The following is a 72,089-nucleotide window of genomic DNA, read 5'->3' as shown; positions in this document are numbered from 1 at the left end:
ATGATAATCCTCCTCCTCCAGGGATGCGAAAGGTCTATGATAATCGCGGGAATCTCCGTTTTGAACGAATAGAGAAGACGGTTAGAACTGGAGAATCTGACAAAGATGAGGATTATATCCCTGCTGCTCCGGGTTTTATTAGAAAGAGGAAAGCAAAAAGACAGGGTACTAGTGCGTCAAAGAAAACGGCTGGTGATTCCTCTATTCCTGTTTCTATTCAGCTTTCAACTGCTCCAGAGCAACAGCTGCCTTCTGTTAGTGATCAACTGACTGCATCAGAGACGCTGGACCTGATGTCTTATCCTCAGAGGTCTTCTGGGACGCGCACGGTGTCTGTTGATCAACAACCGCCTGCAACTCCCGCCTCAGGTACACATGTCCGACCTCCTCTTGTTATTACTGGTCCCACAGGTGCTTCTGGTCAGGCTGGTCAGTCTGGCTCCTCAGGACCTGAGCCTTCGCGACCGACTCTGGTAGAGACTTTGTCTGTTTTATCTGAAGCTGAAAAGATTCAGTTCCTGATTGAACAAGTCAGTGAATTGGGTTCTATAGTCGGTCGGCATACAAGAACGATTGAAGAGTATCGTGTGCAACGAACACGGGATGTGGAGGCACACAACAAGTTAGTCTCAATTGTTGATGCCCAGAATCTTAAGATAAATGCACAGGCTATAGAGATCGAAAGGTTAAAAGAAGCCAACAGGGCTCGTGATAGGGAGGTCGAGATAATGAAAAGGCATAGTACTGTGTTGGAGAATGAGGCAAAAGCACTAAGGCAGAAGCATGAAGAGCTGTCAGAGCGCTATAAAAATCGCGATGATCGATTAATAGAAGGCTTCAAGCCTGTGTACGCAAACTTCAAGAAGATTAATCAGAAAGTGGGTACGCTGTGGAACGAAAGATGCAATGCATTAGGCATTGTACCCTCAAGGCGTGAGGATGACAAGGATGATGATGCTGCAAATCCGGATCAACCAGCTGCCTCAGGTTCCGGTGCAACTGCATCCGGGGCTGCAGGTGGGTCTGGTACATCTCAAGATGCTCCTACTGCTCCTTCCACAGCTACTACTGGCCCATCTGAGCAGACAGAAACACTAGAAACTTCTACAGGGCATGAGCATGTTAGTCTGGAACCAGAAACGTTTGCAGATCTCCCTGAATCCTCAGGTGTTCTTCAGTATCATCCAGTCACGGGTGAACTGTTAGAAGAGGGAGAACATGTTACCGAAATGTCTGATGAACAGGTACTGGCTCTGACAGAATTGGATGAAGTTGATGTGAGCATGATTGATGCTACTCCGTTGGTTCAGGACCAAACCGATTTCTCTACAATTGATGAAATCTTCATCGGTTCGGATCCTGAACGTCCTGTCTATGTTGGGCAAGATAATGCGAAGGTTAATGCTCTTGATGATGAGTATGTGGCAGAAAAGACAGCAGAATTTGCCAATCTTTCTTCAGATTCTCCGATAGCTCAAGAAAACCGTGAGAAGACTGTGAATGAATGGCGAGCGGATTTCCTAGCTAGGAATCCTCCTCCGCTCGCTCCGTTGGATCAGGTTAATTACATGAGTCTGGAAAAGAATCAGGCTCGGGGTCGTATCATTAGTTGGATGTTCGTTAAGGAACTTCACTGCATGGTCGTGAAACGAGAAAGTGGTCTTCAGTATTTTAGGACTCTTCTAAGCATTCTGTCACTTCCGTACTATGATGTTGCAGTTTTAGCTCAACTAGATGTTATCAATCGAGTCGAAGACAAGATGGTGGATCTGTTTGCAAAGAAGATCAGGTTGGAAAGAAGAAGGGGTTGGAAGGATCCGTTATACAAGCCTCAATTTCCTCGATACGAGCAGATCAGATTTACACTTGATCCAGAAACAAACACTGCTCGCTATCGTTTGGTTTATGATCCTCCAAAAGTGATGAAGAAGATACCTTTGCTGAAAATGAAGACTGACTTTCTGGGAAACTTTCGTTGCTGGGTCTATGATGCGGATACTGGAGAAGCCGTGATCTTATTCCGAGATAGTCAAGAGAACTTTCGAATAATAGATCCGATGTGGATTACTAACATGTCCAGGTCGGATATTATTGTTCTTAAGGATCACGAGATCAACTACTTGGTTCGGGATCGGGAACAAGTAATGAAGTTTCAGAAGATGGCCTTGTACTGCTTCAATCTACTGGTTAATGCGGGAAGTGCATGGTCATCGCATCATTTGACAGTTGAAAGGACGTCCGAGACTTAAAGACACGAAGATCGAGACAAAGCTACAGCCAAGGGGGAGTTTGTTGGTGCACTTGTGTCTGTACTTTGTCTGTATTTTGTAATGTTATAAGACGATGTCTTTTGTTAATCGTGTTTACGTCTTGTGTTGGTTTGTTTATGTGTTTGATTGTAAGTTTGACCAAGTCAACCATCCTCCTGGTTTGACTTGGCCAAACAGTCAACACTTAGTGTGTAAGTTTGTTTGTGTTCGAAGGATGTCATCGAAGGATATTTATATCCTTCGATGACCTCGAAAGACAACCTTCGATGGATACAGATGGACCTCGAAGGATATATCATCCTTCGAGGTATGTATGGATCCTTCGGTATGATTCTGGTCGATAGATGATCTTTCGACCAGACTATCTTATCCTTCGAGCATGCAATCTGTTATGGGTATATATATACCATGTATGGTTTCACTTCACAGTTAGACATCTAGACATCAGAGAGTCCTTTGATAGTGTATGTGAGTGAACCAAGTCTTGTAGAGAGCATTTTCAGTTTGGTCAAGGGCTGTAACCGTGTCCACTGAAATACAAGAGAAAACTTTGATATCTTGCGTGTCTACTCTTTCTCTTTGTTGCTTGTGCTTTCATATAAACTATCGGTTTGCATTCTAGCTTGGATTCCGCACTTGCTAGAGTGTTAAACATAACAAGGATAAGGTTTAACCTCAACCTTCGAGGGACCTACACGGGTCAAAAATACTACTGTTTTTTGGATGGGTATTCGGGTTACAACCAAATCGCCATACACCCGGATGACCAACACAAGACCACCTTCACTTGTCCATATGGCACCTTTGCTTTTAGGCGAATGCCATTTGGCTTGTGCAATGCTCCGGCAACCTTCCAACGATGTATGATGAGTATTTTCTCGGACATGGTTGGAGAGTCGCTTGAAGTATTTATGGATGATTTCTCCATTTTTGGCACTACTTTTGATGCTTGCCTCAACGAATTACAAAAGGTTTTAAAAAGGTGCGTTGAGAAAAATCTAGTGCTAAGTTGGGAGAAAAGTCATTTCATGGTGCAAGAGGGCATTGTGTTGGGTCATGTGATTTCTGAAAGAGGGATGGAGGTGGATAAGGCAAAAATACGGGTAATATCATCTTTGCCACCTCCGAAAAATGTTAAGGGTGTAAGGTCATTCTTGGGACACGCGGGTTTTTATAGACGTTTCATTAAGGGTTTAGTGTTATCACCAAACCCTTATGCAACTTGTTATTGAAAGATGTCCCATTTGATTTTACTAACGAGTGTATGCAAGCTTTCACTGTTTTGAAGGAACATTTGGTCAAAGCTCCTATTTTGCAACCACCGGATTGGTTAAAGCCGTTCGAGATAATGTGTGATGCAAGCGACACCACTATTGGTGCAGTTTTGGGTCAACGGGTTGATAGAAAGCCGGTGGTTATTTACTATGCAAGCAAAACTTTATCCGAAGCGCAACTTAACTACACCACAACCGAGAAGGAATTACTAGCGGTGGTGTATGCTTTGGATAAGTTTCGCTCGTATATTTGGGGAAGCTAAGTGGTGGTTTATTCGGATCATAGTGCGGTCCGGTACTTGATGGAGAAAAAGGACGCGAAGCCTCGATTAATTCGGTGGGTATTATTGTTACAAGAATTCGATCTAGAAATCCGAGACAAAAAGGGAAGTGAGAATGTAGTGGCGGATCATTTGTCTCGGATTCCGGTGGAAGGGACCGATGATGTGAGTGAAATTAATGAAAGTTTTCCCGACGAGCAACTTTTAGCCGTTTCCACTTTCGTTGCACCGTGGTATGCTCATTATGTCAATTACTTAGCCACGGGTGCCATCCCAAGTCATTGGACCAAAAAGCGTCGACAACAATTCATGGTTCAAGTGAAGCAATACATTTGGGATGAACCGGATCTCTTCAAGATTGGACCGGATCAAGTTATACGAAGGTGTGTGCCCGAAACGGAAGTGTTGGAAATCTTGACTCATGCACATTCGTCCGCTTGTGGGGGTCATTTTAGTGGGCACAAAACAGGCTATCGGGTTCTTTCATGTGGGTTTTATTGGCCCACTATTTTCAAGGATGCAATTGAATTCGCCAGAAATTGTATAAATTGCCAAAAAATGGGTAGTATATCGAAGAGGGATGAGATGCCGTTACAACCGATCTTGGTTGTTGAGATATTTGATGTATGGGGGATAGATTTTATGGGTCCCTTCCCGAATTCGAATGGCTTCTTATACATTTTGGTAGCGGTGGATTATGTCTCGAAGTGGATTGAGGCTATTGCAACACGAACGAACGACCATTCGGTTGTTTGTAAATTTGTTCAATCCAACATCTTTTCTCGCTTTGGAATCCCGCGGGTTATTATAAGTGATGGTGGTTCGCATTTCAAGAACTTCAATTTCGGGAAATTATTGAAAAGGTATAGCGTGAATCACCGAGTTGCCACACCTTACCATCCGCAAACAAGTGGACAAGTCGAAGTGTCCAACCGTCAAATCAAAGAGATTCTCATGAAGACGGTAAGAACGGATAGAAAGGATTGGTCGAGCAAGTTAGACGATGCATTGTGGGCATACCGAACGGCCTACAAGACTCCTATTGGCACAACACCTTACCGGATGGTGTATGGTAAGGGTTGTCACTTGCCAATGGAGTTGGCGCATCGAGCACATTGGGCGATTAAGACGGTTAACGCGGATTATGATGAGGCGGGTAAGTTGAGGAAGTTGCAATTGAGCGAGATAGAAGAGATTCAGGATGAGGCGTATGAATGTGCATCGGCATATAAAGATAAACTCAAGAAAGTGCATGATGCGAAATTGAGAAAGAAAACATTCGAAGTGGGGCAAAAAGTTTGGTTGTATAACTCAAGATTGAAGATGTTTGCGGGCAAGCTCAAAAGCAAATGGATGGGTCCGTATGTCATTCGGAGAGTTGGGAGATTTGGTGATGTAGACATCCAAGACGAGCAAACATTGAAACAACAAACGGTGAACGGTCACCGATTGAAGCCGTACTTGGAGGGGAACGACATCAACAACTTGGAGCTTGACAAAGCGGGCTACATCTTGCGCCCGGTCGATGAGGAAAAACAATGAGAGGCCCAGGTTTGGTAGTGTACATAGTAGTGTTTTGTTTTGTTTGTTTTGTTTTGTTTGTTTTGTATAATTTGCACAATTGCCATAGTTCCTAAAAATCCGTGTTTGAAACAAGTGTGGGGATGTTCGGGTCTCGAATTACTCTAACATTGTGTTGAGGACAACACGGGATTTTTGAGGGGGTAGGGTAATTTTTACAAGTTTTTGAAAAAAAATAAAAAACATAAAAAAATCGAAAAAGTTGAAAATCATAAAAAATGATACTTTAAAACAGCATTTTGCATGAATCAGGATCGCCCAGTATCCACCGTAATTTACGGTTTTACCGTAATTTACGGTGGAAAGGAAATATTGTTGGCCTTTACGGTAAAACTCTACTGATTTACGGTAAAATTTCATGTTCAGTTTTCACCGTAAATTACGGTCATACCGTAATTTACGGTGAGTTATGAAAATTGTTGAGTTTTACGGTATAGATCTACTGATTTACGGCGGAGAATTGAAGTCCAGGTCTCACCGTAAATTACGGTGAGACCGTAATTTACGGTACGGTGAAATTTTGTTTCCGTCGTTTGGGGTTCCGTATGTAAATGAAAAAAAAACATAATAACAGCAGCTTACGAGAGTTAACCCTAGCCACACATACCCTTTGCACTCTACATTCTATCTATCAACATCATCTCTCTCAAACAAAACCCACAAACCTCCATAGCTCTTCTACCTTCAATCATTCATAGCTCCTTCAATTCTTGTCCAAACTAAGTGAAATCGGAGTCTATCTTGACTAATTTTTCACGTAGTCTCTGATTTTGACAAGAGATTTAGGAGAAAACACTGTTTTTGGGTCCGAATCCCAAACCCTAGTTCGAGATTTTTTGGGGGTTTTTGGAGTTTTTGTTTCACAAGCACTTGTGCATCTTCAAACAAAGGTATGAAAGCTTATTTGATGTATTTTGATGCTACATTGTGAAAAGTAAGGTGATTTAGGTTACTTGCTCTTACCCACTTGCTTGTTTGTAGATATGATTATGAAATTGGTTATTTGAACATGGTTATGGTTGTAGATGTAGAATTTGTGGTTAAAGTAGTGAACTTTTGGGTGTCTCTACATTGTAGAGACACCATGCCCGATTTTTGAAAAAAATTTGAGATACTTTTGGTTCACTAACATCTACAACCATGATAACAAGCAAGTGTGGGGATGTTTAGGAGGAGGGAGCCTAATTTTGTGTTTGCTTTTGTTGATTGTCTAATGTGTGTAGGAAATGGCTAAGACAAAAGAACAAGCGGGATCGAGTTCATCATCATCAAAAGGGAAAGGCAAACAAAAGGAACAACAACCACGAAAAAGGCAATATATGGGTCGGATAAGTGAAAGCGAGAGTGGGAGTGAAGAAGAAATGGAGTTGGATCCGAGTGAAAAGCCGGTGTGGAATTCGGGTCCATTAGATGATCAAGCAGAGGAGTGGCAACCGACACTCTACCATGATTGCATGAATAAGTTGAAGAATAAGGCGGCGGCCTTCATTTGTGAACGAGAGGTTCGGGAAGTGGAGTTTCAACAATTTGGGGTGTTTGATAAGTTTCGGGCGCTAGGATGGGAATCGGCGCTCAAATGTTTTGATAAAGACAAAAGCAACTTGTTTATGACCGAGATACAAGAATGGATGGCGACCTTGAAATGTCATAATTTTAACAAGCCGTCACAGATGAAGTTGATTGGTGAGGTGCACGGGGTACCGGTGGAGATGTCATTTGACACTTTGAAGAAGCTCGGGAAGTATGATAGTCTCCCGGCTCGTGAGTACATGGTTCCCACTCTCGATGACCTCTTGCTTAAACCGGAGAAACATGTTAGATGGAATGATATGTTGGCAGCAATATTTTTACCCGGTAAATACAGTGGTATTCTATACCGGAAGAATTTGAAGATAGAAACTAAATTGTTGCATACAATATGTCTTCTCAATGTCCTTCCAAGAAGGGGAGACAAAGAACAGGTGGGGTTTCCGGAGGTACCCGTTCTTTATTCGTTGATGCATGGGGCTCCACGTTTTCCGATACGTTATCTTATCATGAACCACTTATGGATCTGCCGGAATAAGTATGGAAGAGACATCGTCCCGTATTGTCGAATAATTACGGGATTGATGAAACAACAGAAAGCGATAACATCTGAAGATCGGGGAGTAACAAAAAGGCACCAGCCTTTTACGTTGGATAAGTTGGGGAGTGTTTGGACGTATACTCAGACGGAGCGTTATCACAAGTTAAAGTCGGAAGGCTAAAGGTGGAGAGCTCTTAAGGCGAATGCGAGAGATTTGTTACCGGGTGAAGAGGATGAACCCGAGAGTGAAGCAGAGATCCCAAGCGGGGATGAAGATTATGAGGAGCAACCGCAAGGTGGGGTGAACTTGAATGTGGGTCATGGTGGAGGTCATGGTGGTATGTTTTACGACTATGCGTAACAATCTTATGAGCCGGGTTGGGCTTATAACGGTACGATGCAAGAAGTGATTGAAAGTCAACGTCCTCCGGCATCTATTTTTGATACATGGTCGGGGTCGGAGAGGACGTTGTATGATCAAAACACGAGGAATAGTGCAAGTATAGAGCGGTCGTTAAAACATAGCTTTGATCGCCAAGAGTCGTGGAACTGCACATTGGTGTATTCCCGAGAGGTGGAAATGAATAATAGATATCATGACGATCAAGCGAGGAGGATGCATGCAGATTGGCATGCCGGAAGGCCGGTTGTTGAGGATCCACAACATGTGGATTATGCCTCGTTACCGCCTTATGACGGTAGTGTCTCATATCCGACTCCACCACTTCACCATTCTCAATGGCTTGACCCGAGGCAGCAAGAGGGAGCCCAACAACAAGGAGGGAGTAGCAGCGGCGTGTTTGGATTCGGAGAATGGAATGACATGATGTCATCCATTTTTGGACCTCCAGGACCGCGCTACTATTAGTCAGGTGGTGCTCTCTCTTTTGTATAATTTGTGCATAGTTTTAGTTTTATTTTGTTTATGGTTGGGCGGTTGGGTGGTGTATGATTGTGTCGTTTGTTGGGTTGGTGCTTGTTGGTGGTGTTGTGTGTTAAAAAGAAGAAAAGCAAAAAAAAATATAAAATGAAAAATACAAAAAGAAATTTGGGGTTTGAGTGTTTGAGCTAATATTGATGTTGAATGAGTTTAGTGGTCAAAGCCTCCCAAAGCCATACATTGGGGTCAATGTATCCCAAGTGTGGGGATGGGGGGAATTTTTGAAGTTTTTGAAAAATTTTGAGCCAAGTGAAACGATGTGAGAATTTGAACGCCCTAATTTAACCCCAAATAATGCACTGGCAACCCTTAATACCTTTTTCACTCTTGGTGAGAATTGTAGCCACACTTGTATATAAATAATGCTTATCTTTGATGAGAGTGGCTACGGGTGGGGGTGCATTAGAACTTGTGCTTGAATGCGATTTGAATCTTTAGTTAGACATGAATGTAGAAAGGATAAGGGCATTTAGGTAGCCTCGTCGTTGGTGTGAGCGAGTGTGGGATTTGGGGGGTTGGACCTCATAAGTATATATATGAGCATGGTAGTGAGAGGGGCGGGGGTTTAGACATTTAGTTGCCCATTTTGTGCCTTAAAAGCCTATCATTTGTTACCCCTAGCTACTTACCTAAAAATTTGCCCAATTTGACCCGGTCTTTTAGTATTAGTAGTAGTTGTAGTAATGTAATATAGATATGTGATGCTTTCTTGCATGGTGCTTGTTAAAAAAAAAACAAAAAAAAACAAAAAAAAAACAGAAAAAAAAATATATGAAAAATGAAAAGAAAGGATGTTTGTTGCCTTGTACTTAGTAGTTAGTTCGGTAGTTGTGATTTTGTTTATTTGTGTAATAAAAAGACCGGGCCAAAATTTTCGCTACTTCATATATATCCCATTTCCTACCTATACACCTAGCCACGTTACAACCTTGAAGTCCCTTTGATTTGCATTCATGTTTGGCACTTATAGGAGAAGGATCGATTTAGGTACAAGCCTATGATTGTGCAACCACCCGTTTGCCTATTGTGTGTCTAGCTTATCGTTGCTAGTATTCAATTGTAGCCGAGAGGAGAGATTTAGAGAGGGGTGCATTGGTTGGGTGTTGAAAAGGGGTTAGTAAAAGGATTGCTTGTTTTGCTTGGTTTAATTTGATCACTTGTTTTGAAATTGATTTGATGAGTTGCTTTGGACAAGCAACGGTTAAGTGTGGGGATGTGACGGGTGGTCCGTTGGACAACCCTTAATCATGTTAAAAGACGAAATAATCCTTCACTTAATCGTGTAATTATCTTGAATTAGATAACTACTGTTGCTTATGTTTCAGGTGCGGTTCGGAAGTTAAAAGATGGATTAAATGCAGCTTTGGAGGGTTTGGAGATGAACGGGTCAAGCGTGGAACAAGAGATGAAACAAAGAAGAACATTCAGGTCACTACCGTAAATTACGGTCTCACCGTAATTTACGGTGGACCTGAGAATCAATTGGTGGCCACCGTAAATCAGTCTCTTGCCACCATAAACAAATCAAGTCCACCGTAAATTACGGTGGAGCCGTAATTTACGGTGGCGGCTGCGATCCAAAGTGTAACTGCCTCATTTAAGCAGTTTTATGATGTCTTTTCAAGTGTTCTCATGATTGGACGGTTTTGGGACTCACTAGGGGCGAATTTTGGCTGTCTTGCTTGGTTTTGAACAATTGCTATCATTCGGTTTGTAATTTCGATTCGCATGAACATTGGATTTGCTACTATGATGATTCACCAAGCCATGTCCGGCTAAACTCTTCGGTGATCATCTTAGGTGAATGTTTCTATTAAACTTTTGTGTGTTTATTTCTGAATTTCTAGAATGATAACTTGCATTGCTTGAATATCATGGTGTATGTTTAATTGCTTGTAATTTGTTAATCGATATTGCAATTTCTAGTCTCAATCGTACGTTCTTGGTGCCGTTGGCAATCGAGATATCACGGGAAGGGTTAGGGTTGGTTATTGATTAATTGGTCATCGGGAAACAACCTCGCGTTATCTAATCCGAGTACTTTGTTCCCTTTTATCACAACAATTATCTATACACGAGTTATGTCGATGTAACTCTTTCTAGTTGGAATTACACACAATTGTTTAAAGAAACTGAAGCCTAAGATGGTCATTGTTTTCCTAATCTGTTAAACAACCAATTTCAATTTTCTCTTAGTTATTAATTTAGTTTTCCAAAACAACAATCTAAATCACTGAGTTTTAATTTCTGCATTTTAGTCTAATTTTAGTTCAAGTGCAAAGCTATACAATCGACATACTTTCCACATACTCCCTGAGTTCGATACCCTCTTACCACTATCTATAGTTGTTTTGGGGATTAAATTTGCGTGTACCACGACAAGCACGTCCAACTGCAAAATCGCTTGCATTGCACATGATTTCAAATGGTAGCATCCAGTCTTGTGCGATCATGACTGGTGCTTTGTCAAGCATATCTTTAAGGGTAAGAAATGTTGCCGTGCAACCTCGTCAAAGATGAATGGGGCATCTTTTTCAAGTAGCTTAGTTAGAGGTCGAGAGATTTTAGAAAAGTTTATTGATAAATCGCCTATAGAATCCGGCATGTCCTAGGAAATGGCTCGAACGGATAATGGAGGAGGTAGTCGGGAAATAGTATCGATTATTGTGCGGTCGACTTCCATTCCTACGTTTGAGATTTTATGACTGAGTACTATTCCTTCTGTGACCATGAAATGATATTTTTCCCAATTAAGGGCGAGGTTAGTCTCTTCACATATATATAGCATTCGCTCAAGGTTATCGAGGCATCGGTCAAATGAATCCCCAAAGATAGAGAAATCATCCATGAAAACTTCCATGGTTTTTTCTATCATGTCGTGAAAAATGGCTACCATGCATTGTTGAAACGTTGTTGGTGCATTGCATAGACCAAATGGCATGTGTCGATATGCAAAGGTTCTATAGGGACAAGTGAAAGTATTTTTCTCTTGGTCCTTTGGGGCAATAGGAATTTAGAAGTACCCCAAGAATCCATCGAGAAAGCAATAAAATTTATGATCGGATAATCGCCCTAGCATTTGATCAATGAAGGGTAAAGGAAAGTGATCTTTTCTTGTGGCTTCATTAAGTTTCCTATAATCGACACAAACTCTCTATCCGGTGACAGTTCTTGTTGGTATGAGCTCGTTTTTTCGTTGGTTACGATCGTCATTCCACCTTTTTTTGGTACGACTTGGACGAGACTTAACCATCGACTATCGGAGATAGGGTAGATGAGTCCGACGTCTAAGAGCTTTATGACTTCTTTTTTTACTACTTCTTAGACGTTGGGATTAACGTGTCTTTGTGGTTGGATTACTGCTTTGTAGTCATCTTCCATTAAGATTTTGTGTGCACATGGAAGGACTTATTCCTTTAATGTTCATTAATTTCCACGCAATCGTTGTTTTATGTCTTTTAAGTAGATTTAATAATTTGTCTTTTTCATGAGAAATGAGATACAAAGAAATGATGACGGGAAGTTGACCTTCATTATCTAAGAATGTGTATTCTAAGCCTTTTGTAAGTTCTTTGAGTTCTAAAAAAGGTGGATCTTCAATAGATGGTTTAGTCTTTGGTTCGTCATCATGGTCGATGTACGAAATGCTTTGGTTGGTGGGACTTCCTCTTCAACGAATTGGTCATTTAGTTCCTCCGTATCGGGTGGTTCAACTTCATCTTCCAACAAGGGGTCGTCATTATCAATTGGATACTTCATTGATTTATTTAAATTGAAAGTTCTTTTGTCGGCCCAAAGTTTTGTGAGAAGATCTTGATGTTTTTGTTTGAGCAAAGCTTGATGGGTTTTAAGAAAAGGTTGTCCCAACACAAGAGGAGCATCATCTAAGATGACGAAGTCGGTTGGTACAATCGTTTGGTTGGTTTGAATAAGAACGTCCTCAACCACTCCCGTAGCATTTTTATCTTTTTGATTTGCCAAAAAGATCGGAATTTTAATTGGAAGAAAATCACCAATACCTAATCTTTCAAAAACGTAGCTTGGCATTATGTTAACATAAAGATCTTTATCTATTGAGATGTTACTAATATAGATGAAGAAACACGAAACTAATTTTAGGGTTAATTAGCTTGGTTTATGTTTCAATCATGAGGGTTAATCTTCTTAAACTTTCCTGAGCTCCGATTTGATCCGTTCTTCCTGCAAAACAGTAACACCGTTAGCTTGTTAAGAGGGGAGAATGGGGGTTTCCCTCTTAACCAGACTCCGGCGTGAGAATAAGTAACTGCTTTTAGGAAATAAGTGTGTGTTAAGAGTGAGAGTAGAGAGAATGGAATGTTTAACCTGTGCATGGAGGTCTCTATTTATAGCCGGAGAGGTGTAAGAGGAGATGGGCTGATGGGCCTTGGGCCGGAAGGCGACAACAAGGAATATCCTCCTTGTCTCACTGTTGTCGACCGGTAATGGTTTCTAGAAGCTCTCCGGTGCTGGTGCACCTTGATTTGAGCCACATGTCACAGTTGTCGGCCTTGTTATCCCTCTGTCATCAGCAGGTAAGTGGAGATCATGGGGCAGTTGTCGCCGCCCCCTGATTGGTGCCACGTAAGCGTCCTTGTGTACTCTCTGTCTCCTGCACGTCAGTCGATCGTGGAGCACGATAGAGCACAGCCTGGTGGACGCTGATTGGCTCATTCTTCTGCCACTTGTACCTTGTGTGCTTTCTGAAGTGGCCTTGCACCGTAACTCCAGCGCGCGACCTAAATGGTCTGCGCTACTTTTTGGGACCATACCCCTTCAATAGATGTTTTGAATAAAACATGTTACCGGTTTTTTGTTTGATTCAGTTTGTTCATCTTGTATTAGCGAAGTTTGATCTTTAGTTAATTTAACACTTGTTATTTCTTTAATGTTAGGACTAGTGGTTAACTCTTTTAAAAACTTAGCATGAGATAAAACCAAACTATGATTTTCAAAAGAAGGTGGTAAGATGTGTACTTCTTGGATGTCTTTTTGATCCTCTTCAAAATTTACCTTTGAGAACTTACCTTCCGAATGACTTGTTCATCTTCCAACAATGCATGTTGGCCCACATAAAGTACATTATAAAATGATATTATGTGATCATCAAATTATTATTTGTTATGAATATTTATATCGCATTTACTATGGAAATCAAGATTTACCTCTAGATCTATCAAGAAAGTGAATGAACTCTTTGTCAAACTTATAGATAATGTATCATACTACTTGTCCATCAAATAGTTACATTTTTCTACAAAATACTTAGTCCTTTATAGTATAAATACCAGCTCAATGTAGAAGATAAAATGCACCTCATGTATACACTTTCATAAGTTATACATTCCTCTACTTCTTACTCTTACGATCTTTAAAGTTCTTAAGTTTTAGCACCAAACTTGTGTTAATTCTTGTTAAATTATAATACGTTATCCACACGAGTCGCTTATATCCTAGTCAAGAAAGGCTTTAAGCACAAATATATCCATCAATGTAAGCGCTTCATTAACTTTATAATATACTTTGAAAAAAATTAAGTAGAAAGAACATTTTATTATACATATTTCATACCTACGAGACTACTAACAATCTAACTTTTATTTACGCGTTTAACCTTTAATTATGCATCTTACTTTTACTTTTATCGCAACTAACATTTATTTATAAATGCGCACTAAAATTTTATTTATACTTTACGCTTATTTAAGTAAAGTAACATCTTTTATTCTTATTATCATGGATCATAATTTTATATCTTATAAATAACCTTTCTTTAATACCTCGTGTATTATCTTATTTACAAATACACACATATATTAGGTTAAGCACAAGTGTGAAACACGGGGTTAAAGATGAAACTTACTCTTAATGGTAAGTTAAAAGAAGGTAAAATTAATAGAGTAATGTAATAAACGTTACAACTTTAAAAAAAAAATAATAATAGATTTTAATAATCCCAACTATTAGTCGTTGGCCGGCAACGGTCTCAACTTTAAAAATAATCAATGGTGATCTCACCTTTTCACATATTGTAAACCAATGGACCTTTACTCAAACGAAAAGAAAAAGGGGACAAAAAGAAATAATGGCTCTGTCTGTAAAAGTCCATTGGTTTACAATATGTGAAAAGGTTGGACCACCACTGGTTATTTTTAAAGTTGGAACCATTGCCGGCAAACGACTAATAGTTAGGATTATTAAAATCCATTATTCCTTTAAAAAATACTGACCATATAATCCAAGTACAATAATAATTATTAAGCAACATAAAACAAAGTAAATCCTTAAACAAAATCCATAAAAGATTCCAACAATCGTATTCAACCTCTAATAACAATCCAAGTGAGTTCTAATAAACCTTTAGATTCGAAAAACATAAACTCCAATTCATCAACAGATACCATATGCAAATGTGCTACAACTTTCTTCAAACCTTGAAGATTGTATCTTGGATTACCCTTTATGATATCCATTCCAACATAAACATGCCATTGGTGACCATCAATTTCCTTAACTATTAATTTATTAATTGAAGCATTTTATTCAAACCATTTTCCATTGCACACTTGTTTGGTATAATCTATGTTAAAAGAAAATAAGAATTAAAATTAGAAAGAGTAAATTAAGATTTTGACCCCGGTGGTTATATCACTTTTACACTTTTAACCTAAAAAGAATTTTTTAACATCTGAGCTCCCAACGTCTTTTTTTCTAACCTTTTTGGCCCTTAACGCCATTTTTTCTAACCCTTTTGGCCCCTAACATTTAATGGATGAGATTAGTGTTATGGGGCCGAAAGAGTTTGAAAAAAAAACGTTGGGGGCTCAGATGTTAAAAAATTCTTTTTTGGCCTAAAATGGTAAAGGTGATATAACCATAGGGACCAAAATCGTAATTTACTCAATTAGAAATAAAGAAATAAAAGTAAATGAATATAAAATTTAAGAAATTCGAGGAGAAAGAAAGTTACAATGACACGCTAAGTAAAACACCCGCATTTCTTGGTTGATATTATTATGGACAACATCAATAGTCATAATATCACCAGAAGGATCATCGTCATCAGAAACTTGGATGATGTCAAAGGTAACTTGTTGCATAACCTGACCAACTAAAGCTTGTGGAGGACGAACCAAGACCTCACAAGTATTAATAATTGTCATCTCAAATTTTAAAACAGAAAGCATATAAAATACAATAAAATGCTCACTAGTTATATTGACATATGGTGTTTGATACGACGCAAACCATTAGTGATGTAATCTTCTTCACCATTTTTTTTCAAACCGAAATGTTCTTCATTTTGTATCATGAACAAAAGACCTATTAATATGCTACAACTACAAAAGTTAAAAAGAATGTGTTAAATATAATTTATTAAAAATGGTATAGAATATCATAGTAAAGATTAAAATTAAAAAGTAAGAGTAAGTAAGTTATATATGTACCAAAAATTGCTTTTATCAGATATTTATTTCATTTTGCAATAAACGAAATCACGCCGAGCAATAACTGAATTTTGATAAAAATAAATGATGATAAAAGTTGAGTTCCCTTGATACTCAGACAAAACCAAAGACTGAGTATATAGTTAAACTAGTTAATACCTCGTCCGCGTTGCGGGGCGATTACCGAATAATGAGCGAGTGTTAGCCAGCTCATTTACACGAAAAACAATTAAATCGAGTCAACCAATTAAAACAAAACACTTTTATAGTTTTAATAAAAAAAACTAAAACAATGGCAATATTATAACTTTTAACTGAAGGAAAGTTGTATTTTTTTTATTGGGGTAAAATCGTAATTTGCCAAAAGCTAAAGTGATGGTAGTACAGTAAATTTGAACCAGGGGCAAAATTGTAAATTTTCACAGGGGTAATTTCGTAATTTTGAACCTGGGGGTAACAGCGTAATATAAATTTGAACTGAGGGCACAATCGTAATTTTAAGCTGGAGGAAAAATCACAATTTTATTTTGAACCGAGGACAAAATTGTAATTTTGAGTTGGGGGCAAAAGCATAATTTTATTTTGAACTGAGGAAAAAACGTAATTTTAAACTGAGGGAGAAATCATAATTTTTTAAACGGGGAAAAATCACATTTTTTAACAGAGGGCAAAATCGTAATTTTTTGCTGGGGGCAAAAACAAAATTTTATTTTGAACTGAGGGCGAAAAGGTAATTCTGAGCTGAGGGCAAAACCACATTTTTATTTTGAATCGAGGGAAAAATCGTAATTTTGAGCTGGGGACAAAAACGTAATTTTATTTTCACCTAGGGGCATAACCGCAATTTAAAGAGGGGCAAAAACGTAATTTAAAAATGGATATAAAATAATAAACTGGTTGGTCCAATAGGGGAGTGCCAGGCAAAATCGTAATTTTGAACTAAGGGCAAAATCGTAATTTTGAGATGTGGACGAAAGCGTAATTTTATTTTGAGCTGGGGGCAAAATAGAAATTTTAAGCAGGGGCGAAAACGTAATTTAAAATGGATATAATATAATAAACTGGTTGGTACAATGGGTGAGTGTCAGACAGTTGTTTGGTACTATTCCCCAACTTGGTAAATGTATATGTAGGAAATATTTTAACTAGTTATTATATATATTATTTTACAACAACGTAATAGTGACTATTTCGTCTTCTAGTCTATTTTGTTTTTAGTAGTTTGTTAGTATTTTTGGTATTTTTTTACGTATCACGTGTGTAGCGTGATTTTTTTGAACTTTAATAAGTATTGTACATGTTATGAAACGGTACCGCAATCGCAAAAGGCAGGTGTAACGTGTTTTTTAAGTTTCAAATGGTATTGTACATGTAAAGAAACGAACCAGGCCAATACGTACCGAACGTCGGTACAGACGGCTGTAAATTTTGTTTTTTGTGGTATGTTTTTCATAGTAAACTTTAGTGTTTTTCCTATTTGTACATCTAACTTAGTGATAGTGATTATTTCGTTCTGAAGTCTATTTTGTTTTTTAACAGTTTGTTACTTTTTTTTTTATCTTTTTGGTTTTTTTACATAGTGCGTGTGTAGTTTGATTTTTTAAACAATGTTCAAATTGCAAAAGTAACGAAATGCTACCGTAGTCGCATAATACGGGTGTAACATTTTTCTTTAAGTTTCAACTGGTATTGTACATGTAACAAAACGAAGTGGATCGATACCTACCGAACGTCGATACCACCGCCTGTGGTTTTGTCATTTGTGGTATTTTTTTCCATAGTAAACATTAGGGTTTTTCATATTTGTAATAAAACAAGGTTTTTTTTATAATTTTGTCACAAAAGTTAATTGAGTTTCGTTTTTTTATTAGTTTTCGTTTTACGTTTTCCCTGATTTGATCGTCATGCAATCGCTACTTAGCACGGTGTTTGGTGGTCACATTTGGTCCCTCATATTTTTTACCCTCTTGAATTGCTAATACATGTCAATATAAATTTGACTTCGTTTACGTATTAGAATTTACTGTTGGAGAGATGGTGGTTACAGTGCCTATAGATATTGATTTGGAGAGGAATGAAGAGGTTTGGAGTGAAGGTAATAGAACTGGATGGTTTGTTTTGGTAGAGTAGTACGATATTATGAATTATGAATAGTATTTGTTGTTTGTTAAATCTAATTGAATGTTGTTGAAGTATAACAATTAACGGCTTCGATGAGTATGTTTTACAATTTTTTGATTTTGATGATTTTTATGCAGTTTTGGGCTTTGATTGGTTAATTTTCTTGATGTTATAGGTTGAATGTATGGGAAATTGATAATAACGTTCATCTCGTTGTGTGAATTAAGTCACCATGATATCATTATGATAGTTCATTGTTACAGAACTTCTATTTCAGTCTGCTGGTGGTGGCCCACTTAGACACTAAGGAGACATAGAAGACGAGAGGAATGACAAAATGTATTTAAGTAGTTGTTTTTTTTAAATGGTTGAGTATTTTGTTATTTACACGATTAGTCTCTGTGAAGTGAAATGACAAAAATACCCTCATGTGCAAGGCACATGACCAGATTTAACAAAAAAAAAATTAACTGGGTTAGGGTTAAAGGACATAACGTGTAGCATACGGAAACATCAAGTACAAAATTCATCAATTTTAAAGGTAAAGAACATCGCTTAAAATTTGGTGAAAAGCTAAAGGACAAAACTTGTAATTCACTCTATTTTTATTGTATAAAACACACCCCGCCTCCACCCCATGTCCCCATCCTTATCCTCTCTACCTCAAGTAGCACATCAATATATCAACCTCTCCATCTTCTTCCACCTTCCAAGGCTACCAGTAAAGAACTACTCAACTCCATGATTGCTTTATGTAAGCCTTTCTAGATTTATTCCTCTAAATGCTTTTTTTAACAACCAATGTTATTTCATTACACCAATAATCCTTAATTATTCCTCATTCCTCAGTTTTGAACCGGAGACAACCCATTTAAGAGAGGCATGTGCCTAGGTTTGAACATTAAGACCTGCCCTTCCTCCAAATACTCAACTTTTATCAATTTCTATCATTTGATCTTAAAAATTCCCCAATATCTTCCAAATAGGAAGAATGTTAAACCTTTTATTTTTGCATTTTCATATTCAATTTGATCTTATCTTTTGCTCAAGACTACAATTCATATTCCTTCCTAGATAATGCAATCAATGCCACATGTGTAAGTTTATGGCTAAAAAACTCCCACCAACATTCCTAAAATGGATTAGTCGATCTCACTTATTGGCACACCGGAGTTTCCTAAAGTTGATGGGAGGGGATGATTGGGGCTCAAGCTCTTGTTGCTTTTCCCATTTCAAATGCGTTAATTCAAGCTTACACTTCAACGGTTACCGAGTACGGTTCGATGCTTCAATGAAGTCCGTTGAGCTACAATGTGTCAACGATAGCGATTTGGGTGGAGAAAATTAACGGTAATGTGGTAATTTATGCCACCTTGGTTTTGCCTAGTGGGAGGACCAATTTTAATTAGGTTTGGTAGATGGGTTTTGTTTTAAATGGAATTATGAATGCTAATTTTAAGAAAAGAAATTTTAATGGTGGATTTTGTTAACAATACCACTAATGTGGTTGTGTTGGTGGTTCATTTTGATGTGATGAGCAGTGGTGATGGTGGTGGTCATCTGAGATGGTGGTGGTGGGGGGTCATCCGAACGAAAGAAAGTAAGGGGGAGATGAAGTGATTGGGGATACAAGTGGGCCCCACCTTAATCTATACACTCAATAAATAGAGTGGAAAATGAAAAAAAAAAACTCAAAAGAAGGGCCCTTGATTTAACAAAAAAAAATAGATGTAGTTAAGTGATTTGATTAAAATGGCGAGATTTGGGAAACCTGTAGAGTCCCAAATAATATTTTTTCTCTTAAAAGACAACAAGAAAAAACACTCACCACCAAGGGTGCCCATAATGCTGAGACATCCAAAGTTACAGTGTTAGGAGCTGAAGAAGAGAACAATTAGAATGATTTATTACGCCATTATATATCTGGAACTAATTTAGGATGTTGACGCCTTTGTTTCAACCGAAACTCCAAAAACGCATGGCCCGTCGAAGCAAACTACGTGGAACTAGAAGGCGGCTCATCTGACGTACCAGACTATCTAGATCTGAGATTAACCGGCAGAATTGGCCCGTCGAAGTATTAGGGTCCAGCTGGTAAGATTTTAATCCATGTTTAACAGTTGTTTATTTGCCCTAATTGAATAAATACCAAGGAAAATTTTATTTTTCATTCAAGTTTCAGTGTTAGGAGTGTTAGGAGCTGAAGAAGAGAACATTCTAATTGTTTAGAGTGAAGAAATAAAACCGTATCGGAGTTGGGTGGTGGGCGTGGTAAAAAGACTATTTTTGTGAGGAAATGCGGAAATGAAAGCGTTTCCACCATGGTAAACCTTTTTTATGATCCTATAATGAACGATTTTCTAAAAAACTTTGTTGCCGTTGTTGATGCAAAAAGAGAGCTCCATCAATGTTTTGTAAAGAGAGAGAGAGAGAGAGAGGCAGGGGTAGAGACAACTGATAAGAATGTGTACATTGATGGTTATTTATAAGTTTGGTCCCTCTATAATACACAATTTACAATGCTTTTTATGTTTCTAGAATATTCCTTATTAAAATCACATGTGACTACGATAAATATATAGTGAATTAAGTATTACACGATGAAAATACACTGAATTAATTATTACAGTGTAAAATATAAAAATATGTATATGTATATAATTAGACATGTAAAAATACATCAACTTGAACTTGAAACTGGATCACTAAACTTGACCTTTTAATATGTGTATGCTTGCTTTGAGAAAATTAGTCATGGAGAATTCAAGAAACGTTGTATAGAGAGGGAGAGAAAAACATGTGACTTTTTTTCATTGTAAAAATATTGGATGGAACTTATTTATACACGAACTAAAAAAGCATGGTTTTGGAATAAATTAATTCACTTTAGGTGTTTAAGTGAGATAACATGTACTTTGGATGGAGCATGGTCTTAGGCCGATTTTTTTTATGATCAGATTGTCAAATTGTAAATCAAGCTCTCACAACACATATGAATCTCGATTAAAAAAAAATTCTAAATAGTTAGATGTAGCAAAAAGACAGGGTTGGTGTTAGATAAATCATTATTTAGGAGCTATATCGTTTAGTTTTATATTTCTCAAGGTAGCTTAGTGTAAATTTCTTATCTATATAATGTCTGATGTATCCTTCATTTGTCAATCAAGAAGAAAAGTCATTATCATTTCATTCATGGTATCAGAGCCAGACGTTTCAAAGCCAGACTTGTTGCTCAGGGGTTTACTCAGGTGCCTGGTCTTGACTATTCTCATACTTTCAGCATGGTGGTTAAAGCTGCTACTGTTCGCACTGTTCTTGCTCTGGCTGTTATCAATGGCTGGAATCTTCATCAATTGGATGTCAATAATTCCTTTTTACATGGGCACCTCACTGAAAATGTTCTTATGGAACAACCTCAGGGGTTTATTGATCCTCAGATTCCTTCTTATGTCTACAAATTGAACAAAGCCATCTATGGTCTGAAACAAGCTCCCAGAGCATGGTTTCATTGGTTAAGCTTGTTTCTTACAAACTCTGGTTTCTCGTGTAGTCGGGCGGATCCATCGTTGTTCATCTATAAACGTGACTCATGCATCATGTATCTTCTTGTATACGTTGATGATCTTATCTTAACGGGCAACCAACACTCCTTACTCAAATCCTTCATTTCCCGCCTAAACAACGAATTTGCCATTAAGGATCTTGGGAAACTCAGTAACTTTCTAGGAATGGAGGTTACCTACACTCAAAATGGTCTTTTCTTGAATCAATCTAAATACACCTTGGATATTTTAACTCGTGCTAAGATGTTGGATGTAAAACCTGCACCAACACCTTTAAGCACCAATTTTTCTTTTGTTTCTACAGGTGATGCTTTTTCGGACACTACACAGTATTGTTCCATTGTAGGTGCTCTCCAGTAATGACAATCACGAGACCTGACATTGCCTATGCCGTGAATCAAGTCAGTTAGCTTCTTCTTGCTCCAACCATTGCCCACTTTCAAGAAGTTAAACGGATTCTTCGGTATCTCAAGGGAACTATTGCCTTCGGTTTACACTACAGTCGCCCCACCCATACGTCATTACTTGGTTACTCCGATGCTGATTGGGCTCATTGCTTGGAGACTCGTCGATCTACATATGGTTGCTCTATATTTTTAGGTGGTAATCTTATTTCTTGGAGTGCCAAAAGCAACCAACAGTTGTCGGATCTAGTTATGAATCTGAATATAGAGCCATGGCTAATACTGCTGAAGAAATGTTTGGCTAACTCATCTACTTCAGGAGCTTCATGCTTTATCTCCAGACAGACCAACTATCTTGTGTGATAATCAGAGTGCCATTTTCTTACTCAAAATCCAGTTTCTCACAAACGGGCTAAACACATCGATCTTGACTACCACTTCTTGCGAGAGTTAGTTGCTGCGGGGAAATTGGTTACTAAATTTGTTCCCTCCAAGCTTCAGGTGATTGATATTTTTACAAAGAGTCTTCCCAGTTCTTAGTTCCATTTTTTTCGACAAATGCTTCGTATTGGTCCGCCACTGTTCAGCTTGCGGGGGATGTTAGATAGATCATTATTTAGGAGCTATATAGTTTAGTTTTATACCACAAAAGACAAAACCACAAGCGGCGGTACCGGCATTCAATATGTATCAGTTCGGTGCGTTTCGTTACATGTACAATATCGATTGAAATTTAAAAAAACCACGTTACACCCGTGTTACATGATTGTGGTACCGTTTCGTTACCTATGCAATACCGACTAAATTTAAAAAAAAAATCACGTTACATCCGTGCTACGCGTAAAAAGAACAAAAAAGACGGAAAAAGTAACAAACTACTAAAAAACAAAATATGCTAGAGAACGAAATAGACATTATTCCTACCTTTGTTGTAAATTAATATATATAATAATAATATATTAATGGGTAGGAGTTGGCTACAAAGTCATATTTTTCTAGAAAGTGTAGGAAGTGATATGGTTATGATATGCGTCATCTAGAGAATTTTAATAAAAGGGTACAATGGTAATTCACTAAATAAGTTATTTTTGAAAAAGATAAATCTAAAACAACAAAATGAGACTTTTAAGGAAACCCTATATCTTATTTATGGAATTGTATCAGTTATGTAGAATCAAATGTGCATCATTCTCTTATTCTTCAGATGATTTTTTTTTTCATATTGCGGATCAAAAATGTTGATGTCTAATGCAATGATTGATTGTGATCATGGTAAATGCATCATGATTTAGTTATTCGACATGCCAGTATTTGATTAAGTTGTTTTTTTTTTTTTTTGCATGTGCATGTATTCTTGACATTGTGTTTTATTTATTTTATGGTTTCTTCATACGTAACACACCAGCTTATCGTTCTTGAACAATTTCTTGACGTTGTGTTTTACTAGTTATAGGTTTACTCATTATGTGTTATAGCAGTTTATGTTTCATGAAGGACACATTTTTGTATTTATTGACGTTGTGTTTTACAGGTTCTTGGTTTCTTCACAATGTGTTTTATCAGTATGTTTTTATTGATTGTTTCTTCACAGTGTGTTTTTCTTCACAATATGTTTTATCAATGTGTTTTTCTTCACAGATTGGTCGCAGTGTGTTTTATCAGTGCATTTTTCTTCATACTTTCTTCGTAGTGTGTTTTTCTTCACAAGTTTCTTCTCAGTGTGTTTTATCAGTTTCTGGTCCTATTAGATTTTTTTCGCAGTTTCTTCACAACGTGTTTTATCACTAATATAAAACACAATACTTGATAAAAAAACAAAATTAAACTCCGATTCTCATCCCTAGATAAAAACAAATCAAACTCCAATTTAGTAAATTTCAGATTTTAAACACAATCAAATATTTTATATTCAATTTCATCCATGATTTTAGGAGATTTTGTTTAATGAGGAGAGAGAATGTTGAGAGAGTTCTGCAAGAATTAATGAATGATGGTTGTTTCTTTTTTTAAAACATGCTCAATTACCAAAATGCACTCAATCAATTAAATCAATCATTAAATAAAATGCATATATTACAAAAATGTCACTCATCTAATCTCAACCATTAAGACCACTCATCCAATGGCCCAAAACAATTCCTACATTTTGTAGGAAAAACACACCTTGTAGAGGAACCCCACCCATATATTAATATATATAATAACTAGTTAAGATATTTAATTATATACTCATCACCAAGGGTGCCATCACGTTGAGACATTTGAACATTTTTCCATGACTAACAGTATCCATAACTACCTCCAAAATTTGATTTTTCATCAAAGTTAAAAGAGAACATTCTGGTTGTTTACGAGCGAATAAACAAAACCAAATCAGAGTTGGGTGGTGGATGTGGTCAAAAGACTATTCTTTTTTGTGATGAAATGTGGAAATGATAGCATTTCCACCATGGTTAAACTTTTGACGATCATATAGCAAACGATTTTCTAAAAAAACAAACGATGTTCTAAAAATCCTTGCTGCTATTGTTGATGAAAAAAGAGAGCTCGATCAATGTTTTGTAAAGAGGGGGAGGGGGCAAAGACAATTTACAATAGTTTCTATGTTTCCAGAATATTCCTTGCTAAAATCAGAGACTGCAAAGAATATATAGTGAATTAATTATTATGGTGTAAAATATATATAAAAAATCAGAACGAGAATACGAGTCGAATGGTGCTTCAATTCGGGTGTTTAAACTTCCAATTAACAAAAATTAAGTCGTTTGGAACACCGTTTCGAGGTAAGTTTTACATCAATAGACTCGTATCATCGTTTTGATCCAAAGCCCTAGTACTTCAGTTTGTAATTCAGAAAAAAAACTTAACTCAACTCCGTTAAGGTTTTTAAACTGAGGACCAGTGAAGGAAAAATAGGTGAAATGTGGGACTGGCATGGGGAATATTCAAAGGTGAGACTGACAATGACCAATGACGTCTAGTTGGGATTATTAAATGTCAATTCTCCTTTTTTGTACCCTCATCTAACCAAATTAACTGAACGGAACCACTCATATTTTCATATATTTCTAACTTTTATACTTCCAGTTCATGTATTTTATATGTATACCCCCATTTTATGTATTTATACCTTCATTTCATGTACTTATACATCCATTTCATATATTTATACCTAAATTTCATGTATTTCTAATCAAAAGTTTTAGCCAAGTTTGTTTTGGCTATTAACCGAAATTAAATGAATCAAACAAAAAACCGTCAATCTAATCTAACTGAATAAACCAAACCAATTAACTGAAAATGGTTTGGTTAATAAAATAGACTAATAGATGACCCTGATTTTGGTTAAATAGTAATAATCTAACCAACCGAACAATGCACACCGTGGCAATGTCTGTGTTTCCCGCCGCATCGCGTGCTATTATTGGTTATTAACCAAAACCAGTTATCAGTGAGCAATAACTAAATCGTTAACCTAAATCAAACCAAAAACAGACGATCCCGAACTGAAATCAACCAACAACTGAATTTACTAAAACTGAAAACCGAACTAACAAATAACTGGTTATCATTTTTTTTGTACTCTTCGTTAACCAAAATTAGTTGAACCGAATAATTCATATTTTCATATATTTCTGGCTTTCATACCTCCAGTTCATATCTTTTATATCTCCATTTCATATATTTAAACTTTCATTTCATGTATTTATACCTCAATTTCATATATTTCTAAGCAAAATTTTTTGCGAAAGTTTGGCTTTTACTGTTAACTGAAATGAAATGAACCAAACAAAAAATTGTCAATCTAACTAAATAAACCGAAGTGATTAACCAAAAACTGATTGGTTAATAAAATAGACTAACCGATGACTATGGTTTTGGCTTCGGTCGAGGATAATAACCGAATCGACCGAACCATGCACAACACAATGAAATGGATTACCCGATACTTCGCTTTTGATGTATATATCTATCACAATGAAGCTACAATAACAATTATATGAATAAGAAAACTACAAAAAAACGAGTATTGCAATGCGATGTGTCGCTCCCGCCGCATCACGCTGGTATCCTGCTAGTAGTATAAAAAGGGAGAGAAAAACATGTGATTTTTTCCTTTTAAAATTTTTGGATGGAACTTTTTTGAGTAAACTGCCATTTTGATCCCTCAGGTTTTGTCATTTTTGCCACTTTAGTCCAAAAATCTAACCTTTTGAATCTGTCAGTTTTATTGTCATTTTTATCCAAAAGTAAAAGCAGCTCAAATTTGTCAAATCCTGGTTTTTTGTCCTTTTCCTCAAGGACAAAATGGCCATTACAAGTTTTATTAAAACAAATTATTATTACCAATCCCTTCCAACTTTTGTGGGACCCACCCACAACCCACCACCAACTTCAACCTCACCCCTAATCTCACCCCTAATCTCACCCTACCATCAAACACCCATCCTCATCTTCACTACATACATATATCTCATCTACCGAAAAACAATTGTGAAACGAGGAAATTAAAACGTATTTTGTGTTGTTAAACTTGATTTTGACTTTTAATGTATTAGGTTGAGTTTATTTTAGATATGTTTTTTTTAATTATCGAATAATATTTTAAATTACTGAATTTTGAAAGCCATGTATTAATTTTTATTTTCAAAATCGAGCCAAACCAAGCCAAGCCGAGCCAGCTTGGTTTAAAACCGAGCCGAGCTATCTCGGTTTAAAACCAAGCCGAGCTTGAGCTTAGATTTCCAGCTCGATTTCAAATCCTAGCCGAACCAAGCCAGCTCGGTTTATAATCAAGCCGAGCCCGAGTTTTGCCCTAGCTCGGCTCGGTTCGGCTCGTAGCCCTGTCCCATACCAAATAAACCGCTGATTTAATTCAAATCAAAATAACACAAGTAGGGGTGCAAATTAGCTGAGCGACTCGCGAGCTACTCGAGATCGGCTCGAGAAAAGCTCGAAACAACCAGAGCCTTATCGAGCCCGAGCCAAGCTTGAGCCTAAAATAAAAGCTCGTTTGTTTATCGAGCACTATCTCGAGCCTGCCATGTGAAGCTCGTCAAGCCTTATTGAGCTTTAGTGTAAACGAGCCGAGCCGAGCCTATTTAAATTTGTTTACGAGCCAACTCCGAACCTAAAAATAAGCGTATTTAGTAAATGTGCTTGAGCCCGAGCTTCACTTATCGAGCTCACTAGCCTGAAAAGTCTATTATTTATATGTTTTTATTTAATACTAGCAGGGTGTCTGCGCGATGCAGCGGGAGCGACACTTTGCATTGCGGCACTCATTTCTGGTAGTTTTTTTATTCGTATAATATTTATGGTAGCATTATTGTGGTGGATATATATCATAAGTATTACACATGTCTAGTAATTGTTGCATTTAGAATTTAAATTATCAAGTACTTAAAGAAACCATTGATGCAATAAAGTAACACACGAATAAGAAAAAAATAAGTCTTAAACATAAATAAAAGTTATATAAAGTAGCACACGAATAAGGAAATATAAGTCTTAAATATAAAAGTTGAAAACTAAAAGCTCAAGTGTCAAGTACTTTGCATCATGATGTGATCAATTTAGTAATCATACGCCTTAAACATCTCAAGGATGTCATCTATTTTTGTCACACCACCATTTGTCATCATCAAGATCAGCGTCCTCTGGAATTTCTTGTATCTCTTCCTGTTTGATTTTTACATCCTTTGGAGGATGAATTTCTTCTATGTTCTCCTCTTTAACTGATACATCATTTGTAGTAGTAGCTAGAGCAGTTTGGGAACTGGAAAAAAAATGTTAAGTATTTTAATTACATATTTTTATCATGTTACCGTTATATATAATATAGGATAAAAAACGACGTTCACAGTTAAACATAATATAAAAACAAAAAACAAACAATATATCATGTTTTAGAAACATTCATACCTGTGTAAAGATCTCAAAGGATAAATATTGAAGCTCCAAAACCACTAAATAATAAATAAGATGAATGTTAAGTGTGATCATAAAAGAATAATCAAAGTTGTACACAACAGAAAATTAAAGTACCTGTAAATCAAGAATTCTAAAGAACAAGAAATTTCTTGATGTGAAATGAACAAATGAATTATACTATATCTAAAGAACAAGAAATTTATTGAAGTGAAAAAAACTAATGAATTATACTATATATAGAACCTATAAACCAACGAATTAAATAACATGTAACTTTTTTCAACTTATTAATATTATCTATAAGAGTATTTTTGAACTTATAATCCCTAAAAAATGCAACACAATCTAGTATTCAGTTTTTGAATATGTATTATGTATAGATTATGGAGTTTTTTCTGAAAAGTTTGTTGGTGGAAAACTTATTTACCAAACTTCTAAAAAAAGTTTTTATAAAAAAAGGTTTTATCAAAACGAAAATGCTTCTAAAAACATTTTCATAATTTTTTTTATGAAAACTAAAATTTCATTTTGTGAATACGGTATTATATAAAGTTTTTTAATATAACAAATTGGATAAAACAAGTGAGCTTGTTTGATGTCAATTTACTAATTGCTAACCCATGTAAGTGTGTACACCCAACCAAATAAATACACAAACATACAGAATACGAACAAAGCTCATATCAAACCCGTATGTGCAAGGTTTCGACTCGTCAGAACAAATTGGTGAACAATCTTAATCAAACAAAAATAGGAGTGAAAAGGGTTGGAATATTATTAAATTGATAATAATGACAACAACAACGTAGTCTTGAGCATTTGAAATGTGATAGGACACATTGCTTTAATCACTTGTACACTAATGCATCATTTACTTGTACATTTTAATCCGCACAACAATACTGACCAAGACAACTATCAAAACGTCGTCAAAAATGAGTAGGACATCACAGTACCTTCGGATTTTTTTTAAAACATTATAGTTTATTAGATATGACAAGAATACGAAAAATAATTATAAGTTTGTTGTGGAAGGGGATAAGTGTAACTAATTAGCCATAATTTTGTTAAAATAAAGGGATTTAAGTGTAATAATAATATGAGGAACTAAAATATAATTAGTGTTTAAAAGACCATGTTACCCTCATTTTAGGGGTGTTTTTTATAAATAAAGAGAGAAAAAGTTCTTATTTTTTGGGTATCTTAAAATACCCCTCCCTCATGCATTATAATATAGTATAGATATTAGTTAATAGATAATAAACGAGCCGAGTCCGAGCCGAACTCGAGCTTAAGAAAATACCAACGAACCGAGCTCGAGTTTTGAAAACAAAGATCAAATCGAACCGATCTCAAGCTCGAGCTCTTATTAATCGAACTTGATCGAGCTCGTGCTCGGCTCGTTTGCTTACACAAGTAAATGATAAACCGTGCTCGGCTCGTTTGCTTACACAAGTAAATGATAAACAAGACAGTTCTAAACCCTGATGCGGTAGTACCTTGGGGCTCCACTAAAACGCACAGCCGATCTCACGCCGGAACTTCTCACCGTCCCCAACAATGAGAGCCATCATCGGCGCCGCCGTAGCAGCGGAACATAAACTTACTCGTCTTGCCAAAACACTTTACTCTTCTTCAACTCGTAACTACTCTATAACCATCTCCACACACAACACCACCACAATAATTCAATCTGAGCCGTCGATTTTCTCCGCCGATCGTTGCCGCCATCCGTCTCACCAACTTCTCTCTGTCCCGTGGTCCGCCAATCAGATCCGGTTCGCCAAAGCTCGCGGCTCCGATGTGAGTTTTTTTATAAGCGTGTGTGTGTGTGTTGAGAAGTTGAGATTTTCCTGAAATTGAATGCTACATGCAAATTTTTCATTGCGTTATTGAATTAAAATAGGAAAAGTTTTATTAAGTTCAGTGATTTAGGGTTGAAATGGTTATATTCCTGCCTGAAATCAAGTTCATATAGATTATGTATGTTTATAGCATATGAGAAACAAATACCAGTAGGGTTTGGATTTTGAATATTTGGGTCTTTTGTTTCACGATTGAAAAAAGAAGCGTGTTTAGATGAAATATACAAGTAAAAATAGCGTGTTTAGATGAAATATACATGTAAAATTATTTATAAATTTTCTACTATTTTATTGCTAAACATTAAAAAGCGCGCGGACGCTATTTCGTCGCTACGTAACATATAGGTAACTTGTCGCTATCGTTCTCTATTGGCTATTGACAACTATGCTCCGGCGTGAGAATAAGTATCTGTTTGTCACCGGAAAACAAGTATGTAAGAGAGGGACTACTGAGAGAGTGAATCACCTGATTTGTGTGAGGTCACCTGGATATATACACTAGGTATTGTTGTTGGCATCACTTCTTTGATTGGTGGTCAAGTAAAGTAGTAAACATGCATTTCATACGGCTTGCCACGTAGACAGAGCATCACGAAAGCGTCCGACACAACCCGTATCCCTAGATCTGGAGTTCCGGACCCAGTGGGTCTGGTATCATATTTCTTCAGCATGTGGATTATGGAGCATCAATACCAAGGGTTCTAACGAGTGATCCAGGGTTTAACCTGGGGATTATTAGTACTATCAACATTTTGTACTTTGGTACAATCATTTCCCAAATGACTGTTTTCAAGATTTTCATTGGTGCAAATTTCTCATAAGGAATTGAATTGATTCCCATACCGTTGAGATAGATTGTTTAATTCCTGCATAATTTCTAATTTTTAACTAGTGCGGTGTGCTTAACTGGCCCTATTTTGAGATCTTTAGAACACTGAAAATATACGGTTGCTAAGGTTTCTCGTAAGATATTTTCCTAAGATAAGAATATAATCCCGGGCTGATAATTTCGTGCAGGTGAGACCAGGAAATGTCATTGAAAGAAAAGGTTTGTGTTAATTTTATTTTTTACTTCTACGAACACCAGAAAGACCTGATTATAGACTCACGGAACTGTTTCTACCTTGTTTCGCATTCATTCGCTTCAGGAAAAGTTTACCAGGTAACGTTTTTGTTAATGCTAATCAAGTAGTTTTATTTGAATAAACTCTGTGTGTGTTACATTGTACCACCCTTATTGACGAATTTGATCGTGGTCTAGGTTGTAAAAGCACAACACTCAACTCAAGGAAGAGGAGGTGCTATTATACAGGTTAAATCTCTCTATGTGTTCATTTGTGATTATTCGTTTTCATGCATTGCTGTGTTAATTTCCCCGTGTTTATTTCGAATTCATTATCGTTGAAGACAATGAAAACTTGATGTATGTGTGTTAATCTTACGTTATTCCTCTTGATCTATTTTAAGTCTCTAACTTTCTTAAATTATCAACAGGTAGAGCTTCGTGATGTTGATAGTGGAAACAAAGTGAATGAAAGGTTTCGCACAGACGAAACTGTTGAAAGTATGTATTTTCACTTTCTGGTTTGATTTGAACACGGAGAGTGTTTACATTGATTTCTGGCCTTTGATGCAGAAATATTTGTTGAAGCCAAATCTTACACTTATCTATACACTGATGAAGAAACTGATACGATTGTGCTAATGGAGTAAGTTTTTCTTGTTTAATTTTCTCATTCAGCTAAAATATATTGTTAACCTTAAATTACAGGTGGCAAATTTGACCCGTTACTTATGAATCTGTCGATTCGGGTTATTGTATTTTATTTTTATCTCAAATGGGTCAGAAGGGTAAAATAAGAAGAATTTTGTTAAAAGGAAACATGTAAATAGTGCAAACGGGTCGGGGTCGGGAGTCACCCAAAGTTGATTCTTATGTATAAATATTCAAATATCATTGTATTAGAATGTCTAGATTATTATTTAAATGATATGATTTTTCTAATCATACTCAATACACTAATTATTTATAAAAAAAACCTTGGACAAAAATGTTTCAGGTCGACCCAACCTGTACCAAAATATCGGTTTCGACTCATTTTGCTATCTCTAGTTTGAATAATTTCAAACAATACTAACTACATCATATTTTAATGTTCTTGTTTATACTAGGCCTAACACTTTCGTACAACTGGATGTACCCAAGCACCTATTTGGAAACTCTCTTGCATATTTAAAAGGTGATGAACTACACTTTCGTATATATTACGCAAAATCACTGTCTCATAGTGTGTGCCTGTGATTAAATTAAACAGTCGCAGCCTTCTTATCTTTTGTTGATGCTTATTTCTCATAATTTTCAACAATTTGTTACTAAAACATGTTTTATGAAAAAAAGACGATATCACCGTCTCTGTGGAGCTTTTTAATGATAGGCCTATGTCAGCATCGGTACCTAAACGAGTTACATGTACTGTGGTGGAAGCACAAGTCCCCATGAAGGGCATGGGAGCTACCCCTCAGTATGTTTCTTCGTTATCTTTCTGTAAATATTTCTGGTTATATTTAACATATTAATTGAGAGAAAAGAGTAAATTACAGAAATCGTCCTTTATGTATGTCACTTATTGCAAACTGTGTCCTTTATCTTCAATAATTACAGAAAACGTACTCGATGTTTGCAAACGTACTCGATGCTTGCAAACTCTTACAAGTTATGTCCTTTAGCCCTAACTCAGTTAATTTTTGTGGTTAAATCTAACCAAATAGACCCCACATGAGGGTATTTTTGTGGTTAAATCTGACCAAATGGACCCCACATGAGAATAAAATGACCAAAAATACCCTCATGTGGGGCCCATTTGGTCAAATTTAACCACAAAATTTAACCGAGTTAGGGCTAAAGGACATAACTTGCAAGGGTTTGCAAACATCGAGTACGTTTTCTGTAATTATTGAAGACAAAGGACACAGTATGCAATAAGTGACATACATAAAGGACGATTTTTGTAATTTACTCTAGAGACAATGTAGCATAGTTTATCAAACTTATTATAGTTGTATTTGAATATCTTTCTTTTCCATATTTGTAACAGTACCAAAAAGGTATTACTGGACAATGGCCTTAGAGTAGAGGTAAGATTATACATATACTGAAAATGTGTTATGTGCCTTTCACCTGAACAAGTTTTTATTTAATATAACAAATTATTTGTAGGTACCGCCACATGTTGTAACAGGTGATAAGATACTCATTGACACCACCAACGACTCGTACATAAGCAGGTGCGTTTGTATCCTATTGTATTTTGCGGAATTTATATCATTCTACCTTTTGCAGAGAATTCAGATGAAACTTAAGAGTAATCTTTGTTTGCCAAATCATTGAGATTATATACGGTATAAGCGGTTGGAATATATTAGGGTTGGGCCCATTAGTTCAGCCCGTTAGGGTCAGAGTTCTTGAATGCATGTTTATGAACCATCTCAATGAAAACTCTCTTTGTTTGCCAAATCATTGAAATCATGTAGAGAAACTTCTAGAAACCGATAAGAAGTTACGTGCGAAAATAATGAAGTCTATTTACCTAAGAGTACTTATTTATATCATTATTAATTATTATTTGTAGAATGTATTTTTAGGTGTACAATGACCTATATTGCGCGTGCTAATGTCCGACTACATTTTCCATTTTCTCTTAACAGGGCTTGAGCTCACTCTTAATGACTCAATTGACGTCACACCAAAAGCACAATATATAAGAAGATATAGGTTTGAAAATCAAAAGGCCGAAAACATTTTTGTAGCGGAAGTTCTCATTCATAATGGAGTAAGTTTTTCTTGTTCCATTTTCTCGTTTAGCTCCAAAGCTATTGTTAAGCTTAAATTAAAGGTGGTAATTTTGTCCACTTTACTTTTGTATCGATTTATTCAGGTTATGTTTCATGTCTAATGGGTCAGATGAGTAAAATAAAAGGAAACATGTCAAATGCACACCATGATCAAATAATTTTGAGTATGTGATTTAAGTTTTGTGGGCTCTTTAGACCATGTGTAGTGGGAGGGGAAGATAATGCCCCACCCTTGGGCATTTTGCGCAATGTGGCGGTCCAGTCTGCATGTGTGCATTATAGGACATTATCTTAAAAGGGGTGTAGTGGGGCTTGAAATCTTGCAATGATTAGATATTCTAATATAATTAAATAAAAAAACCATTAAAAAAAGCTATTGGTCATCCATTTTGAATCAGACGTTTAAAATAGGACGCCCCACCCATTTTTTTCAAAAAAAAAAAAAAAGTGCCCCCAGGGGTGGTCCCAAGGCGTGTTTGGGCCTTTTTTTTGGGGAAAAAACGCCAAAAACTCCCCAGTACGGGTGGTCTTATGTTCTTTCATTAACATTCCGCATTAATTAAACTCTTTATCACTTCAAATCTTTGAGAGACATTTTCCGGATCTTAGTATGAAAAGTTCCTTTCTTAATTGATTGAAATGTTTAGCAATAATTGTTTGTTGACTAGAAAGAATCTTGGAATATAAGTTCTTTTAAAACCTTTGTTTACTGTTTTTTAAGTTTGTTTGATTCATGATCATGAGGCTATAGGGTGTGGGGGTCATGGTTGAGATATGATTTGCCACCTAGGAACATGAATGGAAGGCTACAACACCCCTTTGATCCACCATGGTTTGCATGGATTAAACCATGGTAACCATGGTCCTCCTTTCCATTTTTCAACAAATCATTTCTTTTTTTCTTTAGACAAAGATAAATTAAAATAAATAAGGGGCTATTGGTTTGGGTCATGACCACACCCTTAGGGTAGTGGTTTTGAATGGTGGATTAGAGGTGAGTTGCATGACACTAACATGGAAGGTCATGGTGGTCATGAGGGTCATGACCACACCCTATAGCGTGACTCACCCTCACCATTACTATACAAAATCACTTAAATTTTGACCCTTGCATCGTTTTTTAATTTTTAAATATATAATCATAATTTTTATCGAGTCTAGAGCAAATCAGTTCTTAGAAATCAATCAAGAAACCAAAACCCTTAATCTAAAGCAAAAACACCTTTGTAAACCAAATAATTCAAACAAATGTGCAAGCTAATCTAAAGCGTTTCCAAATCAAACCCTTACAATTTTTAATTTGAATCGAAAGTTTAAGCAAACTTTAAACAATTAATTGCTTTAATCCTAAATCACTTTAAATACCGCTAAACCAAAATAAGAAAAATAAAAAACAATTTAAATACCGCTAAACCAAAAGAAGAAAAAAAAAAAACAAAGAGCTGAGGTTAGGCCTGTCAATGGATGGATATGGATTGGATCATGATCTGATCCATTAATGATCCAACTTAAATGGATCATGATCCGATCTATGATCCAACATGATGGATCGTGATCCGATCCATATCCAAGTAATTTTAAATGGATGGAGCACTATCCGGATCGATCCATATAAAAAATATAATTAAAAAACCTCAAAAAATTAAAAAAAACTCACAAACAATAAAAAAATTTGTAAAAATAAAAAAAAATCTAAAAAATTTTAAAAAATTCTAAAAAAACTCAAAAAAATTCTAAAAAATCTAAAAAAAATTAAAAAAATCAAAATTTAAAAAATTCGTATCAACAGTTTGATAAACTCATAAACTTCTACGAGACCTCTACTTTTCCGATCTCTTTCACGATAAAATATCAAACACAGTTATTTATATGTCAGTATCTAGTTTACATTACCCTAAACTGATCGATTGCATCTAGTTTATTAACTTCACATACAAGTTAAAACAAAAAGAATAAAGTTCCAAAACAAAAGTCACAGTTTGATTTTTTAGGTCAAGAACACAAACTACAGATGCTCACAATCAGCAGATTAGTAATGAATTATTGCAACAATCAAGATGCATTTTCAACACAACAACCCACAAATTAAACTCATCTAAAACTACACATATGAAACAAGCAAAAACAATAAGTTTTCAAGAACAAAAGTTACCAGCAATCTGCTTGCAGAACTGATCCCACCAATCAACAGAGCCCTCTAAAAAAAAACTCTAAAAAACCAAAAAAAAAAAAAATCTAAAAAAAATCTATAAATTCTATAGCCATGAATGAGATTCTATTTGTAAAGTTCCTATATATGCAATTGTATATCATAACCATCAACTCCATAACAAAAATGTAACTAAACAAAAATAAAAAGTAGACGAAATATTTAAAGAAGTCAACACAATGTTACGAATAGTGCAAACATTAACACATTGTTACTTACTTGTAATGTAAACAATAAAATCACATCCTTTCTACTCTATCCAGCCATTGGTTGTGACCAATGCTTCAACAAGCTCTGGAAGCATGGAGGATCGTGTTTCATCAATTATCCTTCCTCCCACACTAAAGGCCGATTCCGACGCAATTGTTGTTGCCGGGACTGCCAACACATCCCTTGCGATTTTTGCCATGATTGGATACTTGGTAGCATTTATTTTCCACCATTGCAACAAAGAAAAGTCGTTTGCTCGAGGAAACAATGGATCGTCAAGATATGTATCCACCTCGGATTTTTGTTGCTCACCACCATGAGGATCTTCTTTCTCACACCACTTATCAAAATCATCATACTTATCATTTACCCTAACATTGCTATTATCCATCTCCCATTCATCAGTCTCACCATCGATATTATTACTATATTCTAGATATAAACTCCCCAAAGCCTCACTTACCCTAGTAACATATGCTTTGCCTCCTTCCTCACCATACAATTTCTCATAATGATATACAACCATCTTTAGCTTAAATCTTGGATCAAACACAATGCCTAGAGCTAGAACCAAACTACATTCATCCCAATACTTTTTAAACTTTTCCTTCATCGGGCCCGCTAATGCACGCAAATAGTCAAGATTACTCTTCTCCCAATTACTAAGATCAAATTGCAAATCACAAACATCCGGAAAAAAGACGTTTGAAGTAGGAAAGTTTCGCCCCGTAAAGTGTTTTGTTGCATTATAAAATCCTTCTAAACATTTCTTGATCGTTGTTGCAACTTCCCATTCTTCCCTACTAGGATTATGATGGTAATTTTTATCAAGATCAACTAACCGCTCCAAGGCTTTTCTCATGGATATTGCCGCATCAAGCATCAAGTATGTAGAGTTCCATCTATGTTGAACATCTATTGGTAATATCTTTGGACCGTTCAACCTAACTTGATTTGCTGCAGTATCAAACTTTTGTTTTGCATATGTGGAATTCCTTAAATACCTTATTGTCAGTCTGATTTTTTCAAGTAGTCCTTGTATCACCTTCAATCCATCTTGTACAACTAAATTTAGTATATGAGCACTACATCGTACATGGAATAAGCTGCCTTCCAAGCTTAATAAAGATTTTTCTTGAAGCCAAAATTTCAATTTTCTAACCATCACATCATTCGAAGAAGCGTTATCTACTACCATTGCAAACAACTTCTTATCTAAGTTCCACTCTAGTACTAGATCTCGAATGAACTTAAACAAGGTGTCACCATCATGTGGGTATTCTATATGCCTATATGCAAGAATCTTGTTTTTAAGTTCCCAATTCTCATCTATGAAGTGAGCAGTCAAACATATGTAAGCTAAATTTTGGTGATCAGAAGTCCAAATATCAGTTGTGAGAGTTACTTTGCTGGAAACGCTTTCCAAGAAAGAATACATCTTCTCCTTCTCTTCTTTATAGATACTAATTATATCTGATCTAATTGAATTCCGGGAGTGAATAACGAACTCGGGATTTAGCCCATGAGAATAAATCCGAAAATACTTATGGTCAACCATCGATAAGGGATAGTTGTGCTTGATTAACATAATAGCAAGATCTCTCCTGCTCTTTTCTTGGGTAAACTCTTGGGTAGTTGCATTTAAACTTGAATCCGAAGCTCCAACAAGTTCTTTATGTTTTCTTTTCAGATGGTTTTTCAAATTACTAGTCCCGCTATCTCCTACAAAACTTGAACCACAATGGTTACAAATAGCAACAACTTTTCCATTCGGTTTCGTGATCTTTTCAAATGAATTCCACACAGTTGATGTTAGCTTTCTTCGGGCAGAAGTTCTAACTTCATTGGTTCCACTTATTGACTCCTCAAACTCGGCTGTTGAAAGACTATCCATCTACCTTCATAAGTCGTAACAAGCCTACATCATTATAAGATCACAATGGTAAGTTCAAGTTTTGATGGGTTGGGCAAAACACAACAAATGATGATAAAAATTATCAAACAATACACATAAGTGTGCTAAAAAATACTAATCAAAATAGGCTACTGCAGTACACTTCAAACTTGTCAAGTAGCTAAGCTTAAGCCTTATTTTAGTATGTTCACCCTGTCAAATGTAAATTAGATGCTGATGTATGAACTGAAATTGGTTTTGAACTCGAAATGAAATCAGTTTGGTGAAAGCGGTTCCGGTTTTAAACTGAACCACCGGTTTGATATCGGTTTGGGAACCTCCCTCCTGCTGAAACTGGTTAAAAGCGAACCGAATCAATCCTTTTTCGATTTGAAACTCGTTTCGAAACCAGCCAATTTGGTTTCATCAGGCATGTTATATGTATATCAACGCCATTTCCCTTACACTAAACGCTGCTACTTGTTACTTCAAAACGAGTACTGTATGTGTTAAAAGCAATTAATTTCTTCAAACAGAACATTAAAAGCAACGCCATTTCTTCAAACAATTACACAACAAAATCAAGAATCAAGAAACAGAGGTAATATATTCAGCAAAACCTAAACACAATTTACATCAATTAAAACATCGAATCAAAAATTTTTAAACCTAACAAAGCATGAAAAAACGAAACATAAGTGAGAAATTTGTGGAATCAGTGTGAGAAGTTAAGAGGACTTACGGTGGTGGTAGTTGCGAGCGGCCGTAGTGGCTGAGAACGGTGGTGGTGGCTGCAATTGGCGTCTCCGAAACGATGATTGCGGTGGATTGGAGGTCGACGGAGGTGGGACGGAGATGGTGGAGATCGACAGTGGCTGCGAACGGTGGTGGTGGCTGCAATTGGCGTCTCCGATGAAACGATGATTGGCGGTGGATTGGAGGTTGACGGAGGTGGGACGGAGATGGTGGAGATCGACGATTGCAGATAATATGAAACCCTAAGAGAGTGCCGTTTGTTTCTCCTTTTTTCTAATTAGTAATGGATAGATCCGGATGGATCATGGATCGATCCATATAATTAAATGGATAAATGGATTGATCCATTGGATTAACTAATGGATTGGTGGATATTTTTTATGATCCAATAAGTGATTTAAATGGATCAAATTGGATTGGATATGGATCAATATCCAATCCATTGACAGGCCTAGCTGAGGTGATTAGATCGTCTCCTATGGAGCAACGTCTCACGCCATGTGGCATGGGGTCCGGCGTGAACGGTGGGGAACACCACGGAACGGTGCGGGGTTGATGGTGACGTGGTTGTGGAACCGGCATGGTAAGGTTTGAATTGTCTGGGCCCTCACATCAATGGTCATTTGACCGTTCAAAAAGTAAAAAAAAAGTTAATTTAAAATTTTCAAACAAAATCTAACAGAGTTAAATGCGGTCTGCGGTTTGCGAAAATTGCAGACTTAGTCCCAATGGTTTACTAATTACAGGGTTGGTCCTAGCAGTTGTAATTTTTGCACTCGAGTGATCCTTATCACTAACCTCTGTTAAATTTCTCAGTTAAATTGATGTTAAATGACCAAATTACCCTCAACAAGTAAAAAATTAAAAGTAAAATATAAGAAATAAAAAGATCCCTCTCTGAAACACCGTAACCACATCAGCCATCAATGGCTTTTATCACCCTTTCATCCCTTAAATTTTGGAGTTGCATCAATAAACGTTCACGGTGAAATAACTGGTTTCTTTTTAAGTCTTTTTGAGACACTACATTTTATTGCCTTTGATTAAAACACACATCTTCAAATTTGATATTCTAGCAAGAACAGCCGATGTAGATTAACAAGATCAACATATTGACATCAAACAACCTTTCAGTTTTCGAATTCTACAACCACCACCTGCATTATACCCGACCACTACCACCAGATTCGTCAACCCCGGCTACCACAATCCATCTCCGAACCCTTACACGGAAACAATAATCAAAACGCCGCCTCATCACCGTTTAATCATCACCATCTACACAAACCTCCGGCGCCGCACCAACTCTACAACCACCCCCTGCACTACCAGAACTGTAAGGAGGCACAGTCAAAAACGACAAATCCAAATGCAGTTGTACCGTCAGCTGGATCACTTGATAATGTAAGAACCTGTACCAATTTTCTTTGAATTAAGGGTTTGCAATTGGAATTCCTGTTGTGGAAATATAAGGTTTGCAAGTGTGGTGGCGCTGATGGTGGTTACCGGTGTTAGAGAGATAGATAGAGGTGAAGAAGATTAAAGAGAGAGAGGTGAAGAAGATGATGGGTGGGCCCCCCTTATATTTTTTTACTTTTAATTTTTTAATTGTTGAGGGCAATTTGGTCATTTAACATGAACTTAACTGAGAAATTTAACAGATGTTAGTGATAAGGACCACCCGAGTGCAAAAATTACAACTATTAGGACCAACTATGTAATTTGTGAACCATTGGGACCAAGTCTGCAATTTTCGCAAACCACAGGGACCAACCAGACATTTAACTCAAATCTAATATAAATCAATTCCTCTTTCACCTTTTTACACCAAACACCTACTTTCTATCCTCTTTTTTCTCAATTTCTCACCTTTTATAAATTTTCATAAACTTTTATTTAATCCATGTTTCCTTGGCGCAATATAGACCCAAATAATCCTTATGAAAGCATACCGAATACTCCCAACACACCAAATACCCCAGAAACACCAAACTTTCAACTCAACCCCTGCCTTTTCGCCGGTTGTTATCGGTCGGGCATGGAACAAATTATGGAGTCGCCGCAAGCCGTAGCTTCGAACTTTTATTACCAGTACTAACTAAACATTCAAGGTTCACAAACCGACATACCCGAAACTCAACCTGATGCAGTTCAACCAACGCAAGCGGGTCCATCAAAAGAAAAACAAAAACGAAAGCATGGAAAGAAGGCAGACGACGCCCGCCCATTGAAAGAGGAGCCAAGAGGTGGACGGTCGCGGAGGAGACCGCTTTGGCTCGCACTTGGGTTGACATCTCGGAGGACCTGTATACTGGTATATAAATGTTTTTTTTTTATATTATGTTTTATAAATCATACATTTTTATATGTTACCTTTTTTATATGTAACATATATATTTTTTATTTATTTTAATATTTTGTTATATTTATATAGTTATTTAAGTAAATTAGTTTTTATAAAAAACGAGCCGAGGGTCTCTCTGTAATATTTTGTTATATTTATATAGTTATTTAAGTAAATTAGTTTTTATAAAAAACGAGCCGAGGGTCTCTCTATCCCTGGGGATAGAGGCAGTGGCGGAGTTTGACCAAAAGTTCCGAGGGGGCGGAAAGTTATAGGACTCAATTTATATATTGGATAAGTATTTAGGCAAAATAATTGGGGGGACAATCCTATATAATTTTAAAATTTTCGGACGAAAAATAGGAAATTTTACACTTCTAACCGAAACATTCGGGGGGGGGGGGGGTGCACCCCCCACTTTACTCTAAGCTCCGTCAGTGGATAGAGGCAAGGTCTGTCTACATCGCACCCTCCCCAGACCGTATAAGTAGCTTTGCTATTTGTGGGATTTAATGGGTGTGGTTGTAGTTTTTATAAAAATCAAGAAATAAAAAAATGAGTAATGATAAAAAAATGATCGGGGTAGGGTGATATGGAGTGAAAGGGACGTGAAACCAAAGTAGTGGTTAGTGAAAAAAAGTGAAGGAAATGGGGGAAATGATATATAAGTGAGGTGAGAGTTACTTTATGACGTGACGGTGATGTGAAGTGAAGGGTCGTGAAACGATAGGAGATGACGTTAGAACGGATATGCATGATGCAATGTGGTGACGATTTGACAACGTTGGTGATGTTATCCGAGGATTAGGGTATGTTGTGATCGTGTGAGAATTCATGATTAAAACGATAATCCTATTCTAGTTAAAAAGACTTTTCAAAAACTTCCTATCGTAGGCGTAAGACAAAAAGTAACTATTTTACCAGATATAAAAGTGATAGTACATTATTATTGAAACCAAAATATCTAATGACAAGATATATCACGCGACATCAACATCTGTATGACTATAATAAGTTGTACTCACAGACTATAGCATGTGCCATTGATTCCTTGCTTGGTCACATATTACAATTTACACCAAAGTCCACAATTATGAATATAACGTTTTTAAACCTTCAAGAAAAAAACTATACACATTTGAATTGAATTGATCGGCTTCACAATTTACTCGTTTATTGACGCTAGGTTAGAAATCCCTTATTTACGAATAAATAAATTATTGAATAGATAGTAATAAAGATTTAATAATTATATAACAATATTTTAAGATCTATACACATTTTAAATAAATTAATTGGCTTATTGACGATAGGTTAGAAACCCTATCTTGAATAAATAAAATATTAAATAGATATTAATAAAAATTTAACAATTATAAAACTATATTTTAAGATAAAATATGATTAAAGTTATGTATAAGTAAGAACTTTTATTTATAAACTATGTTTCATTACTATTGCTTTTTTTCATTTAATTTTTAAAATTAAGAAAAAAAATACGAGGATGAAATAAAAGAAGCGGGAAAGAAAAAATTGAGTTCATAAAATTGTGACACGTGACACAACCAGTTACTTATTTACCAATTCATTGATATTATACTTTTTTATAATGGTAAATCTTTAGTAATATGAATTAGTTATGTTATAATATTTTTTGAACGACCAACAAAAGCTCGATCACCCGGCTAAACCCAATAGATAAATATCAACGGACCCAGACGACGCTGGTGACTCGGCCACCACCATTTCAAAGAAAACCCATCACTCAAAGACCAATTATGGTAAAAACCCTGACACAACCCATATCAATTTTGCATTAGGTGATACTTGCCGGTGTATCGTAAGGTCGGCGGTGAATTATGTTATAATTAACGAGGAAGGAATTGATATAAAGTTATAAATGAAGGACTAATGGTGAAAATAGTAAGCCGGCTGGGGACGGTGAAAGGCTGGCGGAAGTGGGTGGGTGGAGCCACACTTGCAATCGAATCTTATCAACTGACTATATTTCCTCTTCTTCACTCCATCGATCACACCATTTCTACCGACACATCGTAGTAGATCAACTCAACTGATTCAACCACACAGAGAGAGAGAGATGAGGGAGATCATCAGCATACACATCGGTCAAGCCGGAATTCAAGTCGGCAATTCATGTTGGGAGCTTTACTGCCTCGAACACGGCATTCAGCCTGATGGCATGATGCCTAGGTTTTTTCTCATTCTTCTCTTTAATTTTAGTTCGTTCTGTGTGTATGAATCGATACATTTTGTGTTTTGGTGAATCTGCTGTCAAATACTGTTCGATTTTCGTTCTTTTTGGGTGTTGAATCGATTTAGTTTGTGTTTTGGTGAATTTGCTGTCAAATTCTGTTCAGTTTTCGATCGTTTTGAGTAAATCTGCGCGTATGAATCGATTTAGTTTAGGTTTTGGTGAATTTGCTGTCAAATTCTGCTGTTAATGTTCGTATCAAATCTGTTTGAGTAAATCTGTGTGTTGAATCGATTTAGTTTTCGTTTGACGATTCTAAATTATTTTGGCGTGTAACTTGATGGATCTGGATTCGCGGAAATTTGTGCGTTAGGGCTTGTTTTTAGGGTTTTTACGCTACTGAAACTGAAAGTTAGTGCTTAGAGGCGGTTGAAGTGAGTCACATTAGGGATCTGAAGCTTCATGTGGATTTCGATGATAACCTATTTATGATTTTGGATAGATCAGTTAGAGATCTGTGTTTGACTTTCTTGTTGACTTATTTGAGTGTAATGCAGTTACATGTTATGACTGCTTTCCTGTACGGATTAATGAGAATTGCAGTAGTTTAAATACTGATTTGCTCCGGATCTGTGATAAATTCATTAATTTTTGTGGTTGAGTATGCACTATTAGGCCGTTGTCGTCCTTGACTCATTTATCGTTTGCCTTTTTTGCAGTGACAATACACCTGGCGTTGCAGATGATGCATTTAATACGTTCTTTAGTGAAACCGGTTCAGGAAAGCATGTTCCAAGAGCCATATTTGTTGATCTTGAACCGACTGTCATTGACGAAGTCAGGACCGGGACCTACCGCCAACTTTTCCACCCTGAGCAGCTTATTTCCGGGAAGGAAGATGCTGCTAATAACTTCGCAAGGGGTCATTACACAGGTATGTATCTGAATTCATATTTATCCATCTGTGAGAAAAAAAACATTGAAAAATCTTTGTATGTTTCAGTTGGGAAGGAGATTGTTGATCTATGTCTTGATCGAGTAAGAAAGCTAGCAGATAACTGCACCGGATTGCAAGGGTTTCTGGCTTTCAATGCAGTTGGTGGAGGTACTGGTTCTGGTCTCGGATCCTTGTTGTTGGAACGCTTGTCTGTTGACTATGGAAAGAAGTCAAAGCTCGGGTTCACCATCTATCCTTCCCCTCAGGTATCTATAACTGTTATACATTCTGTTTCACTTAATGTTATCGCAACTATTAGTGTGTGTATGTTTATCCAATCTTTGTTTGATTTGTAGGTCTCAACTGCAGTTGTCGAACCCTACAACAGTGTTCTTTCTACACATGCTCTACTTGAACATACTGATGTGGCGGTGCTCTTGGACAACGAAGCCATTTACGATATCTGCAGGAAGTCACTAGATATCGAAAGGCCAAGTTATACCAACTTGAACCGATTGATTTCTCAGGTCATATCATCTTTGACCACATCCCTCCGTTTCGATGGAGCCATTAACGTTGATATTACAGAGTTCCAAACCAATCTTGTGCCATACCCTCGTATCCATTTCATGCTTTCTTCATTTGCACCTGTGATCTCCGTTGAGAAAGCTTACCATGAGCAGCTTTCTGTTCCTGAAATCACAAATTCCGTTTTCGAGCCCGCAAGCATGATGGCTAAATGTGATCCGAGACATGGAAAGTATATGGCTTGTTGTTTAATGTTCCGTGGAGATGTTGTTCCCAAAGATGTCAACGCTGCTGTTGCAACAATCAAAACCAAACGCACCGTGCAGTTTGTTGATTGGTAAGGAACCAATTTTGTATAAGTGATAAAATGGGTAGCCGTAGGGGTTCAAACAAGCCGAGTCGAGCCCGAGCTCGGCTCGGCTCGGTTCGAGCTTTGTTTTCAAAGCTCAAGCTCGGCTCGTTGGTAGTTTCTCAAGCTCGAGCTTGGCTCGTTTATTATCTATTAATTAATATATTAAATAAAAATAATAAATAATAGACTTGTTTAGGCTCGAGAGCTCAATAAGTGAAGCTCGGACTCGGGCTCGTTTACTAAACAGACTTATTTTTAGGTTCGGGCTCGGCTCGTAAACAAGTTTAAATTAGCTTGGCTCAGCTTGTTTACTAGACAACTTTAAATAAGGGTAAATGTTATTAAATATTAATAAACACTTATATTACACATAGTTATTAAAAGCGTTAAGCGCACCCAAGGCGCATAGGCCTCGCCTAGGGCCTAGGCGCAAGGCGCAAAAAAAGCGCGGGCCTGAGAAAAAAAAAGCGTACAACAAAAAAAAATATAAAATATTTTTATATAATAGAAAATTAATACTATTCTTCAAATAAAATAAACTAAAGCTATTGTATAACATTTAATATCGTCTATTTGGTACCAAAATTTATAAAATGCTAGTTTATTAGTGTAGAAAAGTAGTTTCGTTAGATAAAAGTAGAAATCTAGCTAGAATCTTGCAAGGATTTAGAGAATTTGGCCGAAAACTCTCAGGAATCTAGGAATCTCGCCGGAACCTGCGCATGAACCATCACTTGGAGAATTAAAGCGCAATTGCCTTGACTTAAGGCGCAATTGCCTCGCCTCGCTAGGAAATTGGGCCTAGGCGCAAGAGGCGATGGCTTTTAACAACTATGATATTACACTAAGGCTCGACGAGCCTGACGAGCTTCACATGCCAGGCTCGAGCTCGATAAATAAATGAGCTTCATTTTAAGCTAAGGCTTGGCTCGGGCTTGATAAGGCTCGGCTCGTTTCGAGCTTTTTCTTGAGCCGCTCGGCTAGTTTGCACAGGTGGTATGGTGGTCTGGGTAGGGTTCAAATGGTATATTTTTTACACGGGGTTAGGTTGGGATTTATTCAAAATTTTAGATTGACCCATTAGAGATGAATATAACGTTTTTGCCTGTTTAGGGTGTTAAATTTGGGACCTGGTATTCATATTATGGTTTTGATAACAGGTGTCCAACTGGTTTCAAATGTGGAATCAATTATCAAGCACCAACGGTGGTACCGGGTGGAGATCTTGCAAAGGTTCAGAGAGCGGTTTGTATGATCAGCAACAACACAGCAGTGGCTGAGGTGTTTTCACGCATTGACCATAAGTTTGACTTGATGTATTCAAAGAGGGCGTTTGTTCATTGGTATGTTGGTGAAGGAATGGAGGAAGGCGAGTTCTCAGAAGCCCGTGAAGATCTTGCAGCTCTCGAGAAAGATTATGAGGAGGTCGGTGCTGAAGGAGTGGATGATGATGAAGGCGAGGACGAGGAGTACTGAAGTGGTAACTTGTTTTCGACTATAGAGGTGTGAAATTAATCAATTATGGATAATTGGTTTTCTAAGTTTTTCCATTTGTTATAAACCATGTGTGTTTGCTTATAATTTTTGTGTACCAAGTGATTTTCAAGAATGTGTTTTTCATCATGAGTGTTTTCTTTGTGGTTATCATGGTTGTTAAGACACATAATCACTCTAGACTAGATAATCAAATGTCGTCGTCATCATCATACTCGGTAAATCCCACCAATAGCAAAACTAAGGTAGGGTCTGAGGAGGGTAAGATGTAGACAACCTTACCTCTATCTCATAGGAATAGAGAGATTGCTTTCAGTGAGTCCCCCGGCTCGATAGTAGTTTTATATCAAACCTTGGACATAAGGCACATAACACTTAACAAATGGTACAAAAGCCGATTAGTGCATGTACCCCCTTGTCTTTCGGCTATCAATGCCACATGATGCATGATTAACCGTCCTTCGCTTTTTAACGTTATTTTCACGAAATTAGTAAAATAACGTTAAAATTAGTGCACTTTCACTTTTGCCCCCCGATGACCCACACATATATTACATTATATGCGCATACTGTAAGCGGGGCGTTAGATAATCAAATGTATTAAATCCAAATATTGATTATAAATTAAGGCTAGATCAAAGATGAGTTTAATATTTATCACACACTTAGTATTATTTTTTCCGTCGACTAAATTTATGAAGTCTTAATTTAAACCATTTTGAAAATCAAATTTATAAAAGATGCAATCCTGGAAAATGGGAGTGGGGTCCGTGAAATTTGAGGACATTATGCGCCCCATTAGAATTAGAAGCTCAATAAAGTTCATATTTAACCTAGTTAATTCTTATTTAGGACCTTAAGCTTTAACAACGTAAATTAATTAAGAAAAACATAATAAACCACTCAATGAAAAGAAAAAAAGATTTAGACATCGTCGTTTGATGTGGCTACCACTACTAGTACTTGATAATGATACTCTATTTAGGGGTGTGCATAGGTTGGTTTGGGTCGGTTTTGACCAAAAACCATAACCATAACCATAATCATAACCATAACCGCGATGTCGGTTATGATGGTTATGGTTATTCGGTTTTGATGGTTGTAGCGGGTCGGTTATGGGTGGTTAACCGTATATTTAGCTTAGCTAAAAATAGCTTTTTTTTTTAAATGGAATAAATTGTTATTGCATATTTGTATACATTAGTATATTACATAGTATTAAAAAATACATATAATCTCTAATATTAATACCAATTATTATCGAATATTCAAATAAAATGATATGATACATTCCATAAATTCAAATAAACATTCAACCAAAACCACAAAATGATTTGAAAAACTCATAAGTACTAAAAATCTACAGTCAGAAACATCAAATATTAAAAATATGGTGAAAAGTCATAAATCCTACAAAGATTTATTACATGTCGGTTCGGTTATGGTGGGTATGGAAAAAATGATAACCATAACCGACCCGCTACTTTCGGTTTTCAAAAAAACATTAACCGACCCACCGGTTTTTTATTTGGTTCGGTTTTTCGGTTCGATTTTATCGGTTAATTCGGTTATGGTTCGGTTAATTCGTTTTTTTGCACACCCCTAAGTGCATTTAGTGTGTCTGAGTTGCATCACACCAATTTTCAATAAATGGTAAAGGTGACGTGGGCTTTAAAAACAGGTATGTAATGCAAGTCTAAACTGTGGACTAAAAGAGAATTTGGACAATAAATGAAAGCCCGTACTTCATACTTAAGGAAATTATTACGGCGAGGCCCATTGTTGATTGAATTGAGTGAATCTACACAGACACAGTGAATCAAAAGAGTTGCTTATATTGATAGTCGTATACAGTGCAGTTATTAGAATTTTCGAGGCCCAAAGCGAATTAAAAATTCGAGACCCTCATACTTTCGGTTTGTATCTGACATGAAATATATTAGGAATAAACTTATAAAGCACTTAACCATTATATAAACTAGATGATTTCCCTAATTAAATAATGTTGGGATCTAATACATAAATCAAATATAAGTTAGTAAAAAAAGTTTAACCTAATAAATAACAACTTACATTATGTGTGAAAGGAATTAAAACGTGCTACTTATTTTAAGTATACTACTGTTATTTGTTAGAAACGATTTTTTTTTTAAATAAAATTTTACATGGACGTATCATGTTAAAAATTGTGTGGACAAAATATTTTAGCTTATTAAATTAAGAGAGGTGATTAAAAAAGATGCATTTATAACCCTTTATTAAAAGAGTGAGTGGGGTGATTAATAATTTTGAAAATGGGTAAAAGGTGGGATTCGAACCCAGCCCTCTACAAAAACCAAATCTTATTCTTACCACCAGACTGCACTTGTTTTAATGTTAACAAATATCACCGTAAATATAATATTCTTTTGAGTAAACTGCCATTTTGGTCCCTGTGGTTTGGACACTTTTGCCATTTTAGTCCAAATCTCAAACTTTTTAAATCTGGGTCCCTGTGGTTTGCATTTTGTTGCCATTTTAGTCCAAAATTCAAAAACCCTATTTTTAACTGTTGAAAACTAGTTGTTTTGTCTTTTTGTGCAAGGGCATTTTTGTCCAAAATGGTAGTTTTTATTATAACTAATTAATAAAATAAAATAAAAACTCAAACCACCTCTCTCTCTCCCTCTCTCTCTCTCTCTCTAAACTCTCTGCACACTCCCTCTCTCTCTAAACACACCTCTGACTCTCTCTCTAAACTCTCTGCACCACCACCACCCCCACCCCCACCACCGCATCATCCCCACCACCACCATCCCACTGCCGCCAACACCACCATCCGACTGCCGCCAACCCTCCCAAACCCTAAGATTTTTCATTTGCTCAATTTTCTTTCTCTCTCTAGAAACCCTCTCTACGGTTCTCCCACCCTCATCTCCGAAATCTCTTCACTGATTGGCCAAAATCAGCCGCCAATCCCTCCAAAACCGCCAATTCCTCCAAATTTACCCCCTTATCGTCTGCTAGTTGCAAAAGTTTCAATTTTTCTCCAACTGAGGAGTGTGCGGCGCTTGAAACTTCGCTTGAAGGGTCTGGTTTGCTGAAGGAGGCGGTCTCTTTGGAAGTGAAATCGACTTCTACACCCTGCTTAAATCCTACTGAAGTTGAAATCGGGGCTAATTTGTGTCCGATTATGAATCCTCTTGCTCAGCCGCCTCCCCCAAGTTTTGTTGGAAAGCCTCAAGAAATTCAGGATTTGGAGCAGAATCAAAGGAACAAGTTGGGGGTTCTGGAAAGTCTGCCTCACCTAAGCCCAAGAATGGTCGATGAGCACCAGCAGAATTTTGCGAAGCAGAAGACAAAAGGTAAGCTCAGGTGATGCTGATCTGGATGCCATTCGTGCCCTGCTCGTTGCACAAGATGCCATTCCTGGTGTTGGCGGCAGTGGGATGGTGGTGGGGATGATGCGATGGTGGGGGTGGTGGTGGTATTTTAGAGAGAGAGCAGAGTTGTATGTTGAGAGAGAGAGAGAGGGATTTATTATAATTGAGTTATAATAAAGAGATAATAAATCTAAAATGACCAAAATGCCCCTGAGGGTAAAGACAAAATAGCAGGTCATTAATGGGAAATCTGGTCAAATTTGAAATTTGGACCAAAATGGCAACAAAAACCAAACCACAGGGCCCTGGATGTAAAAAGTTTGAAATTTGGACTAAAGTGGCAAAACTAGCCAAACCACAGGGACCAAAATGGCAGTTTACTCTATTCTTTTTTTATAAATATAGATTTATTTTTATTTTTGGAGGCCCTATTTTTCGGAGGCCCTAAGCCGTCGCCTAGCCCAATTACACTAACGGGCCGGCCCTGGTCGTATAAAAACTATCAGTACGAACTATTTGATCAGTATTATCAAAAGTTCGAACAAATTGAAATAAAATTTTCAAGAACAGGATTGTGTTTCTTTGAGAACTGTAAAATACTGTTTTTGGAATATGATGATTAGACCATCTGTAGTCGTTACTTTTTGGGCCTTCTTTTTTGTAACAAAACGCCCCACCACGCCCCTGTTACCGCCCTCGTGGGCGTTTTTGTACCCAAATTCAGTTGGAGCGTGCTTTATTCAACACCTTGGTTCATTAGGTTTGGCCAATCATCCTTATCTTCCTTTTGTTTGTCCAATAAGAGTTTTTGATGGTTTTTTTTAATTTAATTTTATTACACCTCTTTTAACATAATGCCCCACATCCCCACTAACACCCATTTTAGAAAACGCCCCATAATGCCCCATTGCTAACTGCGCTGCCACATGACGCAAAACGCCCAAGGGTAAAGACGTTACCACTACACACGGTCTTAGGCCGTTTGTATACCTTTCTTGTTTATGAATATCTTCTGTAAAATCCCTTGAATATCGGATCAGTTATATTCCTTAATAACCAACAACTAATTTTTATTTAAACTAGGTTTAACGCGTTGCGGCGAATTTCTTTTGTTATTTAGTCTGTGTTTACATGTGTTTTGAAATCACTTCAAGCGTGTTACGAACGGAAGTGCTGACAAGAATAAAAAGAAAATGTAGAAAAAAACACTAAAAGATAACCGAAAGAGAATCAACAAAAAAAGTTGTATGGTAACGATGTTGTTCGTATAAAACCCGTGGTCAGAGATGAGCAAATTGTTCTGGGTATCGGTACCAAATTTGCCGAACCGAAAGATCTTAAGTACCAGTTCTGTACCGACTTTTGGCGTTCCTGGTACCGGTTTACTACCGTTTTTTACCTTCATATATAGGTACCGTAACCGGTACCGATTCTGTATCGGTTGGCACCGAGTTCATCCCTACCCGTGAAACTAAAAAAAGAAAAAAATTAAAAGTTGAAGAAAATCAACAAAAAAAAAGTTGTACGATACCGTTGTTCGTACGGTAACCGTGATCAGGGATGAGCAAATGGTACCGGGTAGCAGCACTGAATTTCCCGAACCAAAAGATTTCCAATATCAATTCGGCACCAACTTTTGGCGTTTTCTGTATTAGTGCCGGTTTTTACCTTCATGTACTGATACCGAACAGGACCGTCCCGGTATTTTCGATACCAGTACTGGTTCGATACCGGTTGACATCAAGCTTATCCCAACCCCTGATATTAAAAAGAAAGATTAAAGTTAAAAACTAAAGAAAATAACTATTATTATAATATTAAAATAATAAAAGTATTAAAAAAAATTAGATATTATTATAATATTAAAATCACTATTTATTTTAGTTTGTTTAATAATAATAATAATAATAATAATAATAATAATAATAATAATAATAATAATAATAATTAAAAAAAGAATTAAAGTTAAAGAGTAAAGAAAATAACTATTATTATAATATTAAAATAATAAAAGTATTAAAAAAACTATATATTATTACAATAACAAAATGATTAAAGTTAAAAAGTAAAGAAAATAAATATTATAATATATAGTAATTAAATTTTATCTCCGATAGGAATTAGTCTTTATCAAAATATCAATGGAGGAAATCTGATGTGAACTGGTGCTGCCAATTGCCAGGCTCATTATCATTACTAGTTTTTTAAATCGCGCGTTGCAGAGAAATCGAGCACATGATAATGTAAAACAAACATGATTTGAAAATAAAACATGTTGTTTAGAAAGTCAAACCATTAGAACGATTTAGTTTATAATCGTATCGTTTTATGATAACAAATAAATACTTTATTTTGAGTATAACATCGTTTTAACAAAACTTATAACGTAATGTCAGGGAAAAAAATCAAGAAGAACTACGTACTTAAGTTTTTAGAAAAAAGTCATAAATGTATTAAAGAAGTATCAAATTAATCGATAAATTAATATACGTTAAAAAAAGAAAAAAAAAACAATTAAAACCTTATAAATAAGCAACATGTTTATGCTTAAGGTGGTTGTATTCTTGGATTTGGGAGTTTTCAAAAAAAAAACAAAAATTAAAATTTTCATTTTTAACTCTTAAGTTTTCATATTTGATAGTCTAAAGTTTCAATCTTTAGTAATATAAACATTTGATTAATTTGGTTTTTCACTTTTAATTTAAAAGTTTTCATCTTTTGCAATTTAATCCCTTTGATTTTTTTGCTTTTAATCTAAAGCTTTTTATCTTTTGCAATTTAACCCCAACACATTTTTACTTTCAATTTTGATACTTTATACTTTTCATCTCGCAAACTTTCCGTTTAATGTTTCGTTCTAAATTTTCCGAGTTAACACGCCGCAATGTGCGTGTGAGATTCAACGTTTTTTCATTTACTTTTCCCGTTTGACAGGCCTATCGCAACACGTCTATTTTTTTCCCGTTGATAGGTCTGTCGCAACGCGCGAGTCAGAGATCGACTTAGTTATTATTTTATATGTTTTATACAAAGGCTCGCAGTCATGTAAAAAACATTTGCATTTCATGTAATGCGATATATGAGTAATGAATCCCCGCCACATTGCGGCCGGTGGTATTTCTAGTTAATAAAAAAAGGTAAAGGAAATAGATGTTAAAAAAAAAAGAAAAATATGATATTAAAAGTAAATATAATAATAAACTATTATAATATATTAAATAATAAAATAACGCGAGTCAGAGATCGACTTAGTTATTATTTTATATCTTTTATACAAAGGCTCGTAGTCATGTAAAAAGCATTTGCATTTCATGTAATGCGATATATTAGTAATGAATCCCCGCCGCATTGCGGCGGGTGGTATTTCTAGTTAATAAAAAAAAGGTAAAGGAAATAGATGTTAAAAAAAAAGAAAAATATGTTATTAAAAGTAAATATAATAATAAAATAATAAAAAATTATATATTGTTATAAAAATAAAGTTACTATTCATCGTCCCTCGAAATCAATATATATATATAATTTGAAGTACTAATAAATTTGGTTGGCCTAATATCATAAAATAAATTTATTAGACCCAAACCCGATTATACAAATTAACTCGTTATAACAATCAAGTCCGTTATTCTTGCATCACCTAACTTGATTAATTAATAACGAGAATGCCTATTCACGAGGTAATCCAATATCACTATTGAAGCCGATAATCACTAAAATTACCAACATTCTTCCCCCATTTTAGTGATATTCATGATTAAATCAACTCAATTTCTCAAAGAATTCAAACTCATGCATAAACGAAAATGTCTCGCGTATTGAATTTTCACCTTAGTAAATTACACAGTCCAAATATTTGAATATAGAGGTGTCTCTAACCCTTGTTATCCATTTGAATATTTGAAGGTAAAATACACATAAGTTTACACACCTATATATTCTTACTTGACACTTTATTTTACTAGCCCGTGTCCAATCCTTCAAAGAGTATATTAAAGCCAAGTCCAAACTTCTTGAAGTGGCTAAACTTCATACTCTTATAGGTAGTTTCTTTATTCTTTCACCTACAAATGCAATTTATTAAAGAACTATTAAGAAGTTATACTTAAACCTATTTTATCTTGTAGTCTGAACACAAACCTTAGGATGATTTTAATTTTGTGTTCCAATATCTTTATGATAAACTTTCAACATTGAATTCTAAACCTAACATTGTATTAGATGGGAATTGGGTGTCTTAGCATAGGATATTAATTAATGGACTTTAAATCCATCCCTTTGGCTAATTTATTCACAAGATCTCTTCATAACCCTTTGGTTAGATGATCAACCATATTATATTCGGATCTTACAAATTCTACTGATATCACACCATTCATGATTAATTCCCTAATATACCATGTCTAACACCTAGGTGTCTAGACTTTCTATTATACACTTGGCTGATGCCTTAGCCAAAGTACCTGCACTTTAGAAATGGGTGATATCGGTTTTGATCACGAAGGAATCTCAAAGATCAAATTTCTTAGCCATTCATCTTCTTTACCAGCTGCTGCTAAAGCAACAAATTTAGATTCCATTGTTGAATTTGTGATGCAAGTTTGCTTTTCTAAAGCCCCGGAGATAACACCTCCACCAAGTAGGAACACCCATCCACTTGTGGAAGAATGATCTTCCATATTGTTTATCCAACTTGCATCACTAAATCCTTTAATTACTGAGGGAAACCTGAATAACTCAAACTATAGTTTATAGTTCCTTTCGGGTACTTAAACAATCTATTTACTTCCTGCCAATGATGTGTTCTTGGGCTACTTGTATATCTACTAAGTTTTCCCACAACATATATATCAAGCCTTGTACCCATCATAGCTTACATCAAACATCCTATTGCTTTGGAATATTCAAGTTGAGATATGGGGCTACCTTGATTAGGCATAAGGCTAATGTTAAGATCAATAGGAGTTCCAACTAGAGAATAATTCAAACTATTGAATTTCTTCAAGATCTTCCCAATATAATGCGATTGAGAGATTGGAATACCACTATTCCTTCGAGTGATCCTTATACCAAGAATTACTTTCGCCTCCTTATATCTTTCAATGCAAACTTTGAGACAAGAAATCTTTGGTTTTAACAACTTGACCTAAGTCACTACCAAATATCAGCATGTCATCCACATACAGACAAACTGTAACTCCTTTTCCCAAGGAGCCAAATTTGCTATAATACATTTGTCAGCTTGATTAAGTATGAAACCATCTGACAAAACAATATCATCAAATTTTTTATGCCACTACTTAGGAGCTTGTTTCAAGCCATATAAAGACTTAACTACCTTACAAACCTTATGTTCATTGCCTAGCCTAATCAAACCTTCTGGTTGTTTCATATATATTTCTTCATCCAATTCACCGTTCAGGAATGTAGTCTTAACATCCATTTGATGAATTATAAGATTATGGATAACTGCTAGAGCCAACAACCTGGTTGTGGATATACTTGCTACTAGAGCATATGTATCAAAGAAGTCAATTCCTTCTTTTTGTCCAAAGCCTTGTATCACCAGCCTTGCTAATTTATCAGTGCTTCCATCCACTTTCATTTTCCTTTTGAAAATACATTTACATTCTAATGGTTTACATCCAACAGGTAAATCAGTCAACTTCCAAGTTTTATTCTGCATGATAGAATTAATTTCATCTTGAATGGCTTCCTTCTAAAAGAAAGCATCCCTTGAAGCCATTGCTTCACTTAGGGGTGTGCAAAAAACCGAATTAACCGAACCATAACCGAATTAACCGACAAAGCCGAACCAAAAAAAACCTAACCAAATAAAAAACCGATGGGTCGGTTAATGGTTTTTTGAAAACCGAAAGTAGCGGGTCGGTTATGTTATCATTTTTTCCATACCACTATAACTGAACCGACATGTAATAAATCTTTGTAGGATTTAGGACTTTTCACCATATTTTTAATATTTGATATTTTTTACTGAAGATTTTTAAGGACTTTTCACCATATTTTTAATATTTGATATTTTTTACTGAAGATTTTTAGTACTTATGGGTTTTTCATATTATTTTGTAGTTTTGGTTGAATGTTTATTTGAACTTATAGAATGTATCATATCACTTTATTTGAATATTCGATAATAATTGGTATTAATATTATAGATTATATATATTTATTGGCCTGTAATAATCCCACCTAGACCTTATTGGCCATTAATAATCCCACCTCAGAATATTCCCCCCATCAGTCCCACCTTTCACCTATTTTTCCTACAACGGTCCCCCGTTAAAAAAACTTAACGAAGTTAAGCTTTTTTCCAAATTACAAACAGATTTTTTAGGGCTTTTGATTAGAACGACGATACGAGTCCATTGATGTAAAACTTGCCTCGAAACGGTGCTCCAAACGATGAAAACAACGCTTCAATTCGGGTGTTTAGATTTCCAATTAACAAAAACCAAGTCACTTGGAGCACCATTTTGAAGTAAGTTTTACATCAATGGACTTGTATCATCTTTCTGATCAAAAGCCCTAAAAAATCTATTTGTAATTTGGAAAAAAAAACTTAACTCCGTTAAGTTTTTTTAACGGGGGACCATTGTAGGAAAAATAGTTGAAAGGTAGGAGTGGTGGGGGGAATATTTTGAGATGGGATTATTAATGGCCAATAAGGTCTAGGTGAGATTATTACAGGCCAATTCTCCTTTTTTTAATACTAGGTAATATACTAATATATACAAATATGCAATAACAATTTGTTCTATCTTAAAAAAAATTAAACTATTTTAAGCTAAGCTAAATACACATGTTAAAAATCAACGTGTTTAAACAAACAAGGGTTTTCAAAACAAACAAAACAATGACAAGTCTTAACAAGGTTTTGGTGAAAGACTTGTACAAGATACAGTATTCCTGTCGACATCATTTAATGTATTTGACTTATTGATCATTAAAGTAAAAAAATAAAAGGTTTGAAATCATTAACAAGAATAAACTATAAAGCTTAACTTCATAACTTTTCAATTATTTTATTTAATACTACTGAAAATAAAAAAATTAAATAAATACACAAACACTGAATTTAACATAGCTCAAAATATTTTAAGTTTCCGACTTTCACAAGGATAACAAAGAAACAAAAGCAATTCCTTTTTAAGGTTCATAACAGATTGATGGACACTACATTGTCTAAAACTTTAGTGATTTGTTTTCCTTCTAATTTCTTCTCATTTAATAATTTTTATTTAACTAAAATTTCATGATCAAATCATTGACAAGTACATGTGGTTATATCTATTGTCCAAAACATCTTCTTGACAATGTGGACTTCAGCTACGTTGGCATCAGATCCTCAAGACTTGTTTTAGTTGGTAGAGTTCTAGGGAACATGGCAGGTGCTCTTGAGGAACCACTCTCGAGACGTTTGTTCATTTCGCTTGGTTGCCTTTGCTAGTCAAGTAACTTGTTAATGCACTTTAGGTGATAAGTGCATGCCTTCCAATTTGTAGGGTCTTTATTCTACATATAGTGAAAGTTAGTCCTAGTTTTATCCTTGGACATTTTGTCCAAGTTTTAGGCTAGCCTTTTGTCTGAGTTTTGTTTTGGACAAAAGTCTGAGTTTTGTGTAGTTGTTTGTCCGGGCTTTCTAGTTTGTCTTGAAAGTCTGGGGTTTGCCTTGTATATATACCTTTATGTGGAATAGACAAGGCGGCGATTCTGTGTGAAATTCTGTGCACCTAACCCTAATCATTGTGTGTGTGTTGTCTGGCGGCTACTGTGTGTGAGTGACGTCATTCATGTTCCTCATCAAGAATACTCAGTGTATTCTTGATTTCTCTCACAAATATTTGCATTTTAGTGTTTCATCTACAGTGGTTAATCATCAGGTGGATTCCGCACACCTGTTGGTGGCTTTAGCTGAGTGAGATCTTGGATTGGGAGGCCTTACAAGTGGTATCAGAGCAGTGTGCTCATACTACTGTAGGTGTTTCTTAGTTTGAAGGTTTTTGTGAGAAAAGTTCAAACTTTGATAGGGTTTAGTGAGTGTTTAGTGAGTTTTTGTGAGTGTTTAGTGAGTTTTTGTGTTTTATTCTTGATTCTTCATTCATCTCTAGTGATTTGATGATGGATTTTGAGTAGTTTGGTGATTTTTAGTGTTGTTCTTCATCTGGGTTTTTACAGGGGTTTAGGTTCTTGTTCATACAGTGTTGAAGGTTGTAAAAGATTCCTAAGTTTGATCTTTTAGAAGCTTTGTCCGTGGTTTAAATTCTGTGTTTGTGTTTCCGGGGTATTGTTGAACCAGTGTGAAGTCACATTGGGGAGATAGTCCGGAGATTGGTTACTGGATCTGAGTTTTGAGAAACTCTTACTTGTTATGAGTTTCAAATCTCAACTCATGTCCGAGTTTTAGCTCCTCTCCGATTTTTGAACCCTGTCCGAATTTTAACTTTTTTATTTTATTATTATTAGGTCCGAGTTTCTAAGTTATCTTGTTCATCCGAGTATTATTAGGTCCGAGTCTTTAGATCTGAGTTTAATTTTTGTTTAGTCCGAATTTTCATTGTGTCCGAGTTTTAACCTCTTTAGAGTCTGAATCTTATAGTTTCTTAGGGAGTCCGAATTTTAACCTTTTATTAGAGTCTGAGCTTTATATTTTCTTAGGGAGTCCGAATTTTAACCTTTTATTAGAGTCTGAGCTTTATATTTTCTTAGGGAGTCCGAATTTTAACCTTTTATTAGAGTCTGAGCTTTATATTTTCTTAGGGAGTCCGAGTTTTTTTATTTTTTCCTTTCATTAGTGTGTTTAGTCAATCCTGCTTGTCCGGTTTTTAAAACTCTAAGTGTGTGTCCGAGGTTTGGGATTTATTTCAGGTTCTGATCCGGGTGTCACATTCTGATTAAAGCCTCAGACATTTCACTCCGTGTTTTCTCTCCGAGTTTGAACTTAAAAAACCTATTCAGTGACACAGTTCTTGCTTGGAAACCTACTGTTGTTTTCTGAAATGGCAAACAACAATCTGACTGCTATGGTGCAAAACCTCAAGCACAATGCTGAGGTAGGAAGTAACGACAAACCTCCTTTGTTGATAAACGAGCTTGATTTTCCTGAGTGGAAGGAGCGTTTCGAAAGGTATGTACGAGCAAAAGACATCAAAATCTGGTCGTGTATCGTTAAAGGATGTGGGGCTACTCCAGTTCGTACGTTGACGATTGATACGTATTTGGCACTCACTGATGACCATAAGAAATTTTATGACTGTGAAGAGAAAGCTATGTCAATGATAATGATGGCTATGACACAATCTATACTTCATACGTTCCGTAAGAGAAGTAGCTCGAAGGAGTTGTGGGATAGTATGATCGAGCGCTATGAAGGAAATGCAATGTACAAGAAGCGACATCTTGAACGTTTGAAGACTCAATTTGTTGTGTTCAAGGCTTTAAGAAATGAATCATTTGATGACACAGTGAACCGATTTTATCATCTGTTGAGCGAACTTGATAGAAGTCAAGAGGGTATCTACACTGAATTTGAGAAGGTTGAGAAGTTTCTGAATTGTCTTTCCAGAGAATGGAATATGTACACCGCATTGATTAGAGAGGGTGTTCTCTATAAGGAGCTCTCATTGGAAGAAGTTGTCCAAAAACTGAGGGGTTATGCTTGGAATATGGAAGATCAAGCATCTGATTTCGAGAAGATCCAAGATCCTCAGTTATATAAGGCTTCGAAACCAACGGATAAGGGTAGTAATGGTGGAGTTGGTGTTGCCTTGTATTTGGAGAATGAAGGTTCTGCAAGTGAACATGCCTTTATAAGCAACAATGACAGTTCAAGTGGAACAACCAATTCCAATCAAGGGATGTACTCATCTAGTGGAGCTCAGAAATCTCAAGGAACAAGCTTGAACATTCCTAAGATAGATGCAAGCTGTTTGAAGTTGATTGAAGAAAACATGAGTCTTTTGGCGTCCTTCATGACAGCCTACGAGAACTTCTGTCTTGGAAAACTCGTTGAACCGTCAAGTCTCGATGAGGACTTTGATCAGATAGATCAAGACGAAATGGAAGAACTTGATCTACAACTCAATATGGCACTCTTAGTCCGTAGAGCGAAGAAATTTCTGTTGAGAACGGGTAGGAAGTTCATAGGAGGTCAGACAAAGACTCGAATGGGAGTCGACATGTCAAAGGTAAAATGTTACAACTGCGGTATCTACGGGCATTTCGCACGTGATTGTCGAAAGCCGAAAATGGAAAGATCTGATAGAGAAAACGACTCCCGAGGAAATAATTCAAGACCTCACAACAATGCATCAACTGCTACCTCTAACTCAAGTGCTCGTTCAAGTGGGTCTGAAAATCTTACACCTTCGACAAACAATGATATGGTGGCTCAACCTCTACAGAGTGTGACTGAGCCTTATGATTGGGGTTGTGCTTTGGAAGACATCTCAGGAGCTATTGTGTCCCAAGCATTTATAGCTGAAATTGTGAACGAAGAAGTGTGTGAGGAGATTGTCGAAGAAACTAGCATTGAGGAACTTGCGGTTGTAGCTGAGGTTTTTGGGGAAGAGTTGGACTCGGGGAAGAGTTGGCTTTATTTTTGATTAACTGCATTGAGGAACTTGCGGTTGTAGCTGAGGTTTTTGGGGAAGAGTTGGCTTTATTTTTGATTAACTGCTCCGAGTCTCAGTAGTCCGAGCTTTGGCTTGGCCTTTGTCAACTGCTTCGAGTTTTCTAAAACAGTTCTGTTAAGCTATTCCTGGTCTGGATCAACATACGTTGTTAGTCCGAGCTTTGGTCAAGTTCCGAACTTTTGTCATATATTTTGATCTGTAGGTCAGAGTTTTGGTTGTGTAACTGTTTCGATTTCAAGTTTTTAGATTCGTGATCTGGGTGTTCATTCTTGTTTATAGGATAACCTATTTTGGTCTCTGTTTCAAAAGTTCAAAATTACAGTGGTCTATGTGACAGTAACTTTGCCAAAAATTGAATATTGAAGTTTACTGTGTGTAAATCGTATGCTGACTGTTCTGTAATTATATCTGATGAATGTGTTTTGTTTTTGGTTTATTTTCCAACAGAGATGGCAGAACAACCTCGTCCTGTTCGCGAGTTTCATCGTAATCACAATCAAATTGCGTTGCTAAACGAAAACGTTCGTGGTGGAGCCGAATATTCTGATATCATACGTTTTCTTCGAAATTCAAGAATTGGTTCCGCGATTTCAGAAAATATTCACCAAGTGCAAGCGTATATTGAGGATTTTTGGCGTACGGCTCAGATTGTTGATGATTCTATCAAAGCTACTGTTTCTGGAAGCTCTATTGTTATCACGAAGGCAGTTATTCGTGCGGCTTTGCGTTTTGGTGATTTAGATCATGGAAACACGTGCTATGTGCGGCAAATCCGTGAACGTGGGGTTAGATCTTTCAGCTACGTTGGTTCTTTTACCAGGAAGGAGATCTACAAGGGATTGATTATTGGGCAGTGGAGATACTTCTTTCATGTGTTGATGCAGTGTCTGTCTGCACGAAAATCGGGAACTGATACGATGGGTCATGATCTTCTTTCTGCGATGATTGGATTAACTTACAACCAGCCGTACAATTTCTCACTGATGATTCTCCAAGCTTTCAAACACCAGATTGGTCTGAAGGCAAATGATAAGCGTTTGATGATTCTGTATCCTCGCTTTCTTTGTCTTATTATTCGACATTTGTTGCCGAATCTTTCGTTCGAAGGACTCTACCTGCCTACGCTCAAGCACCCATGCCTATTCGTATTTTCACTAATTGTGCCAGGGTTAACGAGTCCAAAAGGACTGATGCTCGTCCTGTTACGACTCCCTTGCGTGGTGCTATTCTTCAAGGAAACTACAATCCAGAAATTGATCCGAATTGGTTAAACATTAGAAGTGGTGTTGATCAAATCTTTGTTGGAGGTATGCAAGCAGTTGTTGATGATGCTCACGAGCCCGTGGTTGTTCAACCTCAGGTTGATCTTCAACAACCACCGGTTAATCCTCCGGAACCTGAACCCATTCAAGAACCAGTGATTTCTGAACTAGTTGTTGTTGCTTCTATTCAAGAAATTGTGTCTGTTCAAGCTCCAGTTTCTACGTCTTCGGAAACAGGAGTTGCTGTAGAAACTGATGAGGTGATTTTAGAGCTTGATGCAGCTCTAGATGCGGGTCCGTCCTCCCGTACAGTTGACAAAGGGAAGCGTCCTATGGAAGAAGTTTTTGTGGATGACATGCTCACTGAAAAGGAATACCTTTTGTTAGTTGTGAAAGATCTTCAAAATCGTATTTCACCCTCTGAAAGAGAAAAGCTTGAGTTATTTCGAGCAAAGGTTGCTTCTTTCGGTCCCTCTTCCGACTGGAGTATACGCTTAGCTAGTTGGAATGACAGAGCGAACGATTTGGATTCAATCGTTTTTAGCTCGTCCTCTTCTGATGATGATGATGAGGACCGTCGTCGTCCTGATACTGATATTGTCTGTGTGCCAGTTCCTCTCAAGACGTACAAGAGACGACGTGTTACAGTTTCGGATCTTCAGTCTTCAAGTCCGGTAGTTGCTTCGGTCACGGTTACATCCAGCTCTGCTCCATCAGACTCCAGAGGTCTTCTAAATTTGGAGTTATCTGTAGCTCTCCCGTCTCTGTCTTCTTCACTTCCATTCACTTTCTTTGTGGAAGCTACCAGTATGGTTACTTCTATTCAACCAGTTACGCCAATGATGTCTTCTCCGATTCCTGCAGTGCCACTATTTGGGTCGTTATCTTCTCAAATGGGTACGGGTAATGTGTTTGCCTTATCAGGAAGTTCTCCTTTGCCACCGCAATCTAGTGCTTTCACCGATTTGCAAGCGCCAGAGACACGACAAGTACGTCCGAAGGTTGCTTTCGGTCCGAGTCCGCCAGTGCGATCGAAGAAAGGATCTCTGCGTCCTCCAGTTCTACCATCTTCAGGTCCTAGGCCATCCAGTGCACAGCCGTCTGGCTAAAGACCTCCTGCTCCTAGATCTTTTACAATTTCTGCTTCGAGACCATCAAGTTCAAGTCAAGGGCAGAACTTTCAGGAGTTTGTTCGTGGCAAGTTTCAGGATGCAGCCAAGGTCATGGTAAAACACAAGAATCAGATCTCTAGGCAGCAGAAAGAAATCGCTTTCTTGAAGAAAAGGGATGCAGTTTGAGACCAGCAGATGGCACAGCTCTTTCGTCTAACCAAAGATCAGAGTGTTCAGTTGGGTAAGTTCATAACACAAGATGCCTCGACTTCTGCCCGACAACAGATTTTGGTTAGTACTACGGATCGGCTTCTCGGGATTGTGACAGATCTCGTGTCACTCCTTGCTGCTCAGGGGGAGACTTCGGCTTCGGATTTTCAGGTTCAGGCTAAATGTAAGATGGATGAACTAAAGAAAATCAGAGACGATCTTGACAAGGACAAGGATCCCAATGCAACGAAGCAGGGGGAGCAGTCAAGGAGCGCACATGCTCCTGAAGCTGCAACCTCGGCTCATGTTGAGGGGGAGTCCTCGGGTGCAGCTGCAGGGGAGATAAAGGCCCTGTAGATACTGATACAAGTGCCCTATCTGATTCTGATCCTGCTGCTGATTTGGTTTTTTTAGCTGGTGAAGTGGTCGAGGAAATATTTGAAGATTGGCGAACTGATGACGAACTAGCTGGTAAGTTCAATTTCATTGAGACTGCGAAAGGGAAGGGGATTGAGTACGAGTCCTTACCGGTCAACAATGATGTTATCAGAGGCTTTGTGTTTGGCTGTGAAATGCCCGAAGAAATCTTTAATCCTATTCGAATTCCCGAGGAAGTTAGCTTGGCAGCTCACAAATGGTTTAAAGATCTCCCAGATGAAACTCAAAGGAAAAGGTATTTATCCACAAAAGGTGAGTATTCGGGTCAGATTCGAAGTTGGGATTTTGATGAGCAGCACGGCCTGGTAATGATCAAAAGGACCGATGGGGTACAGTATTTCAGGCCAAGGGCCAAGTTCCTTCAGACTCTTCCAGCTCGTGATCTCCATCACATTGCTCAGCTCGATCTCAACAACCATACAAATGTTGCTAGTATCAGAGGATTGATTCCTCATCTCGTTGCTGAGAGTCGAGAAAGTAAATGGAAGATGTTTAAGCCAGCAGTTGGTCGAGGAGTTAAGTACTTAAACAAGTTCACTGGTAAAGAAGAATGGAAGATGGTCTATCCTCCAGTGAGATGCCTCCGTAAAATTCCTATGCGTAAGTTTGATCTCGATAAATTTGACAACATAGGTTATTGGTATATCAATGGCAAGACTGGGGAAGCTGTGATTACCGAAAAGATAGTGACGGTTGAGATTGCTAAAATTCTAGATCCGATTTGGCTTGTCAACCTAAGGGAAGCGCATCTGAAGAAGCTTCGACGCCTGCCTCTAAAATACCTTGAAGAAGATCGTGTGCTAGCTGATCAGTTCATCAAGGTGGTTCAGTTCTGTGTGAAGAACAAGGTATGGGCAGGAAGCGAGTACTCGAAGAAAGGATGAAGATCTCAAGATCAATGAAGACCATGCACTGTTCAAGGGGGAGTTTGTTAATGCACTTTAGGTGATAAGTGCATGCCTTCCAATTTGTAGGGTCTTTATTGTACATATAGTGAAACTTAGTCCTAGTTTTATCCTTGGACATTTTGTCCAAGTTTTAGGCTAGCCTTTTGTCTGAGTTTTGTTTTGGACAAAAGTCTGAGTTTTGTGTAGTTGTTTGTCCGGGCTTTCTAGTTTGTCTTGAAAGTCTGGGGTTTGCCTTGTATATATACCTTTATGTGGAATAGACAAGGCGGCGATTCTGTGTGAAATTCTGTGCACCTAACCCTAATCATTGTGTGTGTGTTGTCTGGTGGCTACTGTGTGTGAGTGACGTCATTCATCTACCTCATCAAGAATACTCAGTGTATTCTTGATTTCTCTCACAAATATTTGCATTCTAGTGTTTCATCTACAGTGGTTAATCATCAGGTGGATTCCGCACACCTGTTGGTGGCTTTAGCTGAGTGAGATCTTGGATTGGGAGGCCTTACATAACTCAAACAAGTTACATGAGAATCAAAGGAAAGGGTGATATTCTATAGAAATCTCAACCACCATCTTCCACCTTTGTCTCCGCTCTACAACCCCCTTGTATACATCCCAGAGTCACCAAAGACGGGACGACCGGCCTGGATCATCCTTAAGAACACGGCACTGTCACTGCAGTTGCAAGCCTGCAACTACCATGGCCGCCATCACAATTGCCACTACATCAACTGCCGACGATTTAGATGGAGTGATGATCAATCGAGTTCCACTAAAACAAAATCGGTTTAAAGAACATTGTTATTTTACCTCATCAATTTCATGGTATTTGTAGGTCATTTTAGGTTCGTTTTGGGTTAATTTTATAAACTTTAATAATTTGCACAAAATTAAAGAAAAATTAATAGCATTTAGTCTTAACCATGAATATGTTACAAAATTAAAACCATAGATCCTGAACTTGAACTTGCAACTCCAAAACCTTAGACCTCAAAAGGCAATGCCATAGCAATGTTTTCTTTCAATTATTTGATAACCTTTCAATTGTTTAACTACATGAAAGAGAACAAATACTTACAAACCAAACAAGGCAATGCCGTCGTGATATTTTCTTTCAATTATTTGAATAACATTTCTAACATCAAAACGACTATATCAATTAAGCATACACTCACCATTTTCTATTTCTATTTTTCACACCCAATTCTCCAAACCTAGGGTTCCAGTGGAACATCATCGCACGCACCAGAACCCTTAAAAGATACTAAAAAAATTGAATGTGAGGTATCTAATCTGATGCAAGAGTATGTGCAAGTGTTGGTCGTCTTTGATCTCCGGCCCACTTTCCATTAAATCCCATCTTAATCGCAACAATGTCAAGATTGAACTAACAAGAGTTGTGATATCTACGTATCCGACTAGTTGATATATGGTCAGTATAATATAATATTGGTGAACATAGCCTTAACGAAGGAGATGGTTGTTACTCGGTTCGTCCAACGGACTAGTATGCATCTCGCTCCAACTTCCATAAACTAGATCTTTATGGTGTGGTTTGGTTATGATTCAATAGAAAAACAACTATAAGATTGTTTAGTGGATTTGGAAAAGTACATTATAGAATCATAACCAAAGCCCAACATAAAGAGTCTGTTTTTAGAACTAGGGGATTCAGCACTTTCTTAAATTCTGTAGTCAAAGGATTGACGATTACAACTTCATCAAAGTGTGGGAAGATGCATACCATACCATTATACGAACCGACTAGACAACTATCACCAAGTTAAAAACATGGTCATGAACATTATACTAACAATACATAAAGTAGCCATGAAATGTAGTTATAGTAAATATTCTAAGTCCACCATCGTCATTTTTTAGTTCACTAAGAAAAATATGGTTAAGATAAGATTTAATGGCAAGCCACCCAGAAGATAAATACGGTTAAGATGAGACACTTACACATACACTTCCATCTAAAAAAACCCTCACCTCCAATCCTTTTAGTATATATCTCCATAGTCACAGATCAAAGATGTGTTGATACCCTAGGTTTAGAGAATCAGCTGTGAATAAGAGAATATAGTGCGTCTATGATCTATTGACATATTTCGTTTGATGTTAGGTTTATATAACTTTTTGCAGCCTTTGTAACAAAAAAAAAACAATTAAAATTTTAGCTCAATCATACAATTATAATAACACAGATAAATGCACAATACCTTTTAAATTGATTATGTTGGACTAAAGATAGAAAAAAATGAAATGTTGCAATATCTATTTTCGGTCATCCCAAGAACCACATAAAACCGCAGTAACAAATTGTCAAATCAAACTATTGAAACTATAAACATAAATACCCAAAAAATGATACAGATATGGTCTGATCGATTAAAATTATGGTACGACTCAAGAGAATGCAATATTGTAGGACCGTGTTTCGGGACCGAAACCGTGATTCGTGTGAGATCGGTTCAAGACGGGAGAGATTAGAGATGATAAACAAACAACTTTGTATTAATCCGGTAGTAAAACATTACAAATCGGCCCGATTATATGATAACCGAACTAATACCAAAGGAGTACACATCCGGGGAGAGACCAAGTGGTGATCTCTCCCTGGTGAGGTCTCAAACCTCCTAAAATCTCCCCAATGTTTGAAATGGCAAGGGTTTTCTATTTATAGTCACACCCCTTGTCTTGCAAACACACACACGGTCAACCGAATAACCCTCTCGTTTGACCACTTCAAACGAGCGGGTCTATACACGTTCGGTAGACCGTTTCACTAACTATTACAAATTCAGCGTAAAATAAAACTAATCTATTCGACAAGCATCGGACACAAAATCTGCATCAACAAATTCCCCCTTGTCCGTTGCTGTCGAATGCTGAAAATGTAACTGCAATCGATCTTCAGTCAAGTATTCATCTTCTCTGTGTTACCAAAATTCCCCCTTGACCGATGATCCAGGTAAGTAGTATCTTGATGCTCCTTGTATAATATTCCCCCTTAAAGTACGCGTATCCGTGTTGGGTGTTGTGCAATTTCCTCAATTGACCGATCTTCCGCTGATCTTCCAATACTCCAACCGGCATTTGATAAGGGTTCCAATCTTTAAGAACTGCATCAAGTCTTGATCTTGTCATAAGGACTCTGTTTCATACAAGCATACTACATTGATAGAGATTTCTGGTGAACTGTCTTCTGTAAACCGTCTTTGTGGAATCGACCAAGTAATGCACTTTAATCTTCAGCATCAACACTCAGGAAAGTCAGCTAGACCAAGTGTATCCCTTGCAAGCTCAACCAAACGGCACGCTTAGTTGAACTACATCCAGATCTCATTGTCTTGCCTTTGTGAAGTTGACCACGTAATGCACTACGGACCTTCAGCATCAGTACTCAGGAAGTCAACTTGACCAAGTACATCGTTTGCAAACTCAACGAATTGAGTTACCCCCAGATCCCTGTAAAATCCCAAAGAAACATCAAACCCAAAACCGAATCCTGCAGGTCTTCAGTCTTAAACTATCAGCTTTCATAAAGATTCCCCCCAGGTCTTCAGTAAACAGCGCCTTGAAACAACTGTCGACTTTAGATACACCTGTATGTTTCCGTGCAAAACTCTTCACGCTGGCTGGAGAATTAATTAAAATCCTCAAATATGTGTCTATGCAAAACATTCTACGCAGAACCGTTTGTATCACCAGAATATCACAAACTCTACCACCTGTGATTGCGTTTAGAAATTTACCGAAGAAATTCAACATTTGAAAAATTTTTATCCCCCCATTTCTTTGGTAAAATCTCTAAACCATAACAGATTCTCTCCACTTCAAAGAAACTGTCATCAATTTCATAGAACAAATTCTCTCCACTGAGTAGAATTTATCTTCAAATGTTCACCAATTCCCTCCACAGAGCGGAACTGTCGTCAATCTTCACTGAACAGATTATCTCCACTGAGCAGAATCTTTCAAACATTATCGGTTTTTCTAAAAATCACGAAAGCAATTTTCTTCTTTGCATATTCTAGTTGATAATGAAAGTCCCCTAGCCCCGTAGGATCCGACTTGTATCCTCCCAAAGTTCTGCTAACACCTAATCTGAAAACTTCCATCATAGGCGTAACTCTTCGACTTTGTGAACTCGTTAGGACCTGTCTTAGCTCTCTAGGTTCCTCCAATCGTTACCAAATGCGAGAATATGACAATAAACAAAATTCTTTCGAGCATGTACGAACACCGATAATCAATCATAAACATTGACGTGCGGAAGTGAACATACCGTTTTGTTTTTGGCCCATAGTAGTAAGTCACCAAAATTTGACGCTTGCATCGGTAACCGTGACTACCCCACATAAAAAAAATCATTCGTTTTCATCAAGCTTCATCATCTCGCGCGCTCCCGAACCCGTACCAATTTTTGACGTTTGAAATTTAGAAGCCCGATTCAAATCAACTTCGTGAAAACTCGACCTCACGTCTACATAAAAAACATTTGGTCCAATAGAGCCCATAATTAATTTGACCAATCAAATAGGCCCACATTACTTGGCCTTTTGTTCGGTCTAACAGTTTCAAAACAATTTTCATCTCACTAAGTGGACCCAATAGAAAACAAATTCAAGGAATAAAGAAATGTAGCCATCATTTCCTTATGTAACCATTATATTCCAATAGTGGCCCACTTATCAGTCCATACTTAAACCCAAATATCATTTTAACAGCCCACCCCACCATACCTTGACCTATTCAAGACATCACATGCCCTAGATGCAAACATCAGCTGACATACATCATTTGCCTTCCTCTCTCTTCGATACACACACATCAGAAACAAGAGATTTTTTTTTAATCTCATGTTATTATCCACCTTCTACTCTCTTCGATTCAAACAAAGCAGGCTGTAACCCTCTGCACATTCAAACCCCAGCTGTAATCCTCTGCATCCTCAACCGCCATTAGTATATCATCAGCTGCTGTTAGCCGACAATAACCAGGTTCAGCCGCTGAGATTCATTTGCAAAGCCATCAGAATCGGAGAAGTTCACATCTGGTTGATCTTCTGGTCGTTTGAGAAGAATCCAAGCCGGCAATGAGTCAAGGTTCGATGAAGAGTGGGTCCGACGGACAGTGGGTCCGACGAAATTGTGTATCAACGAAACAGACTTAGATTGCTAGGTTGTCGACGAAACTGAAGGTCTTTTGGGCCTGACGAAACTGAAAAGCTATTTTGGGCTATCAACTTCAACGAAACAGGCCCACATGCCTAGAGACGAAACAGGCCTGATTGAGTTTTTGATGTTCGACGAAAGTGGAGGGGTGTTTCGTCATTGGATCAGTTTCGTCGGGAGTGAGTATGAAGAAACCCTAGTTTCTTTAAGCAGCCGCCAAGAACATCAAGAACAGAGTGTACTGTTACTTCCCAGATTTGTATAAAAACATTTTGTATATGATTTTTGATGATGATAACTTGAATATTTAGGTGAAAAACATAAAACCCAACACTCGTTTCAGCACAGATCTGAATATTCGGGTCCAGATCTGAGTTTTTCTCATTTTCACCCAAATTTTCTTCTTGAACAAAAATCACTAAAATCACAGATCTAGAGCACATGTGACTTAGTAAACGGTTAGATTTACTAAATCGGGCACCATGGCTCTGATACCAATTGTAGGACCGTGTTTCGGGACCGAAACCGTGATTTGTGTGAGATCGGTTCAAGACGGGAGAGATTAGAGATGATAAACAAACAACTTTGTATTAATCCGGTAGTAAAACATTACAAATCGGCCCGATTATATGATAACCGAACTAATACCAAAGGAGTACACATCCGGGGAGAGACCAAGTGGTGATCTCTCCCTGGTGAGGTCTCAAACCTCCTAAAATCTCCCCAATATTTGAAATGGCAAGGGTTTTCTATTTATAGTCACACCCCTTGTCTTGCAAACACACACACGGTCAACCGAATAACCCTCTCGTTTGACCACTTCAAACGAGCGGGTCTATACACGTTCGGTAGACCGTTTCACTAACTATTACAAATTCAGCGTAAAATAAAACTAATCTATTCGACAAGCATCGGACACAAAATCTGCATCAACAAATATCATCTTTACAGATTTTATAATGTACTTTTTTAAAGTACTCGTTGTTACCTTTCTTGACATATAACTCAAATGAGATATACATGAGAATCAAAGATAAGAACCAGTAATATTGTGCAACAAGCATGAATGTTCAAAAAGTTTAGCCAACATACTCCCTAAAGTTCTGACAAATGAAAAGTTATCAAAGTAAAAGAACTGCCTTCATACACTAATGGAACAACTCTCTAGATGCTTGTTCATTTCGCTTGGTTGATAGTTAAGTAACTCAAACAGGTTACATGAGAATCAAAGGAAAGGGTGATATTGTGTAGAAATCTCAACCACCATCTTCCACCTTTTTCTCTGCTGTACAACCCCCTTGTATATATCTCGGAGTCACCAAGGACAAGATGACCCTGGATCATCCTTAAGAAAAGGGCACTGTCATTGCAGCTACATCAAAAGCCGAGGATTTAGATGGAGTGATGATGAATCAAGTTCCGCTAAAGCAAAATCGGTCTAAAGAACATTGTTATTTTATCTTATCAATTTCATGGTATTTGTAGGTCAATTTAGGTTCATTTTGGGTTAATTTTGTAAACTTAGTAATTTGCACAAAATTAAGAGAAAAATTAATAGAATTTAGTCTTAGACCATGAATATGTAACAAAATTAAAACCATAGAACCTGAACTTGCAACTCCAAAACCTTAGACCTCAAAAGGCAATACCATAGCAATGTTTTCTTTCAATTATTTGAATAACATTTCTATTGTTTAACTGCATTTTTCTTTCAATTATTTGAATAACATTTCTATTGAATAACATTTAGCTCAATCATACAATTATAATAACACAGAAAAATGCACAATACCTTTTAAATTGACTATGTAGTAAACTTTAATAATTTGCACAAAATTAAGAGAAAAATTAATAGAATTTAGTCTTAGACCATGAATATGTAACAAAATTAAAACCATAGAACCTGAACTTGCAACTCCAAAACCTTAGACCTCAAAAGGCAATGCCATAGCAGTGTTTTCTTTCAATTATTTGAATAACATTTCTATTGTTTAACTCTATTGTTTAACTACATGAAAGAGAACAAATACTTACAAACCAAACAAGGCAATGCCATCGCAATGTTTTCTTTCAATTATTTGAATATTTATAACTCACCATTTTCTATTTTTCACGCACCGGAACCTTTGAAAGATACTAAAAAGATTTAATGTGAGGTATCTAATCTGATGCAAGAGTGTGTGCATGTGTTGGTCGACTTTGATCTCCAGCCCACTTTCCATTAAATCCCATCTTAATCGCAACAATGACAAGGTTGAACTTAGAAGAGTTGTGATATCTACGTAGCCGACTAGTTGATATATGGTCAGTATAATATAATATTGGTGAACATAGCCTTAACGAAGGAGACGGCCATTAATCGGTTCGTCAAATGGGTTGGTATGCATCTCCCTCCAACATCCATAAACTAGAT

The 72,089-nt window shown here is 36.8% G+C and overlaps 2 protein-coding genes across 2 annotated transcripts; both read left to right on the top strand.

The window, feature by feature from the left end:
* Window positions 1-29,348: 29,348 nt before the first annotated feature.
* LOC110876687 (elongation factor P) lies at window positions 29,349-33,800 on the top strand. The gene is made up of 11 exons (XM_022124852.2): window positions 29,349-29,705; window positions 30,785-30,815; window positions 30,916-30,929; window positions 31,029-31,079; window positions 31,262-31,331; window positions 31,404-31,476; window positions 31,940-32,007; window positions 32,166-32,289; window positions 32,863-32,902; window positions 32,985-33,052; window positions 33,473-33,800. The coding sequence occupies exons 1-11, from the start codon at window positions 29,463-29,465 to the stop codon at window positions 33,477-33,479; spliced, it is 789 nt and encodes a 262-aa protein (XP_021980544.1). The 5' UTR covers window positions 29,349-29,462; the 3' UTR covers window positions 33,480-33,800.
* A 9,208-nt stretch (window positions 33,801-43,008) lies between these two features.
* LOC110876680 (tubulin alpha-5 chain) lies at window positions 43,009-46,705 on the top strand. Its single transcript, XM_022124847.2, has 5 exons — window positions 43,009-43,243; window positions 43,964-44,178; window positions 44,248-44,447; window positions 44,538-45,046; window positions 46,222-46,705. The coding sequence occupies exons 1-5, from the start codon at window positions 43,131-43,133 to the stop codon at window positions 46,535-46,537; spliced, it is 1,353 nt and encodes a 450-aa protein (XP_021980539.1). The 5' UTR covers window positions 43,009-43,130; the 3' UTR covers window positions 46,538-46,705.
* Window positions 46,706-72,089: the final 25,384 nt, after the last annotated feature.

Source organism: Helianthus annuus, chromosome 1 (genome assembly GCF_002127325.2).
Source record: "Helianthus annuus cultivar XRQ/B chromosome 1, HanXRQr2.0-SUNRISE, whole genome shotgun sequence".
Classification (NCBI taxonomy): Eukaryota; Viridiplantae; Streptophyta; class Magnoliopsida; order Asterales; family Asteraceae; genus Helianthus; species Helianthus annuus.
The sequence above is the reverse complement of the archived record's forward strand: the minus strand, read 5'-3'. Positions and strand labels throughout refer to the sequence as shown.

What these genes read in the sequence shown, in the direction of transcription:
- LOC110876680 (XM_022124847.2), top strand. Translation starts at nt 43,131, where the DNA reads ATGAGGGAGATCATCAGCATACACATCGGTCAAGCCGGAATTCAAGTC. An exon ending in CGCAAGGGGTCATTACACAG is followed by an intron (nt 44,179 to 44,247) that starts GTATGTATCTGA and finishes TGTATGTTTCAG; the next exon opens with TTGGGAAGGAGATTGTTGAT. An exon ending in CCATCTATCCTTCCCCTCAG is followed by an intron (nt 44,448 to 44,537) that starts GTATCTATAACT and finishes TTTGATTTGTAG; the next exon opens with GTCTCAACTGCAGTTGTCGA.
- LOC110876687 (XM_022124852.2), top strand. Translation starts at nt 29,463, where the DNA reads ATGAGAGCCATCATCGGCGCCGCCGTAGCAGCGGAACATAAACTTACT. An exon ending in CACAGACGAAACTGTTGAAA is followed by an intron (nt 31,332 to 31,403) that starts GTATGTATTTTC and finishes CCTTTGATGCAG; the next exon opens with AAATATTTGTTGAAGCCAAA. An exon ending in GGCATGGGAGCTACCCCTCA is followed by an intron (nt 32,290 to 32,862) that starts GTATGTTTCTTC and finishes TATTTGTAACAG; the next exon opens with TACCAAAAAGGTATTACTGG.